At 47.0% G+C, this 72,089-nt stretch overlaps 1 protein-coding gene and 1 non-coding gene across 2 annotated transcripts; one reads left to right on the forward strand and one right to left on the reverse strand.

Moving 5' to 3' along the window:
• The first annotated feature begins 15,882 nt into the window (after nt 1-15,882).
• On the forward strand, nt 15,883-38,326 carry LOC142817440 (uncharacterized). The gene is made up of 2 exons (XM_075894459.1): nt 15,883-17,235; nt 38,080-38,326. The coding sequence occupies exons 1-2, from the start codon at nt 15,917-15,919 to the stop codon at nt 38,237-38,239; spliced, it is 1,479 nt and encodes a 492-aa protein (XP_075750574.1). The 5' UTR covers nt 15,883-15,916; the 3' UTR covers nt 38,240-38,326.
• A 26,549-nt stretch (nt 38,327-64,875) lies between these two features.
• Nucleotides 64,876-65,676, reverse strand: LOC119173627 (ubiquitin-conjugating enzyme E2 Z). The gene has a single exon (XR_012895256.1). It is a non-coding gene; the product is annotated as a ubiquitin-conjugating enzyme E2 Z (transcript).
• Between the last annotated feature and the right edge of the window lie 6,413 nt (nt 65,677-72,089).

Below are 72,089 nucleotides of genomic sequence, written 5' to 3' on the forward strand. Positions count from 1 at the left end.
TACTTAGAACCTGCTGCCGCGGCGGTATTCTTTGGTGCCCTGGCTGGTTTTGAGTTAATTCACGCCCATTAAGGGCTGCCTGATGACTGCTGGTACGTTTTTATTTCTTTCGGCGCGTTGAGCTTCGCGTGTTGTTTCCCTTGTACGCAGTGGATGGTGTTGACAACCACCGTCGTCCAATGAGTTAGAAGTCGCAGTAATTGAAGAATTTTATTGGGCGTCAATGGGGTAAAATTATGCATGTAAACATTTGTGGTTGGATGAAAACCAATGTGATACGTGAATAGTCGGCGCATTTGAACGCGGCATGAAATATGATCAACCTTATTTGTTATGTTGTTGTGTTGCGCCCCATCTCATTCAATTAAAAGTGCGACTCGAGATCCTTGCTTCATTGGTGGAAATCACCACCAAAGAGGTCAATGATAGCACATTTCTTGCACGCTATTGGAAATAAAAATGAGAGGAACTTTTTAGTGAGTGGTTCAGAAACCTTGTGCTCTGGTGTACTTCCATTAGCTTTAACTGTCCAATGGGTGCGATCTCTGAAATACAGCTGTCGATACACTTTGTGACGATCTGGAACGGAGCGTACTTTGTAAACCGAAGCGTATTAGGGGTGTGCGTGATTACGCACGGAACAACGAACAAATCACGCATTTCACCTTCACTGTTCAGACACCGATATGAACCGTGATAATAAGGCAAGCAATCGGAACAAAATGACCCTAAAAACTTTGTATGACACCGGAAATATCCAAACCCTCACAATTCTGGAGCAAACCGTGGCTGAATTCATCCCTGCGACAATCACCAGCCATTTACCTTGGCGTGCGAACATCATTCAAAGGTAGAGCGAGCCACTGACATGTATTTTGTGTGACGCAGTGACCACTTGACCTGAGAATAATAGCGTTGTGAGGGCGAACCCCCTGTCGCATGCTCTGATCGAAGCAGACGACAAACGCGAGCAGACGACGGCTCGGCCAACAGGCACAGCTTGTGATTGGTTGTGAAGCAATACCCTCTACATCAGCTCACTCCGTGACGTTGCCAAAACATTTCTCTCATCTGGCACGCCTGTCGTGTTCGTCATATCACCCGCCTCACAAATAAGAGCAAATTTTGTCACGCCGTGAAAATAGCGCAAGTACTTTCTAAGAGCTATCTTACGTGCTGCGCAGTTGTCGAAAACAACATGGCATCGTAAACAGCATATCGGTCGGTGCGACTTTCAGCAAACGCTTCTCGCATGAGTTACTTCAGCGTTCGACCGGGTGCGTTGTGATTACGGCAGCTCTTTCGGTGCATGTAAGCAGTGCGGAAAGCTGCGGCAGTGCAATGGTGTACGGTGAAGTGCCTGTGCGTCGGTGTGGTTATCAAGCGGGGATCGGCGCCAGTGTATCGACGGCAACTAGCACTCCAGTAGCCTGCAATGTGTGTTTGTGTGCCTGTTACAGTTCGTTTGCATGACTTTCAAGTCTCTCTGTTGGGTGCTGTGCGACATTTCGGATTGACAGCGTTTTGGCACGTTACTTGAGTGACCCCAAGTACGTACGGAAACGTATGAACTACGCGCTGTGTTCGGTTCTTGCTTCGCCACTGGTTAGCCCATACGCTTCTATTTTCTTGAGAGCAATCTAGTGTTCGGGAGTGAAACGATGTTTGCTGTGAACAGTGGTGCTGTGTTGACGTTCCAAGACTTGTGAGCAAGCTGTGCTCGTGTGACTGAAAAATCGAAAGACAGTGTTGATAACTGTTTTGCCCTGCGAAGTGGCGGTGGTGGAGCTTGGCGCTTTTGTTTGTTAACTCGTCACTTCTCTTTTTTGTGATAACCATAGTCCTAGCGCTGTGATTTGATGAACCAAAGCTGCGAGATGCTATATTCTGTTGTGAATCGTGTTACTTTGACAGCGCGCCTAGGCTGCTCTTCGGTAACAGCTTGAAAGTTCTATGTGGCAGCGAGAGCCGCTGAACATGAAGCTTCCCTTCGGCCTCCAGAAAGAGCAAAGATTTCACCGGTGCCTTGCTTTGGATGAAGTCGTAGGCCAATAACGCCTAACTACAGGTTTCCGAGTTCGTCTTGCCATCGTTTTGCACGGCACTATAGCCTTGACAACAGCCGGTCATGACCAGTTCTTACACTTTATCAATGAACGTGCACGCCTGGCCAGCCCTTCATTGCTGTCATCGGCAGCTTCCACTCTGCAGATGCCCTTTGCCTGTGGGCCGTACAGCACACTTGGTTCCTCATGACACCGACGGCTACTAAATGCTGCCATTGGTGAGTTCACCTTGCAGAACTAAATTTCACCGGTACCATAATTCACGCAGTACTCTAACGTGTGGAAGTTTTTAAGACCATCAGATGTAATATTTCCCTAAGGTAAGTTGAAGCACGAAACATTTACGGCTACTGTTATATACACACATATATCATGGAGCAAATACATCAGAAGTGTTTTGCGATTTGATACAAGTGAGCTCTTCTTTGATTATGAAGTTGGGCGTGTCGATTTACCACGTTAGATAGTTGGAAAGTTAATGTGAATTTATTTTCCAGAAGCCAGGTTGCACTTCAGAAATTCATGTTATTTTGGAAAGTTAGTTCTATAGACGATTACCACTGTGGTAGCGCTATACTTCGCTGGGACTTATATAATGCGGTACGTAAATTTTACACGAGGCTTCAGTTTATTTCAAAGTGATTATAGCAGATTTTGGTCACTTTGACGAAGTGATAGCTTCGTCAAAGAAGTATTAGAAGTGAGTGCTTTTAATGATTGTTTTTAAATATCTCGTTTTTGGCCCTTCACAGATCTCAGAGATTGCCTTGTTAAGGTCCGTGATGCATCGGTTGCACACACTGGCACATCAGTCCTCATCATGACTTGGAGCACCTGTACGAAAATAGGAAGAACACGGGCTCCCTAACTGTGCAAGTTTATGTCACTGCTGGGACTGTTATCATTCAGCGGATGTGGCCTGGAAGCATGCATGGCAGCCTCATCTGGAAGGACTGTGGTCTGCTTAGGAGCTTCGAGGGCACAAAACTGCCTAACAGCTGGCTGCAAGGTTAGTTTTTATTTAATACATACGATTAAGCGAACACCACTTACTGTGCACAAATTGAAAACCCAAGCATGGTTGCTTGCTGTGGATACCTGCATTATTCTCACACATAATTCTCATTCAACATTTATAGAACTAAACAGCAAGATAATTGAGAATGTTGAAAGTTGAAAGCCTGCAGCTTATAAATGAAACTCCAGTCATCTGAGACTCAAAAGCTTGGGCTTTTAAATGAGCACAAATACTTTGATTCTTTATTGAGCTCTCGAGCTTGTGACTCCCTCTCGGGATCAAGTGCTCTGGAAGAAAATAGCAAGTGGGTGAAAATCGCCTGGCTGTTCACAACTTGCAAGAAGAAAGACCTATTAAACGAGCCTCAGGCGACATAGGGCCAGTTACTGCAACTTTTACTTCATGTAGCTTTTTCTCTCTCAGTGCTGTGGCTTGTTGTGTTTCAGCCGAACGTCTTCACCACGATTGACAAGTGATACATATTTTTCTACAAATTGTACCTGACCTAAGTATGCATTATTGATCTCTAAAAGTCACGTTCAATGTATTTCAAAGCCATGGCTCCTCATCTCTTTGTCTGTGGCTAGCCTACTTCAGCAGCAGTGCGATGCAGCCAGTTCACATGCAAGCCAAGTCATGGAGCGCTCGTTTGGTGTTCTGTGCAGGACGCAGCATATCTACCCGGCAAGACACTGGTATCAACAATAATGGTGAGCGTTGGTGGCACCTGCAGGAGCCCGTTGTGTTTGTTGCGTATGATTATTTCCCCTGATGAAGTGCATTTTTGAAAGGTTTTCTTCTTTTAGAATAATAGATGTCAGCAACAAGCACATTCATAATCCACAAGTGCTTTGTGTCTTCTAGACTGCCCATAAGCTCCTATATGCTGTATGGTGAGCTGCCTATGTTAGACAGCCTTAAAGATATGAACATTGGCTGTTGTGTTGTAATGCAGTCTATCTTGGGTTTCTTAGTGAACATATTTGTGGTCTGCTTGTCGCACCTAGTGTAAAATCGAAATAGAAGAAACTTTATTGACTTTTTATGCCTGACAGAAGTTTCATGCCTTCATCTATAACATTGTAGTTTCGCTCTTGTATCATAATAAAATATATTTTCAGTCTTCACTGTATGTGTGTGTGTTGAGGCTTGTCATCGGCTTCTGAAAATACGACATCTGTAAATATGAGCACATATTTACCAACTGTACACTCTTGCATGTAGCATGGTCGTCACAATGGTCTGTATTTTTCTAAGTTCCAGCAGTAACAAGGAATCCGGTGTTCTATGGTCATATACAGTGTATCAAGAACAAAGCACAGAAGACCAGCAAGTATAAAGGGACTGCCAGTGACTGTTCTCCTGCTCAAAGTTTACGACAGCAGAAAGAGCACATTTTGATGTCAGGGGCAGTTTGAGTTGTGTAAGTAGTAACATTCTGCACAGCTTGGGCTTAACTTCTTAGCAGCGCAATAGTCAGCAGTTCCTTTGCTTGCATTCGAAATTGTTTATATTTTGCATGGAAGATACCAAACTATGGCACTAATATAAAGGCTGCTGTTGTGTTAGTGGGCAACTATTTTTGAGCTGTAGTTTTTAACACGTGTGTTAGGTGCAGGCGTGTCTCTGCATTTACCTGTCACAAATCACAGCATCCATGGTCGGCAATGGTAACTGTGTTTGCATTCTTTGTAGTACAAGAAGTAAAGCCATGGATGCGGTAATCTTGTACTTAGTCAATGTAATCCTTCAGTCTACACTCATTGGTATAGCACTACTGATGTCATGAGTGTATAAGCTCAGGGAAGTAAATCTATGTGAATTATTTTATTTGGAAGGAAGAGGATCATCACTACTCCTATATATCTTAACAGTAGATTTCAGTGCTTGTGTATTGTTATCCCACTGCCTGTCCGTCCTTCAACAGTCTCCTCCTCTGTTTCTACTCTGTAAGTGTAACTTCTTTAATGTATACTTTGCTCGGATAGGTTTGTTCATATTGTAAACGTGTACTATGCAAGTGACTTTTCATCTGTGCAGCTTTACTTAGACTAGAAATAAAAGTATCTATTTTAATTTATATGTAGCTATAGCATGCATTTACTTATCTTTTTGTAGGTTCCTGTACAATTGTTTAGCCCTACAAAGGTACTGGTATACTCTAATATTAAAGCTGGCATCTTAAAATACTTTGTTAGAGAAATAATAATGTGTTTATAACCATTATTACTATTCTCAGATGAGTTGTGAAAACTCTATGTAAAAGTATTTACAAGTTTCGAACTGTATGAAGGTAATTGTTCTTATGTTCTTTCATTGTGGTCCCTGTTTCATGCAAATGACACATAATTACTTTGTAGTCGCATAATATTAGTTGAGATTTTACACATACGTGCTCAACAACATCACAGTTGAGGCCAGCAGCAAGACATTCATACAGTGCACTGGAGCATCACCTCACATAATTAGTGTACATTCTTTGCCCACCAGTAAACTGAACATTTTTCAAGCAGACTAATAGACAGCTGTATGGGAACTGTGTTGATGTGCAAACTTTGAAGTCTTCTTGAGAAGTGTTTTTCATTTTAGTTCAAGTGAAATAGCTACCCAAGGCCACAACTGGTGGGAATGTGGTGGTTTCTTCTCCCCAAAACCACTCCTACCAGCAGCCTCAATGTTAGAATGGGGTGAATTCATGAACTGGAAAAATAATTGGTCTTTGTTTTCTTGGCCGAAAGAGTCGCTTCCCCCGTTGAACCACCAGGACGCGCCAGTATAGAAATTTTAGCTAAATAAGTTTATTCTACTTTGGCGCCTATAGTTGGTGGCGCCAAAATATGTCAATATAGACACTGTGCACACCAAGCAGCTCAGTAGCTTGTAATTGTATTATTCATGTATTGTCTCGAATTTCTTTGCGCTGTGCCAACTTTCAAAAAAGTGTCCTAACATGTTTTGTTAGTGTGTTGTGAATGAGCCAAGCTATGTAAATAAACAGAGTGATATTGCAGACATACACAAAATATTGATGCACAGCCCTTTTCTTTAGCATGACATTGTCAAGGGCTTTATTTTTGTGTTTCTTATAAAAACTGCTTCTCACTGGGTAGCAGCAGAAACTATGCATCAAGCTTTTGCGAGATGGTTCGAGAGACACCGTGTTCTGGCATAACAGTGCTGGTGGATTTCTCCCGTAAGTTACTTTCTGTATATTCAAAATGAGTGTATAAGAATTGTTGTTTTATAGCCATTCATTTTAATATTTACACCTTAGTGTATGTGTGTATGTATGTATGTAGGTATGTATGTAGGTATGCATGTATGTATGTGTGTACATACGTATCTGTGTGCGTGTGTGCGTATATGTATGTATGTATGTATCTTTTAAATGAGAATCCGTTTATCATTGGTGAGTAAGTTTGGTGATGATTTGGCTGAATTTGTTTCTAGTTTGTTTTCTTCTGAGCCATTATACATTTCAATTTGTTTTGTACTGCATAAAAATAAATGTAACCTTACACAAAATATGTGTGTTCGAAGAGGTTGTTTCATTTACCAACGTACAGTCATGGGCAAGAAATTGGGTAAAATGGAACGAACCTGCGAAGATTAGAGCATAGCTACTCTACATGGCATATCTTGTACACATTGCGTTGGTCGAATATGCCGATTTCAACATATCAATTTTAATCAGAATAAGCAAGCTATCACCCGTGGGTGTATATGTGCGTGATATTTATGCATACTGTAATACTGGTTGGCTATTACAATTAACGTCACAAACCTAGTCAAACTGAATACACGAATTTTGTCCATGCACTTTTCGTCTGCACTGGAACTGTTGTTTATAAAAAATAAACTTCGGTTTAAAAATTTATTCTAGTAACCAAAAGCAGAGTATCTCTATGACACAAATCAAATTACCATTGTTCTGTTCCATTCTGGACAATAGGGGATCCTCTCAGCAGAACTCTATTAAATGCTATATTTCATTGTAACCATTGACAGCAACATTACACTGAAGCGTGCAGCATGACAAATAGCGGGAGAGAAGACACAAACTATTCACTCTGTTTGTGTCTGCTCTAACTGTCCGTGCTCTTTGTTCTTGCTGCTTGTGATGACGCCCACCAAATTAGCACAAAAACGTGTCCCTACAAAGGCAGTCAACTTGGCCGCAAGCAGTTAGCTCACTGCATGGGTAGAGTTTCTTCAAAACACCGTGATGACTGATCGCTGGTCGAATATTCAAACACGTGAAAAGTAATATACCAGGTATGATATTAGTATTTCAGTACTGTACACTTTTGCGATAAGAGAGGATGAAGAAGAAAATTTTGAGCCCTGAATTATGTAATTTATGAAGGAGCACAGTACAGCACTTTTGGGTCAAAAGGGGAGTGAAAAAAGCAAGTGCGAAAGCCACCTTCTCAAAAAATTAGTACCCGCCACCACGCATAATGTCAGGCCGGGCAACCTGTTGAAAAACAAAAAATGGGGCTCGGTGACTCTGCGAATCAAACCAAGTACCTCCTAGATTCTAGCGGAGCGTTGTAACCGCTTGCACACTGCAGCGGTGCTTGCATTCACCCTATTGCTGATATATCGTCATTCCCTCGAATTCCTTCATTCCTTCAAAAACGTTCGGTGAAACTTGGTCAAAAATAGAAAAAAAGAGAATGCGTTTGCCCAAGGTTACTTGAAGATAGAAACCGCCACGTGTGGCTGTATAACCGTGCGCTATTTAACTTGTACTTTACTGTCATGACGTTGGGCTCTAACGTAGGCTACCTTCTCATAGCTTGCCAAATATAACTAAGAAAATAAAAATATATATCGGCCTGTGACAGCGCTAATCAACTATTATGAATTCACTGTCACTAGTGTCACTTTCACTAGATGAGTACTCAGTTTGTTTCCATTACCGCCATTTAAGAAATATTTGGCTCATTAACTCACAACTCTCCTAATTAGCATTGATTCACACATCTAAAGACAGTCACACTTCATCTCGCTTTGTGTGTGGCTGTCACTTCCATAAAACGCGTACTCCACTTTTTTTGCTCTCCAAGCATCCGACGCTGCTTTGCAGAAACTTTCCCTGACGTCTGCTGGGTGAGAAAATTGTCTTTATTATCTATCGATTTCAAGCTTTCGCGAAGCCGAAACGAGAGTCTCTCTCTCTCTCTTTTCGTCCTTTTCGCGCGTGTGATAACGTCTCTCGAATTCAAGACTCGTATACACGTCTTTTGCTTTGTTTTCTCACTCAAACAACGCTGGAGGAAATATTTGCACCATGTTTTGTGAAAACCATCAGCACTGAAACACTTCCCGACGAGTCTCCCTCGTTTTACGTAGACACGTATTTAAGCGTAGGCGTATGCACGTTCTCGCATTCCGGCCTTATAAAAATGCTGCGGTGCATGGAACCAGCTAAATTCTGCATACAATTTCAGTTCATTACTGCTGTTATCTATTTCCACACAATTCATCTGCAGGCACAAAAGTCGCTCCTATGTCTTGTGATAAGAATATTGTAACAAAGGCTATCTTTTACTATAGGTACAAAACACCCTTACGTTCACCATTATACCATGCTCGATTGCACCGAATTAGTTAAGTAGCAGCGCAGCTTCATTAAAATGTAAGGTAACTGGTCGCGTTAACTGGGGGAACACATTTGAGGCACATTTTCAAACATTGCACGCATCTATTTATGCGTGGTTTCATTGTTTTGGTGCACCTGGAGTGTTGTTTGCTTCTACTTGGCGAGATAGTGCATGGATTGCTCGATGGCTTAAGGCCATCGAGCAATTTCTTTTTTAGCTACAGTCGTTGAATAAAGGCGAGTACTTGGATTTGCACAGCCCACCAAAATGTCTATTACAACGTACGCGGCATCCCTTAGGCGCTGTGGCAGACGCTCGCGGAACTGAAACTTATATGCGGCAAATTATTGGCTATCATCGTATACTCTTGATGCTAGACGCTTTGCGTGCTACCTTGATATTATCGGCACACACTTCTTTGTTTCCTTGTCATTTCATCGGCTATCGTGTGTCTTCCTCGCCCTTTTAAGTGCCAAGTAAGGTAAATTCATACCCACGCTATAGTAATCCCTCCAGATTGAGAATTCTTGGCTAAGAAAATGCGTAGCCAAGAGGAAGCTTTGTGAATTCGGCCCCAGGTTATTTACTATTCAACTATCAAGTTTGTCTTCTTGCATAATTCTTTTTCTTTCTCGTAAATAGATAAATTTTGACCTGGTAATAAGGAAGTAATTCATGAAAATTATCCGGTTCTTGGCCAATCCGCCAGTGCGGGGGTGCGCCACATTGTCAAGGCTCCTGACTTGACTTTTGACTTCAAGTTTGCAGTTTCAAGTTTCACTTTTATTTCGCATTTCCTTTTTACGATAAAAAAAAGAAAACGCAAGGGCAAGGAACAAAAAGCTTCAAAACAGCAGCTTGACGAGGTTTCTGCCCCCTTGGCTTGGCGACAAACATACAGCATACATATATATATATATATATATAGAGAGAGAGAGAGAGAGAGAGAGAGAAATACATTCACACGAATCTATGTCAACAATATCCATATATATACAACGTTGAACACTTTCCCATTTATACATTAACACAAAATATCTACATCTATTCATATACAAAAGTTTTCATACATACATGCGATTCAGCATAGAAAACTAGAGACAAAAAGAAAAAAAAGACAAGAATTAGACATCACGAAATATTGTTTATATGATGGTACCCTTATTTAGTAGGTTTGATTTTAAGGCCTTTCTTGTAAGAGTGCTCAACTCGATTTTTGATGAATACAACACACTTAATACCCAAGGCGCTTGGTACTGCAATCGACATGAGCCGTAATTTCTTCTTGAAAATGGCAAAACAAACGATTTCGTTTTCTGAATTCATATATGGGTTCCTTTGATACAATTAGGTTACACATGCTTAAAAACATCGCATCGTTGCACCGTAAATACTTCTTTATTTTCAAATCAAGGTTGTATTTGTAAAAGTGTTCAATAGGCAGTATATCGAGAATGCGAAATATTTCATAGGTATGTGCATGAAATGGAGCAGTGACAACATGCTGAATTGTTTTCTTTTGTAAAGTTTGTAAGCTATGGATGTTTGTTTTTGATGTTGTGCCCAACACTAGATTACAGTAACTGACATGCGATAGGCACAGACTGTTATACAACATAAGTTTTATTTTGATAGGAAGCATGTATCGTAATCGGCAGATAACGCCACATGCTCAAGCTAGTTTAGACGCAATACGTTCAACATATGCATCCCAATTTAAATGATTGTTATAGATAACGCTTAATGTTTTTACGTTGCGAACTAATTCTATCCTTTCTGCACCTATGTAAAGAGCACTGCTGCAGTTTACATTTTTTGCGCTGGTGAGAACAAGACAGCCTTATTTTTTTTGGTGGTAATTGGTAATAAATTTAAATCACTCCACTTTTGTAGTATCCTTAAGGATTTGTTCCCTATGTTTACGAGATCTACGATGTCACCAGATTGAAAAAAAAAAGACTAGTGTCATCCGCGTAAACTACAAACTTAGCAAGTTTTGTTATATTTGTTATATCTATAAAGTAAAGATTGAATAAAACAGGTCCAAGTACGCTACCTTGGGGAACACCTTGTGTTAAGGATCATGCCGATGAGAGTTTCGATCCGATTGCAATGCACTGTTTTCTGTGGTGAAGATATGATTTTAGAAGTTTGAGTGTAATGCCGCAAAAGCCGTAATGCTCCAACTTTGAGAATAAAGTTTGATGATTGATGGAATCAAAGCTTTTAAAAAGTCTGTAAAAATGCCTAGAGTTGAAATTTTGTTGTCAAAGTAGTTTACGTATAATTCTTTTTGCTATAACAGAGCAAACTCCGTTGATGTTTCACCACAGAATCCGTACTGTGTATCTGATAAGATATTATGTTTACCATAAAATGAAGTTATTCTTTTACATATCACATTTTCTAGGCCTTTAAAAACTATCGGAAGAACTGGCCTATAGTTAGTTAATAATTGTGCTGCCGGGTTTAAATAAAACGATTACTTTGGTATGCTGCATTTTCTCAGGAAAGACACTATTAGATGAACAAATGTTAGAAATGTGGGTAAGCACATCTACCACGAGGTCAAGCACATATATTATCGGCTGAATTTGAAGTCCATTTATATCGCGCAATGTACTATTATTTCCCGACAAAAACGTCTTGTATACTTCCTCTGCCGTTACAGGTTCAAAGAACGCAGTGTGTCTGTTAGGGTTACCCAACAAAGAGGTGGAATTTATATCATGCGTACTACAGTTCAGAGACGTAAAGTGCTTGTTAAATGTGTTAGCAAATTCTTCACCACCTACAACCTTATTACCAATTCTTAGCTCTAGCTCCTGCTGCCTGCAACAATGGGGCAGATGAATCTTATTCACTTCACGCCGTACGACATCACTTCTGGTCATTGCAAGGACTTGACTTGCCTCCACTCCTGCTCGCCACTCACACAGCAATATTACAAGTTCGATCGCGCTCAGTTATTTCACTTGGTTGACCTGTCAACTACGGGAAAGATAAAGACAAGTTGTGGCAGGTTAGAACGGGAGCCGCAGCAAGCTACGCCGAGGAAGTCAATCATGCATTCTATATAAATTGCTAAATTGGGCAACGTGTATTTTTCACGGATTTGGGGTGGGTTTGCGGAGATTTGTGATGACCATGAATTTTTATCTTTGTGTTTTTACTCTCATTCCATGTGAATAGTTCATTGTTATTACTCAGTTTAATTATAGTTAGTTCAACGTTCTTACCCTGCCTTCTATGAGGTTCAGTGCTATGCCACAAGAGTTTACGCTTTCTTAGCGTATTTCGCGAGTAATCGTTTTGAACTGATATGCGAGCGCCTTTTAGTTTATGAGCCTATATAGGTAAGTTTCTTTTCGTTAACACCCCGAAAATAAATGATGACTAGTGTCATACCATCCGTCTTCCCGAGGCGAAGAATTCTGCCGACAGGCTTGCTATCAAAAGCAAGCTTCCTGGAGAAGTATTCTTGAAGAACATTACTTATAATTTGAGTTTAAGCTTCACCGACATTTCATGGAATATCAACGACTACTAAATTGAATTGTCTGTTCCATTTTTCTTCGTCCTTAAGGTTTTTGATGGCATCTGCAACAATGACACAGGGTTTTTTTCTCTCTAGACAAGTGCAGTGTCTTTCATTTGCTGCCTCGTTCTTTTCATATTAATCCCAGCATTATCTGCAAGGTCGTTGCGGTGATCGCTTTGGGGGCAATCGCTTGATAATTTGTTCTTAATTAAAGCGCCTTTCCATCTATTAGGCTTAGCACAACGCCAGTATGAATGAGCGCGAGGCATCTTTTTGTCTTGTGCATATATAACCACCCAGGCAAAGCTTCATGCCTTCTTTTTTCGATTTCGTTCTCTTAATTTAGCAAATGAGTAGCGTAGAGTGAACCACAGACCAAGTATCAAATGATCTCCCGAAAGCGTTCACTTAACTTAGGAGTGCTGGTGCAACCACACTGCCGCCTCCAGATGGAGTTCATGGGCGCTGAAATGCCCTCCCCTTTATGTCTTTTCAGATGCGTGCATAGCTACAGAAGATGAATCTGACAAACGCAATAATTAGGATATTGCATCGGACACTACACTTATACAGATAAGGTGGGGCATATACATTACACAGAGTAGGTGAGGCAGTTTTTATGTTATTATGGTGCTTCATCAGTAATATTTCAGTAAACCGCAATTTTCCCACACGATTTTTTTTTGGGAATAAGGCATTGAATACTGGAAGGAACAATATTCCACGGTGTACCTGCGGGGATATATTATCTGACCGCGCAAATGGAACGTTCTATCCAGGGATATTTTTTGCGGAGACCTGTATTCAGGGGGCGCATCTTCAGAAGACATTTCTTCCGAGGACATTTTTTTCCCGAAATTCCCTCTTTGTACCTGCGCTGTGGCATATTTTCGTATCAAGCGCTGCGAGGTTGCGGGCGGGGGAAAAGATTTGCAAGAACTGTACTCCCTTGCATTACAGGCCAACGGACTATCTCTGGCTGGGCCTGCATTTTCCAAATTTGTACGAGTAGAAAATAAAACTTTTTTGATCACAGAGAATACACTTGCAAGGGCTTTTATTCGGCCTGTTCAATATCACCAGTACCGTGAGGCAGAAAGACCACCGTCATCTTGCATTTCACAACCATCTTTGCATACTTCAACGGTCTTACCAGTACCAGAAAGGCATGCCGAACTCCCGACTGCATAGTGAACAAGCCTTGCCAGATAGGCTTCAAACATTGAAATATTCGTGATAGCCAACACCGATACCAAGATGAAGCTCAGAGAGACAGTCACATATTAGTTTTACTGCTCCATATAGTTAACCGTGTCTCCATGCGATTCCACTACCACTGGACATCTGCACACTTCTCTGAACGGGAACTCAAACGTTTGGTTTTCAATGTACTTAAACTCAGCGTTCTCAGCCGTAGTGTTCTCTAAACGGCAAAACAAAATTCACGCATGACGCCATGCATTTCTCCACAGGCGGGTGACACTGCGCGTGCACAAGACAGCAGCAGCGTGCAAGCCTGCATTGAGCTAAAATACTCCTTCCAAGCCAAAATTGTGACGCATGGATTCATGAAGTAATGATGGAATGATATCTGGGTGTAAAGGGCTACTCACAAGGTTTGAAAATTTTGAGCTGACAAGCGCATTGCGTACACGAGGCGTTCGTGATCACGTCTGCCGAAATTTGTAACGCTACGCGCGGCGGAAGTGGGTCTAATTTCAAGATGAACGCTGCTCCCTCTCCCCTCTGCTGGCGCGCACCCAGAGATTGAGGGCATGACGTGCGCGTATGAATGGCCCTACGTACACGGCAATGCAGTGACGTTGGTCATCTACGTAGGCGGCTATGCTCTGACGTTGCAAACAGTGACACGTGACATGGCGAAAATAATTTAACACGGCATGACTAGCTTATGTAATTTGTTGTTTGAACAGAATAATAAACCTCTACATAAATAAATAGACGCAATAGGAGAATGTGAGCGTCTTTTTTTTTCACATTTCTCCGTGAAATGAAACGAGATGCGGAGCTAATGCGTCGGCGTTTTGCATGCGTTCGTGTCCCCGCACTCAGTGCATCGAGCTGATGGCCACCGTGTAGCGCTACTACGTGTTCGCGCAATGATTGTGCTCATCAATATTACCGCGTCTAAGCCTGCGTTTTCAAACCATGCCGCATAAACAGGTACAAGGCCACAAGATAACGCTGGTCAACAAAGCAACGCCACTCGCGTGCTTGGAGTTGAACTTGTTTGGGCACGTCATGCTCACGTGACCTCTTGGTCGGATGCCGCATAGGGTTGGCAAGAAATTTGGCTTGCGAAGGCTACGCGGAGGAGCGGCAAGGGTTTCGAGCTCGCCTCCTCTCATCCTCGTTTCGCGCCTCTTCAAAAAACCTGTTTTCTCCGCTCGTGATGAACCGATTCAAAACATTTTGTGGCAAAATGTTCGTCATCGGACACCCAACAACTTCCACTGTCTAACTAAAATTCGGTATGCGGCCTGGTGAGTGACCTTTTAACGTCCGAAAACCACCATATCATTTTGACATACGCCAAAAAGTTGGGCTCCAGAAATTTCTACCACCTGGGTTTCTTTCACGTGCCCCCAAATCTGAGCCCACGGGCCTACAGCGATTTCACCTCCATGGAAAATGCAGCTGCCGCACCCGGGATTAGATCTCGTGGTCTGCGGGTCAGCAGCTGAGAATTTGAGCCACTAGACTACTTCGGCAGCGGACCCATGAAGTAGCTACAAAAAAAAACATCACAGAGGTTTTTTTTCAAAAAAAAGGAGATTTTGTTTTTGACGTAAGGCAGCCACACTGAAACGAACACTTCGTAACGCAGCGCGAAAATTCATGGGCTGAAATCGAAAGTAATGTCACGAAAAGGAAGCATTTATCACACACGCGATACACAAATACTCATACAACTGAGCTTTGCTCCGCCGTGGTGGTCTAGTGGCTACGCTACTCGGCTGCTGACCCGCAGGTCGCAGGATCAAATCCCGGCTGTGGCGGCTGCACTTCTGGTCGAGGCGGAAATGTTGTAGGCCGGTGTGCTCAGATTTGGGTGCACGTTAAAGAACTCCAGCTTGTCAAAATTTCCGGAGACCTCCACTACGGCGTCTCTCATAATCATATGGTGGTTTTGGGACGTTAAACCTTACATATCAATCAACCAATCAACAATTGAGCTTACAAGGAACTAAATAACTGGAACATGTACCATGCTGCATTAGATATGCTTACGTGATTGCTTTATCTAACATGACGCCTGTGTAAGGCCTTTTTGCGAAGGAGTTTTAGCAAGAGCGTAAGTTTTTGGTTGAATACTCGCTTGCCACAAAAAGGGCAGAGTTCAAATTTCTTCCCAAGGTGGTGTACTTTTCATTATACTTTCTAAATTATGTAGCGCAAAAGCAGTTACGGACATTAGTTTGGCAGTGGGCGACTACGGCACTGCTGTGGTGGTCTCATTACAGCTTTTTTAAAATACCTAATAAGTGTACTTATCCTATTATGACCTTTGATAAAATACCTTTTCTTGGCGAACTGTAGAAGGTATAAGCCCCATGTTCGACAACAGCAAGGAAAGTCAATGAACAACTGTGGTCCTTTCTGCAGACTAAAACAGAAGAGGAAGAAGACGCACCGTTGCCATATTAAGCATCAAGCAAGGATGTCTACTAACGTGGCAGGAGTCGTGGCAGCAGTCGCCCTGTGGGTTGCCATCTTCCTGCTCTGGGTGCAGCCTTGTCAGGCGCGCGTGCCACCGAACTACGTGAGCTCGCGACGTGACGACCCGTACTTCAGCCGCGCTTACCGGGAGGTGAGCCGCTGGTTCTGGCGCTACATCGACGCCGAGCGCAGCCGGCTGGACTCCATCCGACGCAAGCTAGACAGGCTCGAGGTGGCGCAGCGCTCCTACGATGGCGTCGACCCAGAGGAGTACTTGGGACTGCCCATGAACGCGTTCCTACTCATTAAGAGACTCGCCAGAGACTACGTACAGGTGCTTGAGGAGGCCAAGGACAACACCAACGCCAAGCTCTTGCTTGCCATGCGGCCCGGAGGCAAGCGAGCTCGACGCTACCGCTTTCCCACAAAGAAGGACGTCTCCAAGGCTGCCCTCGCTGTACTTGAGTTTCAAAGGAAGGAGGGCTACTCTGCGAAGCAGATCGCCGACGGTCTGGCCGCCGAGCCGGAGTCGCCTCTGTACAACTTCCATATGACGGCAAGAGACTGCTTTCATCTCGGTGTGGCAGCAAGTGAGGCAGCTGATGGCGAGAGCACAAAAGAGTGGATGCTCGAGGCGCTCGACCGAGCCGCTGACGGCACAGTGGACACGGCCATCGCGAAAGAGTACCTGGCTTACGGCTACTTTCTGGAGGGAGACTACCAGAATGCCTCTGAAACAAATAACCAGCTGCTCGAAGAAGACCCGAACAATATGAGGGCGTTTCTCAACATGGAGTTTTACCAGGAAGGTGGACCGGGCCACTGCTATGCTTCACCGGCCACGCTCCTGGAGATGACATTGTTCAAGAGACTTGCGCATCCTGCGCGCATGGATAAAACCTGCACTCGGCTGAGAACGGCACCGCGAACAACGTACGAAGGAGACGTGTACCGGGAGCAAGTGATCAGGGAGCCAACAACGGTCGTCCTCCGTAACCTTCTGTCAGCCAAAGAAATCTTTGTGCTGAAAAGCGTGGTAGCTGCAGATGGGGTTGTTGTGAACGCGTCGATTGAACACACTCTTCAGGAGCTGGCTCAAAGGCTGCAGAACGTCACGGACTTGACGGCGAAGGGTTCCAAGATACCGTGGAAGCAGCTAATCTCGTACTGCCACGAGCACACATGGCTGAATCCGGGAAACAATCTTCACTCGAAACCGTTTGCCACGTGGTGGGTGTTCAGCGGCCACGGAGTCCTCGGTGGACTAGAAAGGTCTCTTTTGCCGCAAGTCATCGTTCACCCCGGGACGGTGCTGTTACGGTAAGTTCAGTCACATGGCGATTGTCGACAACTTCTTGCTGCACATCTAGAATGTGTTTCGTCGCGCATGGTACAAACTAGAAATTAGATAGGCAAGTTTTGTCGTGGAACCAAAGGGCTTTGTAGTAAACACAGGCATGCATTTTACCCCAGCAAGCTTGTGCCAATCTAAAGGAAAAGAAGCTGTCTAACGGCATGCTAATTTGCAAGCAAGAATTTTTCCTTCGTGGTATCCTCGTGCTTAACGGCAATATTTAAAGTAAAAGAACAGTTAACCCATCAAAATCAACTGTCTACGGAAATCATTAGCTTAAGCCGTAGAAAGTAGGTAGGCTAATTCAGCATCACAGTTGATAAACGTTCTTTTTCGTCGTTCCAAACCTGTGGCACACAAGGCGAAGAACGAAGCTATCTGAATAAAAATACCACTGTCTTTCCTGCGCGAGGGCTGTGGGCGCGTGTTAGCTCCGTGTATTCGCATTTTGCTTCAACAATTTGAAATAGCAAAAAGTATGTATAACTGAAGCTGCGATCCTGGCACACTTTTGTTATTTACCATGTGCTCGAACGTGACGCACAATATCATGCGGAATGTAATTTGTCGTTACGGAAGCAATAATTTGTATTGATGAATTATCTTCATAATTCAGTGTCGAGAGCAAGTCGTCAGACGAATAGCAATATCCGCGAGTCGACCATTAACTAGACGACGCTGGTCACACCTCTTTACGAGCGAAGCCCCATAACACTTCCACGTTGTTCGTGGTTGCCATCGTCACTGGTTTTGTCAACCATCCATGTATACCATAGATAGACCATTCATAGCGCGAATATGAGTTCAAAAATAACGACATCCTCCCAAATTGAAGTCTGGCTCTAGTGTTCGTGGAGAGCAGACGTGCTCTTCGGAGCTCCCGTGTTTGTGGGAGACGTGCCGCGGCGTCTCATGCAACGCTCCCCGTTTCTTCGACTATATCTTGTGCAATTTACACGGGAACCATTTTTTAGCGAACATCAGCGACTTTGAGCGTAGCTATCTATCCATCCATATAGCCGCCTATGACTTTTAGCTCTCCTGGCCGTTTTGATAACGGTATGGATACCAAACTTGGTATATCATGACATGGCTGTATGAAAAAAACATATTTGTCTAGTAACAATATGAAAATCATATGTATGTCATGAATGTCATGATTTACATTTCATGGTCCTGCAGCTCTTGCGGTGGTTTCGTTCACATGGCATGTTGCGAAACTCGTATGGTATGACACGATTGCATGGTGAACATGAGCGACAGACCCTAACATGAAAACCATGACATGCGTGTCATGTAGCAACATTACTACATGCCACGCTCATGATGCACTCTCAGCCATTTCGCTAGCGTCACATATATCAAATTTGGTTTTATGGTACGTGAATGGATTACGAAGGTATGGTACTACTGCAAACATGATAATCTTGAGATGCGTGTCATGTAACAACATGGCTGCATACCACGCTCATGATGCGCTGGCGGCCGTTTCGCTAGCTTCACTTTTACCAAATTTGTTATTCTGGGAAGTGAATGGATGACGAAGGTATGGAACTGCTGCAAACATTATAAACATCAGGTGCGTGTCATGTAACAACATGACAACATGCTACGCTCATAATGCGCTCGTGGCCGTTTCGCAAGCTTCACATGTACTAAACTCAGTATTACGAGGCGCGAACGTACGACACAGCTAAATGACACATCCATACATGATAATCACGACATACATGTAATGTAAGAACATGACTACATGCCACACTCATTAGACGCTTGGGGCCATTTCGCTAGCTTCACACATGCCAAATTTGGTAATACGTGACGTGAATGAATGGCGAAAGTATGTGACTGGTGCAAACACGATAATCATGAGATGCGTGTCATGTGAGAACATGACTACACTCCACAGTCAAGGCACCAATACATTTCAACGTGACGTGGTGTGCGTGCTCGTCGGCGTTCATTTTGTCGCGTCACGCTAGCGTTGCCATGCCAGGTGTCGGTCCTGCCATATACTTACAAGTGCGCGCCATGCTGCGTTGCTTTCACGGTTGCGCGTTGCAGCGTGTCCAGCATCCCTCCATCGCGAAAAGAAGGAGACGCAGTGTTGTCCGAGTAACACATCGGCGCGAAATTCGGCATGGGGCATTTCACGCTGATGCTGTCGGGCTGCGCCGAGAGACGCTGGTCACGCCTGGCGTCAGACTATAGAGTGCTGGCGTTATGCAAACGTAGCGTCGCTGTGCTCAGTGTGCACGCGCGTCAACGCTAGGTTGGAGTATATTGGGCCCTCAATGATGCACTCTCAGCCGTTTTGCTAGCTCCACATATACCAAATTTGGTGTTACGTGATGTCAACGGATGACGAAATATTTGACTGGTGCAAACATGATTATCCTCACATGTGTGCAATGTAAGAACATGACAACATACCACGCTCATAGCTTGCTCGCGGCTGTTTCGCTAGCTCGGCATATACTAAAATTGGTATAACGTGACGTGAATACATGATGAAGGTAAACGACGCATCGAAACATAATAAATATGAAACAGATGTTGTGTACGATATCATTTACCTTTACCTCGTCACGTTGTGCTGATTTTGTAAAGAAGTGGCATATCAGCAATTCTTATTCGTGCATCACATATAATCGATTCCCACTGTACGTGGGATCTGCCAATTCCTTAGATTGAGACTTTTGGCCTAACTGGTGGTACCTTTCAACTCGGAAAGTGGCCGTAAGATCACCAAAGCCAAGCTTGTCGCAGTGAGTTGATCTTTCGTCCATCCATGCATGGAACACTGACGCTCTGAGGCGGCCCCTACGCGGCTGTTGCTACGGCGGCGTGGTTCCCGCGTCCCATACTACGGGCGTGAAGCCGGCATCAGTGTGAAGGGCTCTCAGCCAACACACAATTCTGTGTCGATGGAGCATTTGATCAGCCACCGTAACGCCGTCTTCCAATGAGCACGGGTTGTCGTCAGCGACAAAGAACGCCGTCGGGCGTTGTGTGGCAGTAACCCCGTCCGACACACACACCGTGGGGCTGACATCTGATCCACCTTTCACCTGTTCTTCTTCCGGACAACAAAATGGTATTTTGACTGGGAGAAGATGGAGGACGATGCTGCCTTTTAACTGTCCTGCTGACCACACCGATGACGACGGTGTAGGTAGCTGTTGAAAGACCGTCATTAAGAAGTGACGCGCCCGAAACAACGAACACCCACAAGAAAATCAACCAAGCGAGAGCATCCCTGCCATTTCTCAGCGCAATGTACGCAAGCAGAGTTGGAACCAGCATCTTCCTCGACTTCTTATACACGATAAAAAGGTCATTCTACACCCTCATGAAGGGTTTTGTCTGGATAGGTGGACGCGCCCTGAACTCGCTGGCGCTCTCTAGAGCGCTGCTGGTTTGACTTCCAAAGACCGCAAGAACACCATATTCCGACTGCGGCCACTTCAAAACCTAGCGATCATTGTGTCAGATTGATTGCACACGTGCGTCGGCGTCTCGGCAACCAGTGGCGTTTATTATCAGCGGCATGCTTTTATACAGTTGTAGCATGTACAATGTTACCCACTTGTTTTGATACATATGTTACATGCTATTTTTTTACAGACAAAACCATTGTTATTTAAAAAATGAACAAAACACAAGCTTTAACAGGTTGAATGGTTTGTAGAAATTGTTCATCGTAGTTCAGACGGCAAGGCTGTCGTTTCTCGCTTGTTGGCCTGCGGACCATATGCTTGAAGGGCAGCGGACAGCCTGCTCGTCTGGAGACTGAGGCTGTGCCGAACGCGTTGCTCGAGTCATTTCCTCTCTTATGCACGATGAGCCGGTGTGTTCAAAGAGCGGACCTCCTCTAGTATCACATCCTTCCCGTCACGCGCAGAGATGTCTCGCTGTTTTCCACCATCACGGGCAGAGGAGCTTCACTGCTTCCCGATGGCGCCCTTGACAAGGTGGCACTGCTTTCTGGTGAGCACTCAGTTGTCGCACTGTTTTCATATGAAAAACGCACCAGGGACGTCTTCTGCTCGTTGAAAGGTTCAGCTGTTTGCCCGAAGTCTCGGTGGTTTCTGCGCAGCAGTGTTTCCTCTTCTGTGAGAACCAAGTAGGAACGTGGACACACTATCTTAAGCACCTTCGTTTTCAAGCGCCAAGAGCTATGGTCCATAACTCTTACAGAGTGTCCTTGTTGAAGTAGCGGTAGCCGCGTGCCTTTTTGCATGTTTTGTCTATGCTTCACGGGCTGCGACTCCGTAAAATGTTGAAAATCGGGGAGTGGTGTACGAGGGTTTCGGTGCACCAACAGCTTTGCTGGTGACCTGCCGTGTTCGATTGGGGATGATCTGTTTTTAATAGCCCCAGCTAGAAGTCGCTTGCTGCACCTGCTTTTTCAACAATCTTTTCACGACCTGGACTCCTTTATCTGTGAGGCCATTTAATCTAGGAAAATAGGGACTGGAAACAACGTGTTCAGAGCCAAATATCTCGGAAAAATTTTTGAACTCCTTCGCGGTGAATATCGGCCCTCCGTCCATGCAAAGCTGTTTCGGTATGTCGTATTGAGAAAAGATACACGATAACTTTTCTAATTACTGCTCTTGTAGTAGTTTCTTGGAGCCCCTCAAAGTCAAGAAAAATTGAATAGGAGTCATACACAACGATGTAATGCCTTACGGCATATTCAAACAAGTCTGCTCCCACTCGCTCACATGGATGACCAGGTGTATCCCACGAAAGCAATGGTTTATCGGCTTTTTGTACGCATGCATTTGACAGGAAGGGCACCGCTCTATCATATCAGTTATGTAATTGTTTATTCTAGGCCATTACATGAGCTGCCGTGCTCGGGCTTTGCACTTGGCAATGCAAAACCTCGGTGGAGGCGCTCTAACATTTGTTTGAGCATTGAAGTGGGAATCACAACTTTTTTTCCCTTAATCAGTATGCTCCTGGCAACTGGTAGCTCATTTGCGCACCTTTTGAGTTCACCTTCGATGGTCTTCGAAGCTTCCAGCCTTTTTGTCACAATCTGCAGTTCAGGGTCTGCTGCGATAGCCTCAGCTAGTTGTGCCATTGTTTTGGGGCTTACTCGATCAAACAAGATGCTTATAGCATAAATTTAAACGTCCTCAGAATTTTCACTCGGCAATTCTTGCCCCTGAATGCGCGAAAGCATGTCAGGTATCATTAGTTTTTTTCCTGAAACGTACTGCAACTGATAGTCGTACTTCAACATGCGCAAAAAAAGTCGTTGCAGTTTTGGCGGCATAAGACCGAGCCCTTTTTTATAAAAGGCTAGCAAAGGGCTGTGACCAGTTTCTATGATTATCTGCCTGCCCACGACAAATTCGCGGAACTTTTCACACCCAAAAACGATGCTCAGGGCCTCCTTCTCTATCTGCGCGTATCTACGCTCTGTGTCTCTTAACATTTTGAATGCAAAGCCAATCAGACGCCTTTCTCCACTGTGCCTTGGAAATAAAGTAGCTCCTACAGAGAAAGCCAATGCGTCGGCAGATAGCTTTGTGGGCAGTGCAGCATCATAAATCGCAAGAACAGGGGCTTTTGTAAACATCTCGCGTGCGACGTTCCATTCTTTGTCATGCTCGTTTGTCCATTCAAAAATGACATCATCTTGCAGCAAGCAATGCAGCGCTTTAGCGCGATTGGCCAAGTTCGGCAGGTACTTGGAAAAGTAGTTCACAGCGCTAAAAAGCTTTGCAGATCTTTCTTTCGTTGACGGCATTGGGCACGCCACGATGCACTTCACTAGGCTGTCGTTTGGTTCGATTCTAACACAGGTGATTTTATCACCCATGAAATATATTCGTGACGCTGCTATCGTGCACTTATCCCAGTTAAGATTTTAGCCTGTGGCTCGTGCAGCGTTCAAAGTGCTATACAGCCTCTCGGTATGCTCTTCTAGCGTGGCTCCCCAAATTATATTATCTACGAAACTCGCACGCCAGGTAGACTGTCAAATATTTCTGTCATCATCCTCAGAAAATCTTCGGTGCCGAAACTATCCCAAATGGCAACCGTAGAAAGCGGTAACGCCCAAAAGGGCTGCTAAACATGCAAATTCAGGAAGTTTTCTCATCAAGCGGAATTTGATGAAATCCTCTATTTGCATCCAGTTTGCGAATATATTTTGCGCCTGCAAGCTCACTCTCAATCTCTTCTCTTTGTGGCAAAGGGAAGTGCTCCCTCTGTATCAATGGATTCAAGTTGCGGGGGTCCATACAAATACGCAATTTTGCATTTTTTTTACGGGCAACTACCAATAAGCTCACCCAGTCAGATGGTTCTCTAGCTATCGTGATGATACCAGCTGCTTCCAGGCGATCCACCTCTTCCTTCAAATTAGTTCGTAGTGAGACGGGTACCCTCTTCGCAGGCTCCGCCACTGGCAGGGCGTCGTCTTTCTAGGTCACTCTGTATTCCCGCTGCAGCTTACCGATACCTGTGAACAAATCTTTAAACTGAGTTCGTATGCGTTTAGGCAGGTTGCTCTCACTTTTGACGTCAACGTGTTCAACATTCACCAAAACGAACTTCTCACTAGCTTTAAGCCCCAGTATAGCCTGCCTTCCCTTCTTTACGACAAAGAACTCGACCAGGTGACTCTGGGATCCTAGTTGAACAACCAGCCGAACTTTTTCCCAAGTGTCTGATTTCGCTCCCTTCGTAGCTGTGCAGAATGACTTTTGTTGATAGCGCAGGCTGTCTAGAATGCAGTGTATCGAATATACTAAGGAGAATTAGGTTGGCTTGAGCACCCGTGTCAACTTTCAGCTTCACACCAGGGCCAAGTATGCGAGTGGGAACCAGCCAGTCCCACTTTGTATCTGTCTTTCTGCTGCTGCCAGCCACGAAAATATTGAGCACGGTGAAATCGCTATCGCTTCCTGCTTTTCATCACTTCACCGGTTCGCGTTGTCTACCTTTGGCGGTTTCGTACTGCAGCACATAGTGAAGCGGTTTGGTTTGTTGCATTTCATGCAGATTTTACCATCAGCTGGACATTGCCTAGTCTTTTGCACTCTGTTACAAAAGCCGCATCTGCTTTTACTTTGATACCTATACTGCGAATCGTCCTTGTGTTTTACGGTGGCAACAATTCTTTACTCGTCTCATATTTTGCTGCGTGCAAGTATAACTTCTGCTTTTGCTCCCTCTACGGCTATCTCGAAGGTCAAGTCTTTCTTGGCTAACAGCTTTTTCCGCAGGCACTTGCTTGTAGTGCCAAAAACTATCTTGTCTCGTAGCAGGGTCGCACGCAGTATGCCAAAATTACAGCTCCTGACTTTCAACTACAAGTCTGTGAAGAATTGTTCAAATGGCTCGCCATCCACTTGCACTCTCTGCGAAATACGTACCTCTAATATGTCTCGTTGGTTTGTGGCAGACAGTAGGCTTCGAAGGCTTCCACCAGTTTTTCGTAGTCGACTTTGTGCTCTTGTGTGTTGTACATCGATGGCCTCTTGTCCAGCAAGATGAAGGAAGATAGCCGCTTTCTGTGCCTTGGTGCGTGGTTCCTGTTGCTCGGTGGCGGCGAAGTAAAGCTGTACACGCTGCTTTAACTTCAACCAGTTGTCAGGAACGTTCTCACCAAGCCGCAGTGGTTCCGGGGGCGGAAGCTCGGCCATTGCTTCCGAAAAGCGCGTCGACACTGCCGGGCCACTTCTGACACCAAGTATGAGATTGATTGCACACGTGCGTTGGCGTATCGGCAACCAGTGACGTTTATTATCAGTGGCATACTTTTATACAGTCGTGGCTTGTAAAATGTAGCCCGCTTGTTTTGATACATATGTTACAATCATCAGCACACCCCAATCCCATGTGCCGACGCATTAAGCGCGAGACGACATGCGATTTTCCGTGCGATGCGGCGTGCGTTGTCGCATGGTGCGGCGTGCGGCATGCGACGTTTCGGGACACACGAGGGCAAAGGAGCTATCAGCGGCACGCTCCGCCCCTATGCGGCGCCTCAGAATGCAGGGTCGAACGACTTGGCATCCGTAATGAGGCTCAGAACAAACAACATTGCACCGCCACGCGTCGTTCTATAAAAATAATTATTAAATCGCATTCGTGAACGACAACCACGTCGTAATCACGGCAACAGCGGATTATGCACGGCTCCGACAGATAGGCCTAGCATCGCGGGCGCCGGTCATCGCCTACGCCGTTCACACGTGAGCTCGTCATCGAGCGCTTGTTTTTGACAACACTATCAAGCATTGCGCTCGTATGTAGTGCGTTAGCAAGCATCATTACTTTATCAATGTCATCAATGTGAAGAGCAAAGGTGGAAGCGAAGCGAGCCAGCACAGAGACGCCGGTAGCTGTGCTTACCTGCGAAATGACCTTGCATCGCTGCTCGCGATCTCCGATCTCGCTAGCGGTTTCAAAACGGGCGCAGCCGTACAGAAAAGGCACACTTCAAGCATCACTTTATTCAATCCGGAATAATATCACTAGGGAAATGTACTCAATGTTTGTCATGCCGCCGCAGGCGGCGATGTCAGCAAATCCACGCTCGCACCGCTCCATCAACTCGCCTGAAGTCTTGGACCACGGGTGATGGGAGCGGCGACAGGGAGATGGCGCCACTAGCATCATGACGCCACTGGTATGCTCGCGCTGTGATTGGCTGCTGCCATGCGGCGGTGCGATGCTGCGACGAAAATATCTGTCCGGTTTGATGCTGGCCACACCGGCTATGCGGCGGTGCATCGCGATGATACCTCAAGAAACGTCACAAAACGTCACCACTCCGGCAGTCGCACCGTCGCGCTGCACACCGAATCGCAGAGAAAATCGCATGTCTGTCTCGCGCTCTTTACGGGGGCGGGAGTATGTGGTTATGGGATAAACATGCTCACTGAGTCTCAGCTCCCTCCCCCAATGCAATCCAAACTTCATTCCCACCAAATGAAAAAGAAGGCCAAAAATAAAGGTTTTCCCACACCTTTATTTTTGACTTCTTTTTCATGCGGTGGGAATGAAGTTCCAGACAACTCTTGCAAGGATATTGTTCCTGGCACCGTGCCCAGTACGCCTCTTCCACGCTGGTAGATGAACTTGTGGCTCCTGGAACCCAAATACTTAAAGCACGCATTGTAGGTCAGACCAACATTGTTTTGGTCACTTTGAAAAGATTGAAGGTCCCTCGCTACGTACGCTTCTACGGGGCCAAACTGCGTTGTTACCCCCATCGCTCCCGACAAGTGGTTTGCAAGATTTGCCTTAAGCTTGGCCATCGGGATGACCGTTGCCCTACACCAGGCGTTGTCATATGCCCGACGTGCGGCACCGACAACACCACCCAGTCGCATCTGTGCACTCCTCACTGCTAATCCTGTGATGGACCTCAGTTTACGATGGATTCAAACGGTCCTCGGCGGCAGAGGTAGGCACTCAACAAGGCATGGGTGCACAAAGCCTTCGAAAATAAACTGCGTGAACTCTAACCCTCCAGTGACCATACCGTGTCAAGCAAGATAGCTGAGACCCGCCATTCACGCACCCCGACGAAAGGAGAAAACTTGCGCTCCAAGAGCTGATCCAAATTGCGTCAGAAGTCAAAGACCCGCTTTAAGTCCTGGACCAACTTCAAGCCCCAGACGCGCGCCCAATCCCGGACCCGCTCCCAATCCCGGACTCCCCTCAAGTCCCGCTCCTGCTCCAAGTACCGCTCTTGCTCCTGCGAGGAATCACGACGGCCATCGCAGACGCGCGCTCCTTCCCCATCTACACGACAACCCGACAAGAAGGCTTTGCAGAGCAAACCTGTTAGAAAGGAGGTACACGCTTTCTCCGAGCAGCAGCGGGCCCCGAAACCGAACGCAACCAAGGTCGCTCTTCGAGAGGTAGGTCAGGTAGAGGATCCCCCACAGCTTGCCCCGTCCCGCCAATCACTCCCCATCACGTCCCTTCAGATCACTAAATCCTCAACGCCTGATCCTCTCGCGGAAATAGCACACCCACGTCGAGACAAAGAGGCGCGTTGCGAACGCCTGCAAAAGTAAATGGACGCGCTGGTAGCACAAATGGGCACCAGTATGCAGGCTGTACTAGACAGGATAGAACGCCGCATGGAAATCCTTCAAATTGAGATGATGGAGGTCGTCCAGTCATGTATATAACGCACGCTCGCACGTGCCACCGCCATGCCAACTACCGAGACTAAACTTGATCAAATCTCTCGGCCGCCGCAAACATCCCATGCAAGTGTACGGCACTCACACCCTTACACACGCCCTTTCGTTTCCTCTCGCGATGAAGATGGTGTCGCGTGACACTCCACGACCAGTGGTGTGGCAATGGAACTGCAGGGGATTCCGCCAAAATCAAAATTCTCTTCAGCAGTACGTAGCCGTATCCACTGACGCTCCTGATGTTATCCTCTTACAAGAACCAAACTGTCCGCCTTCTTTATCAGGCTACAACACGCTCCTGGGTGCCTCTCCTCTTGGGGGAGCCCTAGTTTCGAAACATGTCACATGTCACGTGCATACCACTATAGTAGTGATATCCCTCACCAAATAATCAAAATAATACGCAATGCTCAACAGTGAAAGCTTGTTTTTACTAAGTGTGTACAGTTCCCCCCATTCGCGTACGCAGTGCTTTCACCGCCTTCTCACGGAATTTCGGGAGTTTTGGACGGATTCGTGTGGTCTGCGGGAATTTCAACGCTCCACATACAGTTTGCGGTTATGTCAAATCGCGGGCCAAAGAAACATCCTTGTGGAATGATATTTGTAACATAAAATACACTTTACTAACGCACCCAGAGCGCCCCAATCGTATTCGCAATAGTATATCACATGACACCTGCTCTGACCTCACCTTTTCACGCAACACGGGCCCGGTGGTAGCGCATGGTCCTCTGGAAAAGCACATTGACAGCGACCACTATATTGTGGTGACCATTCTACCACTTATTGGGGCTTGGAGTACCAAGCGGCGTTTACGCATTACAGACAGGGTCTAATTCAGGGAACGTCACCGGGACATGCTGGAGGGGCAAGGTTACGAGCGATAGCTTGACTCTCTTACTGAAGATATAGAGGCCACCACGCGCACATTATGTACTACCACCGAAACACCAGACATTGACCCACATTTGCTTCATCTTTGGGACGTGCGGAGAGGGCTGGCACGACGATGGAAACGCCAGCGTCTGAGTCGTAAACTGAGAAAAAGAATAGGTCAAATTATGCGGAAACCGCAAGAATACGCAGCAACCATCACCACAAATAACTGGCGAGGATTCAGCAACCGGCTATCAGGGGCATTAGGAGCCACAAAAGCATTGTCGATTCTTTGATCCCTCTCAGACGCCACCACCAGGAAAACAAAAACATTTCGACAGTAACACATCCTAATACACCAATATCGGGACCACCCCTGGAGGCTTCTCAGTGAGCTTGAAAAACATTTCATTCCGAAAGGCTAACCACTAGATTATCCTGACCATCCACACGTAGACGAGACAAATGAATTGTTGGATGCAGATATCACGGTTGAGGAAGTACGGTTAGTGTTACAAGATCTACACTCTAACAAGGTACAGAGAGCAGACCACATTCGGTTCACCCAACTCCTCAACTTCAGTGATGCGAATATCAGCCACCTCACTAGTATATTCAATGAATACTGGCGCCAAGGTGCGCTTCCCCAAGCGTGGCGACACGCCGATATTTTGTTGATTCTCAAGCCGGGCAAACCAGTTCAGGTTCAGAACCTACGTCCCATATCCCTAACCCCCTGTATTGGCAAGCTGATGGAGCATGTACTCTTGCGACGTCTGTAGCCCTCTTAGAACAGCAATCCTTCTTCGTGCATTCTCAATTCGTATACCTAGCTCATCTATCGGCCAAAAATGTACTGTTACAGCTACGAGAGGAAGTCCTAGGGCCTCCACCTCGCGCCCAAACGAGAGCACTCATTGCTTTAGATCAGAAAGGGCCTTCAATTATGTTGAACACGACCTAATCCTTCGCAATCTAGCCGAGTTGCATTGTGGAACTCGAATGTTTAACTACTTCGACTCATTTCTTCATGATCCTACGGCCACTGTGGGAATGGGACCGCATTGGTCTCGTACGATCCACCTTACAGCACGTGGGACACCACAGGGCTCCGTTCGTTTTCCTACATTATTTAATACCGTACTGGCAGGGCTTCCCCGCTTGCTCGACCAGATCCCCGATGTCGCCCCGCTATATATGCGGATGACATCACTATCTCGTCGACAAGAGGTTTTGACGGAGCCATCCAGGACCGAATGCAGAAAGTAGTGGATACTGTCATTGAGTACGCTAAAGAGAGGCTTGCAATGTGTTTCTAAAATCAGAGCTCATCGTCATTCGCACCCGAAGCAGTAGCCCTCCTCCCCCAATTATTTTGCAATCGGATGACATACCCATACCACAGGTCCCTTGTGCACGCATCCTTGGACTACATGTTCAAGTGGATGGCAAAGCTAAATACACCGTTGGCATTTTATCTTGACAAGTTGACCAAATACTGTGCATGATCCGGCGGGTATCAAATCGGCGCTAAGGCCTTAAAGAAGAGGACCTGCACCGCTTGCTGTGGGCCTGCGTGATCAGCCGGCTGACATATCACTTGCCCTTCCAGCAGCTGACCCAATTGCAACAACTACGTATAGACGCCATGATCCGCAAAGTGACAAAGCTGACCCACTGCGTTCCGACTACACTTCCACACGTCTCATTCTTAAGTTGGGGACACACAACACACTAAGCGAGCTGCTCGGGGCAGATGGGGTCAGTCAGCACTTACGCCTCCTACTCACTTCTACTGGCCGCAAGCTCCTCTCACGCCTCGAATATCCCGTCCCACCACTTGAGATTGAAACCCGCCCCACGCCATTATCGCCTGCGATACGGAAAATACTAACTGTTCATCCCTTACCACGTAACATGCACCTACAGCATGACAAGCGCCGGTGCAAATCGCGCGTACGATACCTCAGCCGTATGCTTAAAGACTTCCCGAAATCGCATACTATTTACACGGACACAGCCCGAACTCGCGAAGGTTACACCTCGGTAGTGTTATATTGCACCAATTCCCTGCAGGACTCGGCTGCAATGCGTCGGACACGTGTTGCTCACGGCGAATTTCTCGAAGTCGCTCTAGCGATATGATGCGCTGTCTGTATTCACAGTGAGGTCTGCATATTGACAGACTCGCAACAGGCTTGCCGGGCCTTCCTATGAGGACATGGCATCCCATGAGCGGCCTACTGGCTTCTCAATTGAATTCCGCTAACGCACACACGCTGTTGCCAGCGAAATTTCCCTCCGGGTGGCCCACCAAGGCAAGGCGACCGTTCGGGAGTGGGGGTATCCTCTTCTCTTTTACAATGACATTCTTCCTCACTACAGGAACGTCCGTCACACTCAGAGCGCCCCACCGCCATCTTTCTCGCGAGAGGAGGCAGTAGCGTTACGCCAGTTACAGACTAAAACATTTTCTAATCCAGTATCACTTCATAAATTCTACCCGCAGTGCTATGCAGACCGTGGCCCCGGGTGTAGAAAGTCGCCCACGACCTTCCTTGTCTCGATCGAGGGCACTGCGAACATCTTTCTTCCCTTAGCTGCTTTTCTTCACCTTTTACGTAACGAGGAGCTGTGGGATGATGCTCTCCGCGATGGACCTTTCGAGGTCCTCCGAGCTCAGAGACAGCGACACCGACTTGTCGCTTGAGTCATCTTAGGGACCCTGAACAAAAGGTTCCTCTCATACCCTCCTTTTTAATGCTTTTTTGTGAATAAAGACGTTCCTCTCTCTCTCATAAATTGAACACTGACGGGATGCGAAGCAGAAGCGGTTCGCATGGGTGGTGTCATGGGTTACAGTGATGCGCACGTTTTGACACGAACAAGAGGACGAAAGGGGCTCTCCTAACTCACGATGTAAGTCCAGTGGGCCCTGTGGGTAGCGCCGTTTCAGAGAGCTAATCAATAGGCTTGTAACGTCATCGCCAACGCTATTCATCATCATCGTCATTTTGCTAGCCACCGCGCTGCGCCTCTCGTGCAGCTCATGCCACAGCTCGAGGCGTGAGCTGGAGTAGATCGTGTTCACGCACCTGGCGGTTTGGACGCTGCTGCCACCCCTGCTCCGCTTCGGCAACCGCCTTTCATAATAAAGTGGCGAGACGACGACACGACCACGTTGGCCACTGTCCCATTTTTCTCTCTCGCTACATTGGTGACCCAGAAAACACGCCCATCGCCGAGCAGCCTGCTGCCATGCTTCCGCAACTCTGCCCTCCAGTCTGCCCTTTCACCCGGTCTACCCCAAAGCGTGGTTTATGCGGCTCGCAGTCAATTGCATCAAGACACAACCCATGATGCACGTTGCCCTGCTGGACGACCTCCCGGTTCAGCTGCGTCATCTAGCCGCTGAGTCGTCCTCCAGCCCGCGAGCCTTCGACGACCTCTGCGCTGCAGTGCTCGCCTGCTATGGTAAAACCCACCAGTCACTTCCGAGAAGCCGCGAGTTCCAGGTTTCCCCTCCCCCCAGCGAGTGGTACAAGACGGCCCGCTGCCCTACCTTGTCGAAGACATCACTTCCCCGTCTACGACCCCTTCTACCTTAGATTCGCCTACAGGAGCAACCATTCCTGCGTCCGTCCACCAGGACGAGGTAGAAGACGCGCCTACTCCGGCCAATTTTCCTTCCAAATCCTTGTGTGAAAGTCCGTCACGTGTGCCTGCAACCCACTCGTCTTCCCCGACTTCGATTGCCTGTGACGGCTTGGAGCCGTCAGACTCTACTACCGCAACCTTGCGGGATGCCCTGGAGTATGACACGGACATCACAACGTGCACTGTTCGCTCCTCACTCGCGGAGGTTTCGCCATCGACAATGTATGACCAATGCGACATTGCATCAACCTCAACGCTTTCTGCGATTTGCTAGAAGCGACCAGCATCGCCCTGAGAGTCCCGCGCAGCTGAAGTTCAAGCCTCTCAACCACTACGGCCGAACTTCCGAGACGCTGCCATCATGACTGATGCGCCTGGTTCGCCTACACCACAGCAGCCCGCACAGACCCCACCTGCCGCGGAGACAGACATTCTGCATACCGACCTCAGCACTAACCCTCTTTCGCCGACTTTCAAAGGTACTTTCACGATTCCAAATACGCCGACTGCGTCTCATCCAGAGTTCCCACGAGCAGCGTTCCCTGTCATCACTCCTCCGGTGTTCTCGACTGCGGACGCAAACCAGCGGGGCTTCACCTTGGATTCAGGCATGATCTTTGACACAGCGCAAGGGTCTTCTACCTCTTCCCGACGCGCTTACCTACCACGTACCACACACCTCGTCAGTACTATGATTGCGCGCGGCATGGTTCTTCGACCACGAAGTTTCCGCATCCGTTTACTCGTGTACCCGTGCCACCGCGCCGGCCGCAATTAAACGCTGAGGCCGGTTTTTTTGCCACAACCGACGTCTGCACCCACCCACAACTGCATCTGCGGACACCGCTGTTGGCCGCACTCACTCGCGAGACCCGGTGCACTACCTAAAGGCTCCATCAAGTCGTCGTGGAACCCACCAGGGTATGAACACCGCGTACTTTCCGCCAGTTCTACGTCCGCTGCGCTTCTGCAGAGCCGCCCGCCAGAGAGTTACTGGTTCCCGATACACCAATATCGTTCACGACCTGGACTGCCTACGGACACTGACTCGCGTCGCGAACCTTCTTGTATATACGCCCCCATCGTTTTTTTTATTTCGGCGTCATTTCTGCGGGGGGGAGTAATCTGTAGCATCATCACCGCCATTCATCATCATTGTCATTTTTCTAGCCACCGCGCTGCACCTCTCGTGTAGCTAATGCCACAGCTCGAGGCGCGAGCTGAAGTAGATCGTACTTACTCGCCTGGCGGTTTTGGACGCTGCAGCCGCAGCCGCTCCGCTTCGGCAATCGCCTTTCACAATAAAGCGGCGAGACAACAACACGACCACGTTGGCCGCCGTCTCGTTTTCCTCTCTCGCTACAGGCTTGATAGTACCATAGTCGAGCCAAGCCATCGCACACAAACCATGCGCTGGCGAATCTCCTGGAAGAGCCGCAAGAATCGCACTAATACCGGCTAGCGCTGCAAGCACGGTTAGAACTGTGTCCTTCGAGTCGACAGCTGGAGCCGGCTGAGTCATAGGAGATGGGGTCCTTGCGATGACAGCCGCACTCGTGGGAGGGCGAGGGGTAAGGGCCGGAGTCGATGGGTCACCACCAGCGACAGCTTCACGAAAGGAGTGACCCTTCCCGACCGCCACGCTGCCACGCTTGTCGTTGGTGCTGACTGTGGCCTTGGCTTTATCCAACACTTAGCGGCACGTCACGGCGCCATCCGGCGAGGCAATGATGATGGCGGCCTTGCGTTGAATCTGCCAAAAAGGGCAGCGCGGTTCGTCCGATGAAGGCATCATGCCGCTGGTATTGCAGGGTGGAGACGTCGTGGAGCACGTTCTATTGTGATCCCTGCCGCCGCAACGGAGGTAGCGCTCGTCCCACGAGCAGGTCACCGTTGCATGGTCGCCTTGGCTGACGAGGGTGAACCATCCTCTTGAGTTTGTACAAGGACACCTCCGGTGGAGTGGTGGTGCCCTCATAGGTGAGCATGAGACTGCCGCCTCGGTGGACACATGAGACGAAAGGGATGGCAGAAACCTCATTGGTTATCTTGATGTCATCTGTGCTGAGATTTGCGTCGACGCCGTAGATTGTTCCAACGCTGGTGCTCTCCGCGAGAGGGTTTCCTCTTTACGTGGATCTCGCAGAGCCCGCTGATCTGGAGAAGATGATAAGGGTCGGCGAAGGGCTGGATGTCCGCTCCGACAACGTTGCGTTGAAAATTGACGCGCACGCACCGAGTGGCCGAAAAGCATGGCAGAGAGGCCGTGATGGCGTCGCGAATGTCCGTCAGCAGGTTGGCTCTTTTCTCAAGAGGGCGAAACGAGATAGCGCCACTGCACTCTCCCACTACCGCAGGAAGGGCCGGGGGCACAGGCGCCGCTGGTGTGTCTGAGTCTGGCTGAGGCGTGGTGCCACCACTCTCTCTTACTGCTGCAGAAGGGGACGGAAGCTATGGTAGGGGCACCGCTGGTGTGCCACCATCCGATTGGAGAGCAAGTGGGGTGAGGGCGTAGAAGTCGAAGCTGGGGTCTGCGATTTCTTCCTACATCGTATCCAGAGCGTTGTATGTCGATGAAGTAACTGGGGTGCACAATATTTCAGTCTCGGTGTTGTTGCGGAAGGTTTTTCCCTCGCTAGAAGCTACGGCCGGGTCAAGGGAGGAGGAAGTACCGGCTGTCGCCTTCCCTACGCTTGGGGCCTCGGAGCGGGTGGCAGTGACCTGGCTGCCGGTCTGCTGAGACTGGGGCTTGTGCTTGGAGCGTGCAGGCTTCGGCTGTGCCTGCTGCTCCAAGGTAAACGATGTCAACAACAGAAAGCCGAGACGGTTTTCTGTTGATTCGCTTTACGGTGGCCTTACGGTGGCAACTGTAGCCCTTAAAATAGCTGCATGCAAAAGAGCGCGGAACGAAGATAATGGTGCGTTCAGACGACGAACCGAATCCAGATTTGTCGTGGACGCGGACGGCTCCGCGGATGATCCGCCTGCAGGCGCATCCACACGACGGACGGTGTCCTAGGAGAAAACAGCCAGATTACTCTCGACACCAGATTCGGTGCTCACCTGCGCCCGCTGGCAGCAGACCGGTTTGAGAGTATTCAACATGGAAGCCCGCAAAAAAGCGACGCTTGGCTGCGATGTCTGTCGTGTTGTGACAAATGAACCAGGAGTGTTATTCTTTCAGGAGAAAAGGGAGCTGCTGGCAGAATGTTCTTTCAACTACATTGTTCCCCACTTGTAGAACTTCTGAACGCGTCTCTCATCTTTTTTTAGAAGCGGCACGTCGCCGGTTGCAGAAGTTAGAATATTTCACCATGGTGACGGCTAGGAATCTCGCGTGTCATACGACGGCGACGACATTTTCCGAACCACCAAAAGTTATTCCTGCGTATTCAATCATCTGAGAACAAAGACCCCGTAAACAAAGTAAACCTTGCTCAAGCGTAGATGATGCCGACCAGTCATGCAGCTGTCCGCGAGCCATGGGGGACATTTCGCGAGCAGACGAAAAGTGTACTGGTTGCCAGAAACCCTGAGCTTATCCGCTAAAGCATCGGCTTTCTCCCGCCAGAATCCCGATCTGAGAAACAAGTTGGGGTCATCCGTCCGCGAGTCGCACGGACGAGTCGCGGACGAGGGGAATCGTTGATGTGAGGTCACGTGACGCGCCGCCCGTCCCTCCACATCCGGATTCGGTCCGTCGTCTGATTGCACCATAAACGGGACCGTGAAAAACACGCCCAACTTGCTTGGAATTTTACTCGGCTTTCCGCCAGCGCCTGAACCTGTTTCTTTAAAAGGTTGATAGCGAGGTGCAGCGTGAGGATCGCGATGTCACCTACGTGCATGGCAGCGCACTCCGAGCAGGATCGTCTTCGAGAGGTTCTGGACCATTCTTTCAGATCGCCTCCGTATCGGCCGACGAAGCCCGGTACTTGCAGGCGGACGCTTTCACGGAGGGCGCGCGGGGCTTTCGCGACGTTGCCGACGACGGCGACGCCCAGAACTCACCGATGTTGGCCATCCTTTGTTGGCAACGCTGGCGACGACTGGGTTACCGCTAGCTCACACCAATGCATTCTCTTTCTACATTGACCGAAATTGTCCTGCTGCCGAAACGCTGCGTCTTTCGCACTTTACTTGGCCCGTGCCACCGAATATGTCATCTACCACGCTGCGAACGCGGTGTAGTTGCGCTGTCATCCGGTTGTCGTCGCTACTCGCAAACTCCAGAATTCTATCCGGTCGTGTAGACTACGGTGATTCTCGTATTCAGGCAGCAAGAATAAGCAGTGCTGCATACTTTGCCGGCAAGCCACTGTCCTTTAATGGGTGAAAAGCAGAAAAAACCGCTGATGCCAGCGGCGTTGGTGGGTTCATCTTCTTTGCAACACCGCGACGTGAAGAAGCAACATAATACCGTCGGCGTAACCGATAGAGCAAACGAGTACGAAAAAGAGCGTACGCGGAGTCCATTTATATCACAAGCCACCCATCTCCAACCTCGATTTTCGCCATAGAGTTTCTCACAATCATACCTAGAGGGAAATATGGCGCTAGTGAGCTGCTGGATGCAAGGAAGTGACGGGATACGTGAGCTTCGAACTTGACTCGGATTTGTATACCTGGAAGACGCGTCTGGATTCACGTTAAAATATTCAATTTCTCACTAAAAGAGCACGTAATAAGCTATTTTTTGTCATTACACAGAAACGTGTTCTGGTTAACATTAGAACCTTGTACCTTGAAGTACAATTTTACGAAGTGTAAGAAGTTATCAATGGTCGCTTAACTTGGCGGACAGACGAAAAAGCGAGCATTCTTTCCGCCACGTGTTTTTTTTTTTACTTCGCCATTTGGGTGTGCCGTCAAAGTGAGTGGACTTTTATTTTACAATGTAATACGTGTTATTGAGATCCGCTTATAAAAGATTTGTTTTAGAGAAGCTTTATTTACGCAGTCTTTTTCGCTTTTCTGCCGAAGCCTCACTCAACCCCAACCAACACAAGCCTCGCAGATACATATACTGCCAATCCCAGCCCTCCAACATCGCCCCTTTATAGATTCGCATAAACGGTGGCGCCACACTACTCTCTAGGTACTTGTGAGAAACTCCATGTTTTACCCCGAGTGTCTCACTCCTCTCTTGATGCTTGGAACCATTCAGGACTGACAAGTGCCAGGTGACAGGACTCGCTTGTGGTAACGGGCCTGTCGTCGTTTCGCTTGGTTTGCAACGCCTGCAATGCATAGTTTTTTTTACGGCTAGGTCACACTATCTATGACCATCTGATTCAAAGGCAACAGTCACCTATCATCATCATCATCGCACACAAACTGCAGTCAAGTGAAGATATTCTCGATGGCGTCGTACCGCTACTCTCCAAACTGCTGCTGCGTGAGCTGTGCCTGGATACGTGGAAAACGAGTGCCTTTCTCAGTCTGCAGGATAGTCAACGTGCGTGAGGGATAATATATGGCGTGTACAAGCAGAGCGGAGGGCGCGTTGAAGACACTTGCGCTTGCTTTCCCTGGCTCCCTTCCCGTTGGTGTTAGCTGGGCGCCGTCTGCATTCTCGAACGTGATCGGACGAATGCACAGACAGACTGACACACAGACCAATGGACGCTTCGCCCCACTCATGATCATTCACTACGGGGATAGGCTGTGATCTTTTTTTTAAGTTGCCTTGGCCAGAGTTGGCTTGCAGTCAGCGGGGATATACTATAAATGACATGATGATTATTTTTAGGCATTGTATTCGTTACTGGCCTCATAATAAAGGGTATAGTATACAAATGTGTTTCTCTGTCGCATATAGGGTGTTGAAATACAAGATAACATTGGTCGGGCGACTGGCCACCGTTAACGTCATCTATTCATAGGGCAGTTCCTCAGCTGACCGTACGGGCGTACACACGGGGTGGCTCACCGAAACAGTGCCATCCCTAATTTTTTCGCCATGGCACGAACAGTGACCATACCAAGGGCTTCTTCGATTAACCCCCCTCCCTTTGACAACAACAACAACAAAAAATATTTCAGCCTATGCACTTCACTGACCACTATATTCCTTCATTATTTCAGATACCACGTGATGAGTGACGGCACAAGAGACCGTGAGCCTATACCGTTCTCGTGCAGTAAAGGAAGCATGGCGATCTTCTACAAACGCATCATGCTTGAGGATCTGCGGCTTCTGTGCCAAGCGGCTTCTGGCGGCACGTGTGACAGGTATGCATTGTGAGCCGCAGTCACTTTGCATACGTTCGGCTACACGCATGCGGTTTTCTCGTCCACAAACGTTTCTTGTGAATAAAAACCTTATACTCAAGACTTTGTACATGAATGATTAGTGAAACGTGGTCCTGTCAGTGGAGCTCACATTCTCTTTCGCATTTTGTAGGCCCGTGTGCTCAGATTTGGGTGCACGTTAAAGAACCCCAGGTGGTCGAAATTTCCGGAGCCCTCCACTACGGCGTCTCTCATAATCATATGGTGGTTTTGGGACGTTAAACCCCACATATCAATCAATCTCTTTCGCATTGCTCAATGGTAGCAGCAGTTTTTAACTTTAAAAAGTAGTTGGAAAGTTCCCTTCTCCATCACCGTTGCCACCTCTAGTTTTTCATTTGCTCAATGGATGGCGTTGTGTGTATGTGTGCTTAGGAATATAATAACTAGGTGTCGTTAGTGAATTTCACAGCATATCCTTGGAGTGACTGATGAGTGGGGCAAAACGTCCGTCCACCCGTCCATGTGTCCAACCGACTGTGCGTCCATCCGTTCACCCGTGCGTCTATCCATCCGTGCCTCCTTCCATCCGTCTGTCCGTGATTTGGTCTGTTTGCCTGTCCGTACATGCTTGCATCCATCCCTGCGTCCATCCATCCGTCCGTGCATCCTTCCGACCGGGATTCCGTCCGTCCATCCGTGTGTCCATTTTGTGTAAACCGCATAACTCCGCTAGCCTGTTTCTGTGACCCTAAATATTGCTTTTGCCCATAATATAATTTCCTCTTGCAGGTTTGCTGCCTGCGAACAAATCCGTACAATAGACTGCTTAAAAACCTCACAAGCGGTTAGCATTGCCAGAAAATAGTAGGGCACTCATTCATTTTACACCAACCTTTTCCCTCCTCCCCACAAGCTTCTATACTACGCTTGAAGAGAAGCAATAAGAAGCACCAAGGAACAAACCAAGATTTTCCAGGTCATATTTTATTGCAAACAGCATCTAAACTACATCTGCCCTTAATTTCTTCAAACCGTCCGGCCTTCTTTGCTCGAAGCTTGTGTGCTCGCAGTAGGCCTATAATGAAACATTAGGGCGAAAACATTTACAAGGCACGAACCACATATACGCAGCTCATACACATATCCTCTGCAAGCATTAAATAAAAACGAAGTTCACTACATCAACTTATATTTGTTCCAGCTTATGAAACAACAGAACGGCACAAATCCCAACGAAGCACCAATCATCCATAGGGCATACTTGAGTTACACTTGAGCCCTATGGATGTTGGTGTTACGTCGAGGATTGTGTAGTTCTTTTGTTTCACAAAAACCAGTTTTTCTAGTGCACACATACTGAAGCGTTCAGGAGAGACAGAAGGATGGATGGACATGAATAATAAATCCGTCGCATTCTATATTATTAAAGTGAAAGTATTTGTGGCGTGGTTTAGCGAGTTTGGTGTGTATTGCCACGTGTATTTGCAGCGAAGAATGGATATCTTATGGCAAGTAGCACAAATTTTAATTGTGCTGCATCTGTGCAAGACAACAACAGTCTACAGAAAACGCGTTCGCCAGCTCGTCTGTCAACCTCTCCAAATGCCCTTCCTCAGCAAGCAAGAAAAAAGTTTTATTTGGAACCTAAGTCCAGGTCAGAGCTAAAGGGGGGGGGGGGGGCTTTAGTGGCCTCCCCAAAGATGGTACGTATATGGTTACGGAGAATCGTCCACAAGGAGGTTGTGTCGCCTAGATTCGCTATCCAGGCCTCCTATGTAAGTATGTTAGAGCAGAGTTATTGGCGTTCTTGTGTATTGACTTGGGGGCAGTGCCAGTATGTCCGGAATAGAGTTGCTACTGAACCGTACACTGGGCGATCAGGTGTAGTTGGGGCCTGTTGAATTTTGTGCAGTGTAGTCACTCGGTCGGGATTGTGTGTGTGCTTGCCTCAATAGCGCGGTTTCTCTTCTATAAAAATTGGCAGCACATCCCCACTGTGAATGATGGAGTGTGGAGCGGAACATTCGTCCGTCCATTCGTCCTTGCTTCAGTCCATCCTCGCGTCCGTCTATGTGACCATCCATGCTTCCATCCGCCCGTCCTTGCGTGCATCTGTTCGTGCGTCCATCCCTGCGTTCGTCCATGCATCTGCCCCTGCGTCCACTCGTGTGTCCATCCATGCATCTGTCTGTGTGTTCGTTCGTCCATCTATTCAACACTCCAAGTACCACCATCTCGTATCTTTTCGTCATATATTCCCCATATAGAAGCACCGCCATCCAGCGGCATTCCAAGGACTAAACGAACGAAAGGTGGCACACGCACACTTTCTTACGGCTTGCGCTTCGGGTCTAGTTTCCACCTTTACCTACCTCGAGTTCATGGTGTCTACTACTTCACTGTATACATGGCACGGCGGCTGAACGCTCGCTAAACCTTTCTAAAACCAAGGAGGTTACGCCCAACGAGTATAACGTAGCAACCCTTTCTTGTCAGATAGTGCTCAGTGTACATGCCAATGGCTGCTAATGGGGATCGCAGCGTGCGCGTTAACTGAAAGCCGAATACTCCTGTCTCTCATTCCCTATTAGCAGCCACCGGCATGTACATTGAACACTATTTTTTATTGTTCAACAACGCACTGAAGAAATTTCTCGCCGGCACCACCTTGGAGGTCAAAATGTTATACTTGTTACATACAACAATGGCTACAAGAGACGAACGGGTGCCGCTATAAGGAGCATCGCCTCTAAAAGCTTCGGGAGGTCTAGGAAGTTTTCTTCGGGCCATTCGTTGTGATTTCAAGTGGGCTCTCCATTTCTTATGGCGTTCTGCACGATCAAGAAAAATATCAGGCCAACAGTGTGAAGTATGTGAACACCAGGGTACCGAGGCCTCAGCATGAGTCCGGCAGTTACCCAAGGAAGATAAGTGTCCTAGCGGAGACTCTACTTGAACTAATTGAGCGGGAGTATGGTGTCCATATGTAGTTGGCTTAGCCAGTTTGTCTGGAGGGAGTTGGTTCTGGAGGAAAGCCCGTAGAGCTGTATAAGAGTCCGTTTTCACCGTGTTTCCTTGAGAGGCATGCTCATGCTCACTGATGGCTTCCGTTATGGCCAGTGTTTCTGCTATTGCCACAGAAGGAACGTCGTGATGATGTTTTACGACTGTTTGACCACGTGGGTTTATTGTTTATGTGACTGCGTTGCCGGCTCGAAAGGTGGCGCTGGCATGCTAGTTGGTCGGATCAGTTTGAAGCTGTCGGCGACAGCGTCATTGGAGTCTTTCAGCATCTCTTTTAATGTACATGTGTTTTTATATTAGTATAACATCGATATAAAGAAGGGCGTCTCATTGAAGAGCTGGTGGTGGTATAGGGGCAGGTTGCTGGTATTGTGTCCCAGAAGTTTCTGTAAGTTCCGGCCTAGGTCAGAAGTTGTGAGGTGATGTGTTTGACTTTCTTTTCATAACTAGTCTCTCGCTCAAATTGTCGTGTACAGCTGTCGCATCGACGAAGGCGTTTGGTGCTTAGCTAGGTACCCCAAAGGTTTACGCTCATGATGGCTCGAAGGAGGTTGTTAAGTTAACAGAGTTCGGTTGCGGTGAGATGCGTGCATGGAAAGCCGTACATAATCCTTGTATTATTAAGGCTTCTGTGATCCGCCGGAGCTCAGCTTCTATGATGCCATTATTCTTGTTGGCTATTCGTTTGAACATATGCGATATTTGACTGACCTGTTGCTGAGGTTATTGCATCCATATGCGTGATCCACCACCTTGCTACCAACAAAATCCCAAAATAGGCATGTATTGCTTTCTTGGTATCACTTAAATGATCACGTGAAGCTCAATGATTTCTCTTCGTTATTCTGCTGCTTTTGTAAGGTCCTTCATGACTACTAGCGACCGAGGTTAAAGTGCAGGAACCCGAACAGCTGCCTGAAAGAGAAGACGCAAACGCCAGCGTATGTTGATGTTTTACGGGCCAAGCGTTTCCCGTGACGAATGCAGTGACGACTTTGGAAACCGGTAAAGTGGAGGTAGGAAATGCACGCAGTATGACACGTTAAAGTAGCCACATCATTCGATTGGTGGGCTGCGCTTCGACTATGGCGGTAAAAAAGCCTACCCAAATTAACTAGCTTTCACTTGCATAACACTGTGTAGCTCAACTAAGTCTCATCCATATTTAGAGGCGAGGCTTCTTAGGCTGTAGGTCATTCCCTCCTCCGTATTTAGTATGTATCCACCACTAGTTGATGACTTGCTCAATAGAGACGTCTTATGTATATCTCCTTGTGAATAATGTATATATGGCGTTAGTGATTTTTCCAGCGCATACACGGAATGAATAATGAGTAGGGCAAAGAGTGTGGTCGTCCAACTATCTATGCGTCCGTACGTTCACCCATCTATCCGTGGTTCTGTTCGTGCGTGCGTCCGTGCTTCTGTCCATCCGTCGGTGTGTCCCTCTGTCTGTCGGTCCGTGCTTCCGTTTAATCATGCGTCCGTCCGTTCGTGGTTGTGTCCATGAGTCTCTTTGTGTGTGTGTTAGTCTATTCATCAGTCCATACAACCGTTCTGTGCGCCCATGCGTCTGTCTATCTACCCGTCCGTGCTTCCATCAGTCCGTCCGTGTGCTCATCAGTCCATCCATGCCTCTGTTTGTCCGTTCATTCGTACCCACAGACGAACAGACGGATGCTTCGCCCCACTCATCTTCATTCAGTGCGTGGATATGCGGTAATTTTTAGGGACGAAGCTCCTAATAGCGTGGGTCGTGCATCTTCTGTGTGCAGTAGCCACCTGTTGTTTAGTCCTTGGAATGTACGCTGCATGGTGGTAGTTATATATGATGATTATATGATGAAAAGATGCGAGATGGCGGCACTTGGAGTGCTCACTAGATGGATGGACGAACGGAAGAAGAGACAGACGGAAATATGGCCTGATGGACGGGCAGACGGATGGACAAACCGACGCACGAATGGACGGGAAGACCGACAGACAGATGACAGGCAGAAAATGAATTGATGGACGGATGGATGGGGATACATACATACATACATACATACATGCATACATACATACATAGATACATACATACATACATGCATACATACATACATACATACATACATACGTACATACATACATACATACATACATACATACATACATACATACATACATACATACATACATACATACATACATACATACATACATACAGACAGACAGACAGACAGACAGACAGACAGACAGACAGACAGACAGACAGACGGCTGAACTGACGGACGAACAAACGAGCGGACGGACGCGATTCGCGGATAAGTCACGGTTTACCGATAAAAACCTTCGAAGATTCGCCCCACTCACTCACCATCATTCAATCCATGGATATGCTGTGATTTTTACTTGATTTTTTGTCACGTGTACTTAGCGCGAACTGCTTTTATTCGCATGACTAAGTCAATCATTTCACGAAATAAGCGGCGATATACTTAATCCACTCGCTATTCAGCAGCTACTCACCTCACAAACGCGGGGAGAAGTAATCATCTCCAAAAAGTCACACTTTATTTGCGTTATAGTAGCATTAAACCACCCACATACTAAAACGATTCCCACTCTGGTATCACTTCATAAACTTCAACCGCACTGCTATGTAGGCCGTTGCCCAACTGTGGAAACTCGCCCACGATTGTCCATGTCTTTATCTAGTGCACTGCGAACATCTTTTCCCCTTACCTGCTTTCCTTCACCCTTTAAATAACGAGGAGTTGTGGGACGATGCTCTCGACGATGGACCTCCCGAGGTCCTCCGAGCTACATTCTAAGGCAAAGGGTTGTTAAAAGGGTGTGTGGTTTTTTGCCCCGCTGCGGTGGTCTAGTGGCTAAGGTACTCGGCAGCTGACCCCCAGGTCGCGGGTACGAATCCAGGCTGTGGCGGCTGCATTTAGGATGGAGGCGGAAATGTTGTAGGCATGTGTGGTCCGATTTGGGTGCACGTTAAAGAACCCGAAGTGGTCGAAATTTCCGGAGCCCTCCACTACAGCGGCTCTCATAATCATATGGTGGTTTTGGGACGTTAAACCCCACATATCAATCAATCAATCAATCAATCAAGGTTGTGTGGCTTGTCCTTTTGGTGACTATTGGGGCTGCCATAAGCATTATTCCTTTTAAGGTTCTAACAGCATCAGGTCTAAAATCTAGTTCCCACAGACGAGCTCAAGGGACTAACATTTAGTCCTCATAATTACACCTTAGTGAGTAATCGTTAGTTCCACAATTCACCTCAAGGGACTAACATTTAGTACTCACATTTTCATCTTATTTAGCAACTGTTAATCTCCACATTTACACCTTACCGGACAACCGTTAGTCCTCACAGTTGCACCTTGCCGGACGAACGGTTGATCGATTCAAATACTCCAATTAGATGAAGTGTTTGTCCCCAGCTCAAACGTTGTTGTTTGTTTATTGTCCGCCAGGCCTAATACTTTTGAGCAACAAAAAGCGCAGAAAAGAGCACGCGAAAACGTAGTTAGCCACCTTTGGGTAACTGCTTTCGCAGTCATGGCAACAACGAAAGACGAAAGTGAGACATCGAAATATTTTATTTTCCTACATACACATCAAGTTTCTCCATTCTTTTTAGTGAATTCATGGTGAAGTGTACAAGGCCAGTCTCGTTGTCACATCTTCGCTCCTCCGTCATCTATCGCTCCTCCGACGGAAGCGATAGATGACAGGCATTGCAGACGCCAGCGCACGCAGCCTTCTGCCTGTTGTGTTCCCACGGCTGTACGTACAATAATATAGTAAAAATAAACACACGTCGCGCAAGATGTAGATGCACGCTTTTGACAAGTACGTGCAAGTTAATATAAAAACATGCGTGTAAAATATGACGCACAAAGAACTTTATCTTCACATCTCGAACAATCCTTCTGAAGCTGCTCTGACAAAAGAGATGGATGACAGGCATCGCAAACGCCAACGCACACCGCCTTCAGCACAGTGTGTGCCCACGGCTGCACAATGGGTATGTAAGACGAATAACTTTGCCTTCACATATCGCACAATCCTTCTGAAGCTGCTCTGACGAAAGAGATGGAAGACAGGCATCGCAGACGCCAGCGCTCAGTCTTCAGCATGGTGTGTGCCCAAGGCCGCACAATAAGTATGTAAAATAGTAAGCCCCACGTGACAGATAATGAATAAAAATGCATATAAGAAATACGTCCCTGGTGAAATAAAAACATACATGAGATATAACATGCTAATAATTTCACCGGGATGTCACACATCGTCAAAGACTCATTTCGATCCCCGGGCGCAACAGCTTAAGATCGGTGGCCGCAGCCACAACCCCGCGAACCACCATGCCGCGAACAAGCCTGCGAGTCCTAAGCGAGTGACATCGTTCAGCTCGAGCAAGCGAACGTGATACCAAACACGGCGCTGTATGCGAAGTGTCTGCCACCAGCGAACTTAGAACACGAGAGCGAGCTTTCGCTTGGCCACCGCCACGAACAGCACTGAACTGGTTTGCAGCTAGCGCCGACGATATCGACGGTAATGCGGCCCTTTTCTACCAACTCGAGCGAGTGCAGCGCGAAAACGCGAATCCGCCGCCGCGGCCAACGGACGGCGCCAAGCTGCTAGCTTGCTACCGACTGACGGGAAAGCCAACTGTAATTGTGACTGAATTTCCGAGTTCCGACGCTAGCGAAAGCCCTGCCAGCTAGCCCGTGCTGGTGCACACACAGCGCGCAACATGCTACAACCAAGCTCGTTACGAGAACCCGCAACATGTTTTCGACGACTCCCAACACAGCGACAAAGTTTCAGCTCAATATCGCCCGCCCGGAGCTTATTGCTGGGGCGAAAACAGGCAAGCACTCCATGAGCGATCGTACGGGAGGCCGACAGCAATAGCGGCCTATTTCCAGGTGGTCGCAAAGCACAGGCGAACTGCAGACGCCCAAGCTGACCTTCGCGGTGCATTTCGTGCGTGCGATATACGACACGACCGAGCCCGTTGCCGACGAGCCCGTTGTCGGCAAGCGCGTGCCGTATCGCACAAGCGACAAGTAGAGTACAATAAAGAATGATAACTTACTTGCGAAAAACTGCAGTGCTGATTTCTGCCCTGAGTCGGACTGAAGTATATATCCGACAGGCCTGCTGTCTTCTCGATCATCATGTTGGCCTTCCCAACTGTGGCAGTGGTGTGTTGGTCGTGACTATCTTGAAGCAAGAGATATACAGCGCGGCGAGCTGACATGTCGAGACTTGCTCCAGACTTCATGGGAGCAGCAAAACGCAAAAGCGGCAGCCCACGCTCATCCAAGCGTACACACAAGCACCACGTCGTAATTCCTAGACTGTCGAATCCAGGTGGCTGTGGTCGAGCACTCCGAGCACGACGCAACGCGAACCATCGCCAACAAACTACGGGGAAAGACTGAGCCAGGAGAAAAGGAGGACGGCTAGTGACCTTGGCGACGCTTTTCGCGCTACCTGCAATCCCCGGGCGGTTCATTCCTTTGGAGCGTGTTTGGAGACTAAGTGGTTTGCACACGGCCCGCTTCCCTCTGTGGTTCCTCCTCAACAGTCTATCCGTTCATCGCGTGCGCCTATTGGTCTCCGTTACTCCACTTTCGGGCAATTTCGCCTTAGAGTGTATGATACAGCAGGCCCAACTCGTCGCTGCAGTCATCCCAGGCACCCCGGACTAGAGGTTCCTCCCACGCTCTCCTTCTACATGTCTTTATGAATAAAGACGTTTTCACTTGCTTCTCTCTTTTGTGAAATACAGCGCTTCGTAAGCTATAGCAAGTGGGGAAGTAGAAAAGACTTCAGATTGTTTTGCATTGCGGAACGCAGCAACCTGGTATTTTCACTGTTAGCGTGAGGATAATGTTGTAGAGGAAGCTAGGTCTACGTGGTAGTCAAACTCAGTGCATACAAAAGTTTCTACACCCACGCCTACATGCAGTGGGTGCACTATGGCGGAGCAGACACGGCTGACCACAAGAACCAACATGCAGCTTGTTTCCATAAAAACCGGGTCTGGTAACATTTTATTTTAGTGGGTGGTGGCAAGTGGTAGGTCAAAGGTTGACACCACCCTAAAAATGAAGAATGCGCGCAAACGAGGACGTTCTAAAATGCCAATTACTGGCACTTTTATGCTCACGCCTACGCGTCAAAAGCGTCAAATGCGCCCCTTGGCGTCGGGGTTGGAGGGGCATAGGCGAGGAGGCGCGAGGAGGCACGAGGAATCAAGCCGGGCTTGATTTTTTCCGCCACGCGTACACTACGTCACCACGCGTACAGCGGCACCAACCAACCAGAGTCCGCGATACCTTCTAATGCTGTGCCAAATGGGCGCCGCTTCGAAAGCACGGCCGAGTGCTCGAAGCACGCACGGAAACTACCCCAAACGTTCCTGAATGACCGCTTCGTAATCTAGAACGACAAGAACACGACGAGCGACTGCAAGTGCTACCAGCGTGACGCGTTTTCGTGCCGAGTTCGAGCGACGCCAAGAAGTCTAGCGAATTTCAGCCGGCTGTGCTTGCGCCGGTCCCGAGTGCGATCGTCGGCTGAGCGAAAACATCGCACAGACTACTGGAGCATGTCGGTGTTCTTGTGCGTTGATCTCCGATTTTCTGTGCTAAAAGCGAGTGAAAACAGATTTTGGAGGTTTGACGCTTTGAGCGTGAGCCCTCGCCTACTGTGGAGGATATTCAGAGCGGTGTCATTTGCATCTAGCGTAGACATCTACCGTCTAGTTCGTATGAACCAGCTCATGCAAGGAACATCGGCTGAAAAGATATCGATGGTAGCTTTCGTCACAACATAGACACGTACTATATACGACACTCGAAACATCGCGTAGTGCATACGTAGGAGTTTTTAACTCCACTGTGCTTATTTTCAACATCGCTATTCATCATCGCCGAAAGCGAACTTCGCCCTAGCCAACGGAATTCGGCGATGTGAAAACCTACGTACTTACATAAGTGTATTCGCGGATTATACAGCGTTCAAACATTCGTTGCCTTCGGTGCAAATTGTTTTCGTGTGTTGCCAAGCAAACAACAAGCGTGCGCTTGTTGGTAGCAGTGTGATGTGATTTCGTGTCGGGTACCACTGACGCTGACGCATTCAGCTGTCAGTGGCCTGATTTCCATTGATGTACAAGATAGAAACTTGAACGTACGTTGCTGTGCTGATCGAAAAAAAAGTTGCATGAATAATTGTTCCTGGTGTTGCCTGTTACTTCACTTTTCAATTCTTGTTCTGCTTCTCTGCCACGCTCAGTAGCACATACGTTGTTTGGCAGCATTCTAACACACACATTCTTTCTAGTTCACTCTGATACTCATACATATAGACTGTTACTTCTGGGAGACCACGCCGAACGTCATTGCCTCTGCAAAGCAATCTGTGTCAAGACAGCGAGCGCTCGCGATCTCGCCGGACACCATCTACTGAACGGCGTCATCAAGTGGAAGCACGCCTCGCAACAGTGGATGACAGCTGCGGAATCAGCTGGCGTCAGTGACATCAATGCGGTGAGCCCCTGATGTTTTACCCTCAGTTGACTATACTACGCTAGCATAGGTTATAGTAGTTTAGAGAAGGGCTGTGTGGAGCATTAGTGAGTGAGCTTTTATCGTTTCAAGCAAAGTCAGAGCGCTTTGAAACCAAGTCAGAGCGCTTTGAAAAGTTAATGCGGAGGGTGTAAACACGGTAGTGTTAAAATTTGCTTGCGCGTCTTGATAGTAGACTTATAGTGGGTACGGCAAGTATATTCTTAACATGTACAAACAGCAAGAGGCTAGTGTAAACGATGGAGAACCTTAAAGTGAAGAAACTCATCGAAACTTGTGAGGAACTTGGTCTTACTTTGGGCCATGCGAAACAAAACCAAGCGATCTTTGAGAAGATTGTAATTGACTAGTAAAAGGTAGAGAAGACTAGGAGAGAAAGACGAAGAGTCTTGGCACGATCGCAGTGTGCTGCCGCGAACGACCATCGTTCACCTGTAAATAGAACCACTTTATCACATCTCGCTGTTACAGTTGTGGTGGACGTGCTGGGTAATCGACACCCGAAGACGGAGGTTGAACCGCAAGTTCTTCGAGGGAGCCGTCGCATTGCTGGACTTTCACCGAATCTATCTGGGCTGGACATGTCCCGCAACGCAGATGAACACCAACCCCTCTCGTCTTCTGCGCCGACCAGTTCGGCTCCACAACTGAGAGACGCTCGTCTCTTCGCCGGCAGACCAGATGAAGACGTCGAGGCTCGGCTCATTCATTACAAACGGGTGAGCGCCACTAACAAATGGGATGCCGCTTCTCAGCTTTTTTACGTCGCGTTCTTTCTGGCGGATCCTGCATTAATGTGGTACGAGAATCAGGAGGAAACGCTAACGACGTGGGACAGATTTGTTTCTGAAGTCAAAGAGCGTTTCGGCGACCAAATAACGAAAAAGAAAAGAGCAGAAGAGACGCTATTGCAACGCGCAAGTGCCAGGTGAAACTTGCACGACCTACATTGAGGAAGTCATAAAGCTATGTAGAACCATTGACACCGGAATGTCTGAGAAAGACAAAGTCGGGCACATTCTAAAAGGAATCGCTGAGGATATTTACAGTTTCCTCATTGCGAAAGACACCTTGAAATCTGTCACCGATGTCATTCACCATTGCCGCACTTTTGAGCAACTAAAGACGAGGCGCATCACGCTGAAGTTCGGCACGCTAGCCAATGTGACGATCATCGCGAGTATAGACAGCAACCAGGCGTTTGATCTTGCATCAACAATCCGGCAAATATTACGTGAAGAACTCGGCTTGTACGCGCAAGTGGCACACCGCCCAAGCACTCATCCCCCCTACTAGCCACAAGAGTTCGAGCGAAACGTTGCTTCATTCTCCTGGCTCCGAGTGACGGAAAGCTTTGAGGATTCTGATGCCACACCTCAGTATCAGCCACTTCTCTACGATAGAGGTCCGGCTTATGACGCACGATCACGATTAGCACAGCCGCATTCTTATACTCAGGGCCCTCAGCCGGACTACATCCCGCTGCGGCAAGGACAGTACCGACACTACTACGACGAGATGCAACTTACGACGAATGCAATGGATTCCAGAGAGTAGCAGAAACCCGTTCTTCGCGTGATAACGAACTTCCTCGCTGACAGCAGCGGCCCAGGATTTGTTCCGATGAATATAGCATAAACCGAGACCCTCCCATGTGCTACAACTGTGGTTTCACTGGGAATATCGCTTGGTGTTGCCGCCAACAACGCCACCAATCACGAAGGACACCAGCCATGTCTTCGCCACCAAGACCCGGTGCTTCATGTGACCTGCGGACAACCGACTTGTTTCCAAGGAACCGTTTTTCGCACGAGACCAGACGCAGTGATTCGCCAGCATCCGAGCAAAGTTTGACACCACCATCCAACCATTCTCATCGCTCACCGTCTCCTTTGCGTCGTTCTTCTTCTCCACCGCCGGGAAACTAGAATCCGCGGCCAATGGAGGTGAGGTCGCCGGGCGGTCTTTTCAAGATATACCTCTGCCTATTGTTATGCTAAAGAAAAGTGAATGTGTTGATTGATGGAATACCAACGATGGTCGTTCGCGGCACCACACTGCGATCGTGCCAAGACTCTTCGTCTTTCTCTCCTTCTCTTCTCTACCTTTTACTAGTCCGTTACAATATAAAGGATGAAAGAGTGTCGGCTGAGGAAGTCGATGAGGCCTGGGTGAATATCAAAGCACGCCGCAAGGAGGCTGAAAGGCGAGAGGTAGAAGTTCGGGATCGTGAAGAAATTGAAAGGCGAGAACGCCGTGAGGAGGCCCAGAGACAGGAGCACCTTGTGTTGAAACGAATAGAATTGACAATTCTACGGTGTTCGCAGACGCCTAGCGTAGCTTCTGCGAAAATTTTGGTCAGTGGTCATAGAATTCGGGACCAACTGCCACCCTTCGTAGTCTGCGAGGACATGGCAAAGTATCTCGTAAAGTTCGAATTTGTATGTGAGCGAAATGCCTTGAAGGGGTTCTTTTGGACGCAGAACCTGTTAGCTCTTCTTCCGGGCAAAATGCCTGACGTGATAGCGTGCTTGTAGAGGGAAGCGTTCGAGAGCTATGACGAGGTTAAGTAAGTGCTCTCGAGACGTTATAAGTTGTCACCCGAGGCTTTCCGGCAAAGGTTTCGGTACACAAAAAAGGGCAATGAATAACGCGTTGTCCTTTCGTTTTGTCTTAAAGCCGATTTAATTGAATGGCTCAAGGGCGAAGGTGTTTATGACGATCGCGATAAAGTCATAGAATGCATTGCATTGGAGCTTTTCTACCACTGCATCGAGGATGATGTCAAGCTTTGGCGGCAAGACAAACTTGGTGAAGTACAGCTAAACAGGACAGCAGAGTTAGCTGAGAAGTATTATATTCCCCGAAAGTTGCATAGCACAGCAGTTTGCGTTGAAAAGGATCATAGAAAAGAGGGCTTTTCAAAGAAACCTGATGAACAGAGACCCACTCCGCACCGCGATTTTGGGAAGGACCCATCTTTTACGAAGAAAACTGTAGGGGAAGTGCAAACGGAAGCGGAAAATTGAGTGAGCTTCTTAAACAACCCACTGATACCACACGGGCGTTTGAATCACGGAAGCCGACAATCTGCTCCAACTGCAAAAAGGAAGGGCGCATTGCGGTAAACTGTAAACAAAGTTTGTTTTCGGAACAATCCAAGAATCGGAAAAAAACATACCGTTGTTAAAGCCGTATCTCCAGGAAATTACTATGAATGGAAAAGCGTGTCGAGCACTTCGAGACTCAGCGGTAGCCGTGGACGTCGTCCATTCTTCGTTTGCGTCTCCGGACGGCTTTACAAGAAATTGCGCGTGGATCAGGCAAGTCCCCGAGGAGCAAAGTGCTTGCTTAACAATCGCCGCGGTTGTCATTGAAGGCCCGTTCGGTAAGCTTCACACCAAAGCGGCTGTATGTGCCGCGCTTCCCGAGTGTTTTCCTTATATTTTTTCCCGATAATTCTGAGCAGCTTTTCAAAGAGCAGGGTAAATCATTCTTCTGCAACTTAGCGTACATGGCCCTCGCACTATCGCAAGCGTGGGAGCTTTCGCAGGAACTTGATCTCGTTCAATCGGTGCTGAAACACCACCTGCAAAAGCTGCTGATCTGTGTGACCTTGGCGGCGAGTCGACGAGACCTCTGACAGGTAATTGTCCGGATGAGTCAATCGAGTCATCCGTTGCGGAAGCCGTCTGTGTCGATGGAGGAGACGACAAGACGCCATTTAATCAGAGCGAGAGGGGTGCAAGGCTCTCGCCTGTAGCGAAAAATGGAAGTGAGCTGTCGAGGGTTAATCGAGAAACGCTCATTTGAAAGCAGCGTGAGGACCTCTTGATTAAAGCGCTAATGGAAAGCTTGAACTTGGAAAAAAAGAAAAATAATGTTTTTTTAGAAGATAGGGCTACTGTATTGGAGCAATACAAATGTGCAAGGTCGCAAGTATGAGCAGCTCTTGGTGCCACAAAAGTATCGTCGCCAACTATTGGTACTGGCGCATGAAAATGCGTAGACAAGGTATCTCGGCATAAAAAAGACGAAGGCTAGAGTTTCCCTTGAGCTTTAATGGCCGAAATGCTGGAAGAATATTGAAGAGTTTGTACGCTCATGCGACACTTGTCAGAGAGAGGGAAATTTATGGACAAGTGGAAGGCACTCATGAAGCTTGTGCAAATTATCACAGAACCTTTTCGGCGCCTAGTAATTAATAGCGTCGGGCCATTGCCAGAGTGAACGCAAGGTAGTCAGGACATCCTGACGACCCTCTTTGTAGCCACAAAATTTCCAGAACCGATACCACTTGAAGAGCTCGATTCCTCTGATGTCGTGCATACACTGCTATCTATAATTGCGCGCGTCAGATTTCATTCTGAAATCTGATGCGACAACGGTAGGGTCTTAGCTGCCTTACCTCTACCTTTTTTGATAAATGCGGAATGAAAGTAGTGCACAGCTCGATCCATCACCCGCATATTAATCTGGTAGAGCATATGCATTTCGTTCTGAAACGAATACTGAGAGCTCTTTGCTACGAGCCCAAATGCGACTGGGAAGCCTGTATTCCTCCCGCTACGTTCACTTTGAGATCAGCTCCTCAAGAGAGCACTGGTTTTAGTCCTGCAGAGCTTGTGTATAGCAGGAGTTTGAGAACACCATTGCGAATGCTACGCGAGTCCTGGAAGAGATACGATGACGACCTTAATGTAGCTGAGTATGTTCTCGACCTCCTTCTGGGGCTTGGAAAAACAAAAGATCTTGTGGAAAGCCACATGAAGGCTGCACAAGTGTTGTCAAAGGAGTACTACGACAAATCGGCGAAGAAACGCACCTTTTAATTAGGCAGTGTGGTAATGCTTCTACAGCCGTCCAAGAAGATCAAGCTTGAAGTTCATTGGGAAGGGCCTGCCAAAGCAATATCGAAGCTTTCTGATACCAATTATGAAGTGAAATTAGGAAGTTTACCAGAGTAACAAAATTTACCACAGTAACTTGATGAAACTAGACGTTCAACGTTAAGCGGTCGTAAATGTGCTTTTGAATCATCAGAAGGAAGGAGCAGAAATTTTGACTTCTAGTGGTGTAATCGAAAAGGAATCCGATATCTTGGAGCAGTTAAGCCTGGAGCCCAGGTTAAGTGAAGTCCATATGGAGGACTTGAGGAGGATTGTTTCCAAGTTCAAGTAAAGACGTGTTTTCGGATCGTCCCGGAAACACGACGGTGATTGATCATGATATCGAGCTAACTTGTGAGGAGACAATCCGTAGCAAGCTGTATCGATTTTCTCCTGCGCAAAAGCCGATCATGAAAGAGGAGATTCATAAAATGCTGGAGTTAAAAGTCGTAGTACTGGGCGAGAGTGACTATACATCCCCTCAAATATTGGTTCAAGTGCCGGGAAAAGAACCTAGACTATGCATGTATTATCGGCGTATTAACACCATAACTCGAGACCAAACTTACCCGATACCAAATCTAGAGGAGAGGGTACAAGCTGTGTCACAGTCTAGTTATGTTTCCACGTTAGACCTTGTGCGAGGGTATTGGCAAGCCCCCTTACGGAGGGCGCTAGCCGCTATTCGTTGCCCCATTCGGAACGTATCATCCACTTAGGCTGAGCTTTGGATAGAAAAATACGCCCTTTTGTTTTTCATGCTTTATGGACCGCGTTCTTAAGGTCCTCTGTGAGTTCTCTCTGTCGTATCTTGACGATGTGCCCATCTTCTCTAACAACTGGGAAGAACATGTCAAGCATTTACGTGTCGTGCTGAACAGGTTGAAAGAACGTGGCCTTACCAGGAAACCTACTAAATGTCACCTAGGGTGCAGTGAGGTGTCTTACCTGGGACACGTTGTGCCACATGACCTTCAGAAATAAGGTAGCCGCCGTCGTGCACTGTCCACGAGCAACAACAAAATTTGAGATCAGCGCATTCTTGGGTCTAGCATGATACTAACTGCATTACGTGCAAAATTACTCTGGCATTGCCAGCCCTCTAACTGACGCTCTTCGAAAGTCCGAGCCGACTAAAGTGGTATGGGACTCAGAAAAAGAGAATGAGTTTTGCAAGCTGAAACAGGCCCTGAGCAAAAAGCTCGTTCTCATGGCAACGGATTTCATGGCAACGGAGAGAGTTGTCATTCAATGCGACGCGAGTGATCGCGGCATGGGAGCTGTATTGTGCCAAGAAGACAGTGCTGGTAACGAAAGGTCACTTTTGTATTTAAGTCAAGAACTTAGCTGCAGTTAAGAGGCATACAGTAGCCCTGAAAAGAAATGCGCTTGCCTCGTGTGGGCCTTTCAAAAGCCAGCCTGTTATGCCTCCTGTCCAAGGTTTGTGGTCGAAACGAACCACTTTCCTCTAACCTGGTTAAATAACATGTTGCCTAAATGTGGCTGGTCACTGAGGTAAAGCATGATACTCCAACAGCACAACTTAGACGTTCCCTACAAAAAAAGCAAGCTAAGCGCTAATGGAGACGCATTGAGCAGTGCGTTTAAGTTAGTACTTTTCCAACATTTGGTCTTTTGCTGGCGAGTTGGGGCAAAACTTTGTCTTAATCACGGCCTTAGCTGAGCGCTCTCTTCCTAAGTGATCTCAAGGGGCCAACTTTATGTTGCATTCTATTTCCACACGTTGTTGAACGTGTGAAAAAATTGAGTTCTCATTTTAAGAGTCTTGTTTCCCGCATGTGCCTCTTAATGTAGAGGGAACGAAATTCCGATAGATACGTAGCTAGGTATATGTTGCACTATACTTTGTCTGGTGTTCTGTCGGGTAACCGAGGGCACTTGCTTGTGTCGTGTGTTGTCTGTTGTCAAATCGTTCTTAACAAGTTGCAGAACCATCGACAAGTGCTGAGACAAGCGAAGCTAGTTGACAAGTTGTGGCGACAAGCCAGTGGAGCTTGGATCTGTTCAGGGAACTGAGCCAGGAGGTATATCAGTCCCTATCGACCTGGAGACGAAACTGGAGAGACCTGGCGAACGAGCGCGCCTGACATCCGAGCCACGTGGAAGTAGCTCGTCTTTTCGGTGCATTGTCTGGCAGCGGGGGTGCTGTTACGACGGGGGGTCCACATGAACGCCATTGCCTCTACAAAGGCAATCTGTGTCAAGGCCAGCGAGCAAGCCCGCAGGACGCCATAACTTAACGTCGTCATCAAGTGGCGACACCGGTCTGTCTTACGCAACGCACAGCGAGCTCCCTCAGCCCACGGGTCCGGTAGCAGCTGGATGAAGCAATCGGCACCTTCCAGTCTGGCGAGTCTTACCCAATGCGGGGAAACACCCCTCGTCCTTGGGTGCAACCCAGCGCAGCGGCTCTGGATTTGGAGACAATAACGAAACCCAGTGGCGGGTCGCAATAGGAGGATTCAGATATCACGGTCAGCGGTGCTTATTATTGGACGTTGGTGACACAAAGGTCCACCCAGTGCCTATAAAAAAGCCAAACGGCGCATCGCCGGCAGCTGACCTATGCGTCAGGGAGGAGCCGACGTATGCGTCAGAGAAGACATCTCGGCTCTTCGAGTCCCTAGGCTGTCAGCCCCAGTGCCGAATATTTAACGCGTGCATTTCTATGCTGTACATAAACCTTGGCTTAACTCACAGTCGCCTTGTCCGCTCGTCTATCAGCTCTGCGCAGAAGCAGTCACGAGCTGGAAAACAGAGAGAGAGAAGAAGGATGTAAGAAATGCAGAAAGGTTAGCCATGGCTGAGCCCGGTAGGCTTCCTTGCACTGGGGAGAGGGTAAGGGGAATAAAAGTTAGTAAGAGAGAGAAGGAGAGAAATGTCACTCATGTCGTCGACGAAATGGCATTTACGTGCTTAACATCATAGACGGTGAGTCATATCCGTGTCTGAATAAATTGAGCACATTCGCTGCATTAACTTGTATGTGCGGTTCCATGCACCCAAAATCTTGCCTATGGTGAAGTCTTGATGGTGCCACTTGCGTTCTTAAGCAGCAGACTTCTGAAGGCTTGCGAGAACTAGAGTGATGGTGTCAAGCAGTTGCAACACGCTTTGAACTGTCGGTGTCTGCATCTTGCTCAGCACCACGCGCATAGCACTGACCAGGGTCCTAACCAAGCCGATAAGTTGTGCTTCGTCTGTCAAGTTATGGGGTACCGATGAAGCACCCCTCACAGTCAAAATCTGATGCCTCTCATCAGGCGCATGTTTTTTAGGGAGTTCGGGCCAAGCGTTACCTGCATTGCTGGTAGAGGCATCATTTTCCTGTAAAATGGCTGCCTTCTGACTGGGTAATGAGGATGAAGCGTCAGCTCTACTGCTAGCAGAAGCGCCTTTGTTCACGGAACTGACAGTGCTTGACCAGAGTGGAAGAGGTGGAGGTGGTTTTGGATGTACTTCACGAGGCGACTCCACTATCTGTTCCATACGCACAGGCAACACAACAAGGACACGTGCCAGGCCACGACTCTGAAGTGCTCAAACTGCAATGGGCCACATGATGCCGCTTCGAAGGACTGTCCTTTCATTCGTAAAGAGCTAACCATACTGAAGAAAAGGGCCACAGATGACATCTCCTACCGAGAAGCAGTGGCATTCATTACGCGACGATGGTCCCATCACCGACGCTGCACCAAAGCTGAGAAACATACGCTACCAAACAGCCAGTGACCTTGGCAGTGGCGAGTACCGGAGCAGTGACGTCTTGGGGACCGTGTCGGCGTCGCGCCTTCGTAACAAGGCATACAATGGCGCTTCTCTGTCTTTTCACAGTTAACTATATTATAACAAGCGTTTTGTTTACAACCGGACAGATAACAGAAAACCTTGTTAGTGAAAAGCGCCTGACTTGAAATCATCTCCACGATGACACGATAGTAGGAAGAGAAGATCACCAAAGGTATGCACAAAGTGAATGAAAATGCACTTGTACTGTACCGCACTTTGTTTAGAAGAAATGCAAACAGTGCCTCATGTGGCTTATGAGACCACTCAGAACTGTGCGTGTATTTATCTGTTTCTCCAGACTGTATTGAGCTGAAGAAATTATTAGGTAGTTTCGAACATTGCATCCTTGTATGTCTTTGCAAGGACTGCTTCATTTCTGTTCATAGTTTTAGTATACGCTATAACTTGAAGTATGTCTGCATGCACTTAAGCATACTCAAAATATCAAGATATCCAGTTTCAAATGCATTTTGTAGATGTTGAAAAGTATTTATTCCACCAACAAAGTGCAAAATCTTTCAACACAGCACTGACCTTCAATCACAATCCAGCTTAGAGCCATTTTTAGTGCACTCGAACACGTTAAAATACAGTGATCAAACACTGGAATGATCTACTTGGTTTGGTTCATGGTACCAATGTGTTCGACTTTTTGGAGGTACTTGCATCATATTAATGATCTATTTCTCTCATATTTAACCAGGCCGCACTCAAAAGGTTGTGATATTTGATTACAGTGGCACATATATTGTTATACTACTGTTTAAATGCTTTCATTTTGTATTTACGTACACCACACCAGCAGTAGCTCTGCATTGGGCTGCAGTATTTCAAAATAAATATATCATCCGAAAGCGCTCCACGCCATGCTTTGTTCAAACCTTTTTACTGATATCTGTTGTATCACAGAGTGTCGCGTGTGTTTTACTGGCTTGGAGAACGTTCTGGCTGCAGGCAACGTCCAAAAGTCTTCTGCACAACGTCAGTTGCAATCTTATGACCGATATCTGTAACTTCATGAAGAGTTGGGAGCGATTTGTGTTTTTGGAGAATATTTTGACCACAGACAACTGCCCAGGACTCTTCCATACGAAATTCATATGCAATCTTTTGAGCAATATCTGTCACATTTTAATGTTTTACGCATATTTCAACAACCAACAATGCCCAAAAGCATTGCACGCAGTGTTTGCTTCCTATTTTATGACCAATATCTGTTGCATCATTGGGACCGAGGTGTGCTTTCTTGCATTACAGGAAATTTCTAATACAGACATCATCAAAAGCCTTCCATACAGGGTTCAGTTGCAATCTTATGTTCGATATCTGTTGCATCACGAAGTGTCTGGTGTGTTTTGTTGTTTTGGAGAGTATTTCGACTACTGACAACGTTCAAAAGACTGTCATACAGGGTTTAGATGCAATCTTATGATAGATATCTGTGACAACACGAAGTATTGGGTGCCGTTTGTCGCTTCAGAGAATATTTTGACAACAGACAACGTCCAAAAGTTTTTCATACAGGATTCAGTTACAGTAATATGACCAATATCTGTCACATCATGAAGCATCAGGCACAGTTAAATACGTCGATGAATATTTTAATTACAAAGAAATGGCCAGAAGCAATCTACGCAATTTTGGGGTGCTATATTAGAATATTATCAATATTTCTTGCTTGATTTAAGAGCTAGGAGTGGTTTGTTGCATTAGAGAATATTCATATTGCAGACATTATCCGAAATCCCTCTGCATAGAGCTCTGTTGTAGTCCTGTGATTTAAATCTGACACATAATGAAATTTCGGGTGTGACTGTTGGTTAATAAGTGCTGTAAACTATGAAGTTTAAAGCTACTGAACGTACCAGGATATTCACAATTATTTTAATAAATTTGGTAGCATAGGTGTAGCAACCTGGTGATTTATACACCTTGTTTTTTTATAAACCTACTTAGGGGAGCAGTGGCCCCCCTTAGTCCCCGAAGAGAGGAAGGGGGGGCGCAATGTCAGCTTTATAGATTATTATAAAAGAAAGGGGGGCAGGACTGCGACAAATACTTCCCCCCGCCCCCTCTTATAGAGAAGCCTGCGCACGACTTTGATAGATGTACAGTATCCTATACGTGAATTTTCGTTTGCGGAAGCCGCGCATGCACTGATGTGGACTTCGGGTGCATACCGCTGTAGTTATTTGCTCACGGCGATGTCAATTACTTCTAAAATAGTTAAAACTGTGGTGAGTAAAGCACAGTCAACATTGCATCGCGCTATCGTATCTTCGGCAACGTATACGCCCACTGCGGTTGAGATCGCATCGTTCTGTGATGTGTTTGGACAGTTTTAAGCCAAAATATCAAGCAACACTGTGTACCATCCTCGGACGTGTGAGGGTAAATGCGGTCGGCGCATGCCAGTAGTTGCGCGACCTTTTCCTCCACAGGTGCGACTAGACGCTTTTAACGCGTAAGCGTGAGCGTACGCGTGCCAGAGGTTGGCACCTAACAGGTCCGGTGCAGAAGCAGCGCGGCGCGGATATACACTGCGAAAATCCCACGCGGGAGCCGGCGCATTGGACACTGCCTGTATTCTAGGTCACCCTAGCGTCGTTATAGACGTTCGATGATTTTCCTCGTCAAAGGGCAGGAGAAGAAGGTGCACTGCAGCGTCCCTCGTTTATTAAGCTCGTGTAAGAGCAGATCTTGTGCCCTACCCGCCTTTTTTCTGACTAGAAAGCACGTGGCTTGAAAGCACAATTACCCCCGGCCCCCTCCAGTGCCCATGCGTACGCCATGAGCGTCGCGCTTCACTGTTGGTGGCTCACGGGTAAGGCGTTCCAGGTAAGACTGAGAGAAATGTTTAAACAGGCCTCTTAGGAAATGTACATCTTATAGCATGAGCGGTCCTCACAGAGTGGTCGAGTATTTTTTCCTGCGACAACTGCCATAGAAAACTGTTCAGGCGTGAATTTGTAAAAAAAGAGGGGGGGGGGGGGGGGTTACTGAAAACCCGTAATCTGCTACAAGCAAGTGTTATCCTATAACCCAGAATAGTACAGCTTTAAAAAAGTAATCAGCTATATTACAAAATACAAAAACTCTCACTGATTGCAAGTGATCAGTAGCTTGTGACACGATGCATCTTACGCACCGCTGTGGTTTTTATAAAGAGGAGAAAGCTTGAAAAGATTAGTATATGCCACGGGAGATAGCATAAAGACCGTCACTTTTTGCTGGGATAGAGGACTATATCGTGGCCGTAGCAAAAATTAAACTATATATGCATAACTTGCCAACTGTGCCAAGTTGTGCACTACTGAGAAAATACCGTTGTTTTAATATACTAACTATTCCATTTAAATTAAACAAGTGTGACCGCAAATATGTCAAGCAAAGTAGCTTTTCTATATCTTCAGTGACTGCTAGTCACATCTTTTACAGCGAAACCTGTTATCAGATAACAACTCGGGTCACGCGCGGTTGTCCGCCGCCGCCTCCGCTACCACCGCCAGTGTCCGCAACCACATCAAACGAAATTTAAAAAAAAAATTTGGCAGAGATCCCATGAACAGTGAGAATTGATTATATGCGAAGCACGAAGAAGAAAGGCTGATATGTCATTTTAAGATCAAAACGTTACGAGGTAGAGATAAATAATGCCGTACATGGCTTCCGTGTCATGATTATCATGTCTGAATGGTTCGTTTACCTTCGCCATCTATTCACGTCCCGTGATACCAAATTTAGTATATGTGGAGCTAGCATAACGGTCGTGAGCACGCTATTAGCGTAATATGTTGTCATGTTCTTACATGACACGCGTGTCAGAATTATCATGTTTGCACCAGTCATGTTTTTCGTCATCCACTGACGTCACGTAACACCGAATGTGGTATATGTAGAACTAGCAAAACTGCCGCGAGCGCATCAAGAAGGGCCCAATATACTCCAATGCAGCGTTGACGCTTGCGCACGCTTGGCGCAGTGACGCAACGTTAGAAAAACGCGAGAACTCTATAGTCTGACGCCAGGCGCGACCGATGCGACCAGCCTCCGTGACGGCAAGCGGCATGAAATTTCTGCTGATTCGTTAGCCAGACAACACTGCGTCTCCCTCATTTCGTGACGAAGGGACGCCGGAGGTGCTGAAACACGCATGCGTCAAAGCAACGCAGCGCGGCGCACGCCTGTATGGCAAACCCGGCTCCTGGCGTCGCAACGTGGGCGTGATGCGACGAATTGAACGCCGGCGAACACGCGCACAGCCTGACGTCGCAATGCTTTGGCACCTTGACTGCAGCATGTAGTCATGTTCTCATATGAGACGAATCTCATGATTATCATGTTTGCACTAGTCACATACCTTCGTCATTCATTGACGTCACGTAATACCAAATTTGGCATATGTGAAGCTAGCGAAATCACCGCGAGTGCATCATGAGTGTGGCATGTAGTCATGTTGTCACATAAAAGGCATGTCGCGATTATCATGTTTGGAAATGTCATTTACCTATGTCGCCCATTCGCGTCACGTAATGCCGAGTTTGTACATGTGAAGCTAGCGAAACGGCCGCGAGCGCGTCATAAGCGTAGCATGTAGTCATGTTCTTACATGGCACGCATTTCATGTTTCTCTTGTTCCCACCAGTATCACACCTTCGTCATCCATTCACATCACGTAATACCAAATTTGGAATATGGGACGCTAGGAAAACGGCCGCGAGCGCATCATGAATGTGGCATGTAGTCATGTTGTTACGTGGCACGCACGTCATGACAAGCATGTCATGATTTTCATCTTAGGGTCTGTCGCTTGTGTTCGCCATGCAATCATGTCATACCATACGAGTTTTGCAACATGCCATGTGAACGAAATCACCGCAAGAGCTGCAGGACCTTGAAATGTAAGTCATGACATTCATGACATACATGACACTATTTTTATGTCATGACTAGCCAAATATGTTCTTCATACAGTCATGTTACGCCATACCAAGTTTGGTATCGATACCATTATCGAAACGACCAGGAGAGCTTACAGTCGTAGGCGGCTAGATAGATAGATAGATAGATAGATAGATAGATAGATAGATAGATAGATAGATAGATAGATAGATAGATAGATAGATAGATAGATAGATAGATAGATAGATAGATAGATAGATAGATAGATAGATAGATAGATAAGCTCAAAGTCACTGAAGTTCGCTAACAAATGCTTCGCATTACAAATAAATTGCCCGCAGCTTCCCTCGGGGGAACACTGAGGAGGATGCGGAGCATATAATTGGTTAACGGGGTGTTAAAGTGCGACTTACTTGGGTCGAAGGCTAAATTGGTTAACGTGGTTGTAGGAAGGGGTGTTAAATGAGTGAACACGTACACACGTATGCGAAAGGGCGGCGCTGGTCGAAGGGACGTCGATCATTGTGTTTGTGGATTCGTTGGAATTCATTTCACCGCGACCTTGGACGTCGACGCGCCGTACAAACCAACCGACGAGCGGCAACTGAGCGAGCGAGCGCCGACCTTGAGTATATATACAGCTCGACGGCGCATGCACTGTCAGCTGTTGAATGTTCTTGAAGCGCGACGCCACATGCGCGTCCACTGGAGAATCAGGAGAATTGTAGATGTCGAACGCGGTGTGTAGAGGAGGAAGGGTACACAGATGGTGGAGGAGTGAAGCACGCGCGGTGTGTAGAGGAGGAAGGGATGCACAGATGGTGGAAGAGTGGGCGACGGCGCGACGGCGCATGCGCGCGCGTCAGCTGTCGAATGTTCGAGAAGCGGTGCGGACGGCGCGGACGGCGCGGACGGCGCACTACAAGGCGCGAGTATAAGATGCTTCCGCATCTAAAAACTAGTACCAATGACCCAGCGCTCTCGAACCCGGATCCGCTGGGTGCCAGCCCAGTAATCAACCTCTGAGCCAAAGCGGTGTTTTCCATTTCTTTTTTGTGGAGCCACGCCGCTTCTCGGGAGTTGTTGGCAAACTTGCATTAGGCAGGATTAATTTCAGGAGAGCAATCTCGGTAATACGGCCTATAAAGCGTTTTAAAACAGCGGAAGGAGAACTAGTCATCGCACACTGTGAATAGCGTAACAAGTGGGTCGTCCAATTCTCCAACTCATTAGAAAAGCTTTTTCTTATTCAGCTATTGAATGTGGCGCATACCCACTTCAGGCATAATTCCTCATCGTCGTCAGCCACTTCATGAACAATTAGTACAAAATTCCTTGAAAGTGTTTAGTGGATACCGCAATTCTCAGAAGAATGACGAAAAAAAACATAGCTTACTTGAAGATCCTGCCACCCGGTGCTTACCCGATCCTCCTTTGTGGGTGTGCGCCAGAATAACCAGGATCATCATCATCATCATCATCATCATCATCATCAAATGCCAGCTTACTACCCTAAACTTTTTATTATTAATACAGTAGTGGATATGAAGCAAGTGTGCTTGCAGCACTTACCCAATGAGTGTTTAGAAAAGGCTGTGAAAGGCCGCTCTTCTAGCTTTCGCTGTGACTATGCTGCGATTCCGCACAAGCCTGGCGTTTTTTTTATATAATGTGTTTGCTCGCAACCACGAAATGATTTAGCGGCTGCTGCACCCCGCATCAATACTCTCCTAATGGAAACTCCAAGATTTGTATCGCACAAGTTATTGCGTACGCGGGACTAGAAAGCATTCCAACACCGAAAAATTAGTCTTGTCAGGAGGCGTCTTTCCCATTTTTACTAACACTCACACATCTGTGTGAAATTATCAAAGGTGGTCATTGAGATAGTGCCTCTATATATTAGAACTGTCATTAGTCTACGTAAACGTGGATGTAATAATGGTGTTGACATCTAATGAACTTTGCATGAATATAGCAATCACTTGCCGCCAAAACACGTGCTAAGTTGGCTGATAGAGCCCATTGATACTACTGATAGTGTTTTAATTTAGCAGTGCCGCTTCTTTAAACTGGCACATACCGCGAATGCATATACCGGAGAATATACGTTCCGTGAAAGAAAGAAGCAGCGCAATATGATAAATAAAATCATACGCCATAATAAAGGCCAATTTTTAATTTTGAACAATGTGCAGCAAGTGTCTGGAAGGTCTAAAGAATTGGCAGAGGTTTCGTGAATAGGTTGAACATTGACTCAACACGAGATCTTCAGTCACTGAACTAGGAAAGCCCAGTGTCTTGACTCACTGCAAAGGTCATTTGTTAGCATACAGGCACGGAAATTTTAGAAAGCTATCTAAGAACCGAATTTTCAAGCATGGCGTCGACGTAATGGCAATGTGCGGGAGTCACTGACGCCTAGCATGCTCCGCCACTCTCTGCTTGAGGTCCCGGAGTCGCGTAAGCAGTTCGGCGTATTCGAACGTGCCCTTGTGATAGAAGTACGTTTTCGGCATTTCCTTACCCGACAAGTCTAGTTTAGATTTCACCGCGGCCTCGTAACGGTCGTAGCACTCGAGGAATTTTTTCAACACCACGTCCCTCAGCGTAGACGGCAACGTCGATGTTTCGCTGAGGCATGCCGCCACAGCGTCGCACACGGCGACCCTGATCGTCTCGTGCTCTACGAAGGCTTTGTAGTTTCTAGCGTATTTGTCCTTTTGCGCTTTTATGAATCCAGGCTCATCGGTTAAAGGGTCACGGCTCAGCAGCGACTGGATCGAAACAAGCAAGCTCTCGATGCTCTGAGACGGACTCCAGCCGGCGCCGAGGATGTCCAGAGATACGTAACCGCAGCTGTATAAATTTGGATTGAATGTCACCCTGCCGGAGTCCGTAGTCAGGAACTCGACGATAGGTGGTTTCATTGGATACTCCACCGGGCATCGAATAAGGAACTCGAAGAAGCCATCTTCGTAAGGTGTTCCAGAGGGACCCATCACAAGGGCATGGATATTGGCGATGTCCTTCTCGTACGGTGCGATGAATATGCCCGTTGGAGGGTCGGCCAAGAAAAATGCAATGTCCTTTTTTACCCTTGTCAAATACGTAGACAAGTCTTCCCGCTTGAATGGTCCAACATCTGTCAATTTGGCTCCAACTTGCTGAGTGTCCGATGGGACACGCGTAGCTCCCTGCGCAGAGGCCATTGCTGCTGTTTGGGTCGGGCAACTGCTTAGCGGGAAATTTGGACGCGTCTCCAACCGCGCTCCAAGCAGCTCTATCTTCTGCTTCCACGCCTACTGATGATGCTGATGCTGATGACCTCTGATGGATGGCGCTTACCCACAAGGGGGTATGGGCCGAGAACCGGACGGCAGGATGCTTAAATGAAACTAAAATGAAAATGAAGCCAATCTGAAAAAGTAGCTTAAAATAATACTAAAAAAACAAAAATGTTTGCTGAGCAAGCGGTCAAATCATCTTTTGTTTTTGAAAGACATAACTACGAATTATAAACTAAAGATCTGAAAAGGTAGGGGTTCACTAGCACGGTAATCTTTTAGTTGCGTTGATGTAATCAAGCAACGCGGAGCATACATCCCTGTGGCAGTAACCAAATTAAGTTCCGCCAAGTGATAAAATTACTGGTAGATTTACTTGTATGCCTAGCTTTTGTAATGGGGCTACTAAAGGTCTTTTTCTCTGATAAGAATAACAATAACAGAATAATAAGAAATGTTCAATTATTTCAATTTCGTTGCACCAAATGAATAGCGGTGACGCCTTGAGCCGAGCTTTGTTAAGGTAATTATTTAGTTGTGGAACTGCACAGCGCAATCTGGTATAAGTGACCTCTAACTAGCGAGATACACACCACTGTTTATTCCAGCAATAGCTCAAATGCTCGAAATCTTTGAATTTATCCAAATTACCTTTTCCCCATTGCAGGCAAGCATTTCGGAACCTTAGCGCTGTTACGTAAGCCGTATCTGGCAAAGCTGGGATGGTGGGCCCACCCAGGATACTGCTGCTAAAGAGTCCGCCATTTCGTTCAATTATAATCCGCGGTGGCCTGTTACCCATAGCCAATGCAGTTTTTTTACGTTTTTCGGTTCTAATAGCTGAAACGTATTCATCAGCTCTGAATTTACAGCCGCAGAAAGTGCATTACAAACTGATAACGAATCTGTAATGATAACTGCTAATGATTCGCTTGAGGGCAATTAGCGTACGGCAAGAACAATGGCCAATGATTCTGCAATGAATACCGGGGTATAATCTTGGAGTCGAATCGAAAAGGACCAGTCCAAAGAAGGAGAGAAGATGCCAACTCCAGCCTTTTCTTTTGACACAGATGCATCAGTCGCTATGATATTGCTTATCTCTAGGTGAGCTAGATAATCTGCTAACTGGTCATTTAAATACCTATATGCCAATTGTTTCGCGTTATGAGGAAATATATCATCGAATTGTATGCTAAGCATTGACTTTAGGTTGAGTATTGAACCAATATGTCTAATTTTTACATTCAGTTGCTTTAGTAGCGCTTGTGCAAATACTATTTGCGGGGTGTGTAGTCGCGACCAATGAGTTTCGAAAAATACTGATTCTTCTAAATGTATCAGTTTACAAGAGTGATTATGATGATGATGCTGCTCGGATCATTGACACCTACCCACTCTGGGTGATCAGCCATGAGTCAGGCGGATCATGCATAATGAATTTATGATTAGTATTGATTAAGACCTAAAATGATTTTCAGATTATTTTGTAAATGTAACGTTATTTATGAATAATTGTAACTTTAAGTCGCACTATTTTGTGTAATCTCCCAGAGACAGAAGATCTTTTGACTAGAAATGCTGAATAAAGAATTGTTTGTAGTTGATACACACCTACCAAATCTATTCGAGTCGCATATAAACTTTTCGACAGCTTCGAAAATATCCCAGTCCGAGTGCACCAGTGCAAAGATCCCTAATGATAGGAAACGGCCGACGTAACCGGTAGACCACATTTCCACAAAATAATTTCGATAAGTTTTCTGTGTAAGGAAAAACGTCGGCAGCTCAACAAAAAGTGTTCGATAGTTTCGAGTTCGTTGCAATATGAAAAACAAGGGGAGACTGACAAACCCGCTCTGTGCATGTAAAAATCAAGAAACACCATTTCGCACTTGCACTTCTTTGTCAGACGTATGTACTTCTAGAGCTCTGGACTATATTCACGGTAAGCAATGTCTTGAGTATTGGTCCCATAATTAAGCTCATTTGTGCACCAGTGACACCCAAATGGCATGTTTTGGTCTTACGCGCTTCGTGGCACAAATGTTCTCATTTTTTTCTTTTGCTGAGCATTAAGAATTGGTTAGAATACTTTGCAATCTTGTTTACTGCGTATCTGTAGGGGGTGAAAAGTTACGTATAAAAATAGTGGTGAAAAAATTGGCCCCGTATCTGCATGTCTCTGCCAATATCGTCGAAAAATGATAGTCTTGCGTGTGGAGAGAGTGAACAAGACATTTATTTGATGTCCCGCGCAAAAAAATCGATGAGCGGCATTCTGAAGGTGCTGCGTTAGAGTGCCTCGACAGTGCAGCGGAGGCGAACGGACGCATCAAGGCACGTCACTCGTAAGACATGAGCGCCATCTGGCAGTTTTCTTAAAAAAAAACAAAGCGTGTGGCTCTGGGACGGGTGTGCGCGCCAATCTCAGAGGTGATCAGGTGTGCAAGGCGAGGCGACGCGTAGGTGCCACCACCGTCTCGTCTTAGCAAAGCGTTAGAAACACTCCCCGTTCCGCGCAAGCGTTGCATGGTCAGCGCAGCGTGTTAAGCGCTACGGTCTTTAAAATTACTTATGTATGTCTTTTCTAGTAAAAGAATCACATGTAGAATATATACATGTTGTTATAGTGCCCTAGACATGCGCTATAAGTGTTTTAATTGATAATTGCACAAGCATGAACGTTCAATCTTGAGCAACATTGGTGCGCGCTGCGGATGGGGTCAGCCGTTTCAAGTACCCGTCACCGTTAAGCGTGGACAAACAGATAATTGTATAGACAGACAGACAGACAGACAGACAAACAGACAGACAGACAGACAGACAGACAGACAGACAGACAGACAGACAGACAGACAGACAGGTAAAATTTTTTGCGTCGAAGTTCCCCAAGAAAGAAAATCGTCTTTAAAAACTTGGAAAAGATTTCAGCTTCACCTTCAAGAGTGGGACGCTGCCTAGTCGAACGCCATGTGCATTGTCTTCTCCAATGCAGCCTTCACTTCTGTTCTTACCACATGCCTCAACCTCATCATAAGGGAACGGCCGACTGTGTGCCTAGCGTTGGCCATTTCGAACTACCATAGAATTCATCCTGATCTTCAGTTTTCAAGTGCCCCCTACGCTCTAATTCTTCCCTCTACGAATCAGTGAAGGCCTCCTACGTGTCAGTAACCAAACTTGCTAACCCATTCAAATTTTATGTTTATTGAAGCTTTTGCAGCTGCTTATGATTAACTATATCGGGCCACTTTGTAATTATTGGTCCTTTAAGGTGGCGGGTCCACTCCCTCATTGCCGCAATAGTTCGAAAGAAGACACCAGGCGACGCCACTCATCCCCGCTTGCTCTGTTCCGCTGTCGCGCCCGAATCGTCCGTTCGGGCTGAATATGTTCGGGCTGTCACGGTGGATGGACGTGTTTTTTGAGCGCTCCGGATCGACTGCGCAGATAAGTGTTTTCGCATGTTTTGAGCTTGTCTTTATAAATATAAGGCAGTGGTTGAAATCTTCGTAGCACTAGTTTTATGGTATGGCTTTTTCGGGGCCAGTGACCAGGTATTTATTAGTTAGTGCGGGTGTGTGTGTTTAAATTTTTTTGTTGTTTTTTTTTCTTTTGCCACCCCGTGGGGGAGGTGCGCAAACATTGAACACGCAAGTAGAGCCTACACTTTCTTTTTTTTTCTTAGTGCACGGCTCGAGTTTAGTATTTATCGAGTATAGGGACAATTGGTGTCAGAAAGACATGGTTAAAAAGACTGTAAAGTGTTCAGGATGTGGAGTGGGTTTGAAAGTGGACTCAAGCGTAGAAGCGGATGGAGAAGAGGCTGACGCGAAGTGTAGGCAATGTGAGGTCGTAGAAAAAATGAAGAAAATGATGGTTGCCCAAAGTGAACTGCTGGTGAGAATCGATGAGCTCGAGACTGCGTTGGCGACAGAGCAAGAGAAAGCGAGGGCAATGGGAGAAAGACTGAAGTCCACCGAGAAAGCACTAGCGAAGCTGTACAAAGAAGCGGCCTACGGAGAGAACAGTAGAGAACCGGCAACCAGAACGGTGGAGAAGAAAGAACAAGCAAAATTGGAAAAAACAGGTGTAGCCGGTTCAACTGTCGCAAGGCCCAGCTTCAGCGAGGTAGCGGTGGGGCTGGGAGGGGACAAAGCAGCCGGCGTCACAGGTGCAAGTAGCCCCCAGGTGCAGGACGCTCCAGCTGAAAAGTCACAGCATGTGATAATAGCCGGGGACTCGAATTTAAATCGATGCAGAGAAGCCGTCAAAGAGAGGGTAAGAGGTGACAAGAGGGTTGCAGTAGGGGCGTTCCCAGGACGCAAGCTTGAAGCAGTCATGAGGCAAGCGAGCACAAAACTCAAAACTACAGCTGATAGACGAAACCTCGTGATAATTTCAGGCGGTTTAAACGATGTCCTAAATGAAGATACAGCAGGACTAGCAGCCACACTGGCGAAAGGCGTTGATGACATGCGCGCCACTTCTCCTAAGGTACAGGTAGTGATATGCACGATACCGGAGGTACCGGTGCGTGATAGCAACCTGCAAAAGCGGTTGTCAACTCAAACCAAGATATATGGCGGATGAGTCGAGAGAAAGGCTTTGAGGTGGTGGTAATAAACAGAGAGGTGCATAGGTGGGGTGGTTTTCAACGAGACAGAATTCACTTCAATGGGCGACTAGGTCATGAGGTGGGTTGGCGACTTGCAGGACGCGCAGTAGCTTTTTTGGGGGAGGGGGCAAGCGAGCCCTTCGGGGTGCAGGATAGCTAGTAACGAGGAAAATAACCAGGGAGACTCTTTGACAGGTGTTATGGACAGATACGATTCCAAAGTGGCACCAATGTCTAAGATAGGTAGAGTCCGGGGCGTAAATAGACGTAGCCACGAGCGCCGAGCCCATTCAGACATAGGGTATATTAACATACAGGGTGGTAGGAACAGGCTGAATTGGGAAGAGATAGAAGAACAGCTGAGGGAAGAGAGGCCGATGGTATACGGTTTTGTAGAAACAGATCTCAGGGACATGGAACAACCTCCGAACAATCCGGACTACGCGTGGGAATATTGTAATAGAACAGAAGGCAGCAGAACGGGGGGTGGTATTGGGGCATTCATTCATAAAAGTACAGACTGGCAAAAGGTCAAGCAGGAGCGCAAGGAAAATTTATGGCTAAAAGGGAAAGTGGCAGGTCAAATGACACTTCTTGGTTTCGTGTACTTGTGGACGGGAGCAAAGGCCAGAGAGGAAAACCAGGCAATGGTAGAGTGTATATCAAAGGACATTCAGGAGTTAGGAAGAGAGTGCGAGATAATTATACTAGGAGACATGAATGCGCACATAGAAGATATGGATGGGTATACCGACCCGACAGGCAAAATGGTCATGGATATGTGTGAAAGGCTTGATTTGATCATTTGCAACAGTACCGAGAAGTGTGAAGGGCAAATAACATTGGAGGTAGGATGGCTGCAGTCGACGATAGATTATGCACTGATGTCACATAGGATGTATGATAAGCTCAGGGGAATGCACATAGATGAAGGTGGCTCCAGAAGTCTGGGTACTGATCACAAACGTATCAAGCTAAGTTTTGGAAGAGCAGTGAAAGTGGGAAGGAGACAAGATGAGCAACTACAGGAAAATTTTTATTCGGAAAAGCAAATTGAAATAGCCACTAAACAAATTGAGAAAGTGATCACGGAGGGTAATAAGACAGTGTGGACATACAAGAATCTAATTAGACTCTTTGAGCTAGAGCTTGCTAAGACGCATAACAAGTCACCCCGGAAAAGAAGACACAAACCCAAACGTGGGTGGGATGAGGAAGTTAAGAGAGCCATAGCAAAACGTCAGGAAGCCTCTAGGAAACACAGACATGCTAAGCAGCGGGGTGAACCGACAGATGATGTTGAAAGAAAATGGGAAACCTTTCTAAGCTGTAGAAGGGCTGCATTCCTTCTGATCAATAAAAATTAGAAGAAAGGGAGCTCAGTGGCTGGCAGAAGTACATAAAAAAGATAGAAAGGCAGCTTCGAAATTTTGGAACCATCTAAACTCCCTAAGAAATGAGACGAGCCTACAGCAGAATTTTATAACTATAGCCCAAGGTGCCAGGCTACAAGGGGACGAAGCTATTGAGTATATAAAGAGCAAGGGTGACAGAAAAATTTCATTAAAGAAGTCCTTTATGCACCACAATAGACAAGGACGAATCAAGTGGTGCAATGGCTCCATTTTCACAACGAGAGTGGGAAAGGGCTGCGAAAAGGGTTCCTAGTAGTACATCAACAGGCCCAGATGGCATTCCAATTAGGCTAATAAAGACA

This window comes from Rhipicephalus microplus, chromosome 5 (genome assembly GCF_043290135.1).
Source record: "Rhipicephalus microplus isolate Deutch F79 chromosome 5, USDA_Rmic, whole genome shotgun sequence".
NCBI lineage: Eukaryota > Metazoa > Arthropoda > Arachnida > Ixodida > Ixodidae > Rhipicephalus > Rhipicephalus microplus.

Coding starts and splice junctions, on each gene's coding strand:
- LOC142817440 (XM_075894459.1), top strand. CDS start 15,917: ATGTCTACTAACGTGGCAGGAGTCGTGGCAGCAGTCGCCCTGTGGGTT. Junction 17,236..38,079: donor CCCGGGACGGTGCTGTTACG/GTAAGTTCAGTC, acceptor TCATTATTTCAG/ATACCACGTGATGAGTGACG.